This window comes from Rhineura floridana, chromosome 2 (genome assembly GCF_030035675.1).
Source record: "Rhineura floridana isolate rRhiFlo1 chromosome 2, rRhiFlo1.hap2, whole genome shotgun sequence".
Classification (NCBI taxonomy): domain Eukaryota; kingdom Metazoa; phylum Chordata; class Lepidosauria; order Squamata; family Rhineuridae; genus Rhineura; species Rhineura floridana.
Genome location: NC_084481.1, coordinates 133706575 through 133778663, shown reverse-complemented (window position 1 = coordinate 133778663; position 72089 = coordinate 133706575). Strand labels below are relative to the sequence as shown.

Here is a 72089-nt window from a genome sequence, read left to right as displayed (position 1 = left end):
TTTGATATCAACAGAAAATTATGTCCGTAATTCCCAGCTGGCTCCATTTTGGGAGGAATAGCTAATACTCTGAAGGACATAAACAAAATTCAAAGGGAACAGCCACCTGTTAGGTATGCTTTAAGTTGGATTCCTGTGCCGAGCAGGGGGTTGCACTCGATGGCCTTATAGGCCCCTTCCAACTCTACTTTCTATGTTTTTGTGACTAATTTTCAGCCATTTCAAATGGCTGCTGGGGGAAGAAAGTTTGAGAGGTCCTGTACAATTTTGTAGAGTTATAGGGGAAATACAATCAAGGCTTACAGTGATTATCACTGATAATTATTAAAATATGAGGAGGGGAACATCTTTTTTTCCGTCATCACAAATAACATACTTCAGAGCAATTTAGAAATCATAGTGCATTTTGCCTGCAAGCTACTACTAGACCTTAACTTGTAGAAAAAGTCACATCTTGAGCAGAGTGGAAAAATCCATTAAATATGTCAAATCCACTATTCCATAAGTTTTTCCCCACCACTACTACTCAGAAGAATGAGATTCTGCCTATGTCTTCTGGATGGAACCGGGGAGAGAGGAGGGTAGGAAAATAACAACAGAGCTTGCTTAGATAAATTATTCCATCCCCACCCTCAAAATATTTTTGGCCCTTGGGTCAAAAACAAAAAAAGTGAGCCACCTGTGGTATACCCATTGGCTTCTGAAAAGCAACAAAATGCAGAAGTTCACTGAGGACAAATACGTCCCTGTTAATGCCATTTAAACAAACAAAAACTTCCATAAGGATAATTTATTACTATTTCTAGCTGTTAAAATCCTCCCTCTGAAGGTTTTGGCAGACTTCAAGGAGCTATCTCCCTAAGTCTCATGAACACCAGACCTAAACAAGACACAACAAGGATCATGAAATTTCAACCAACGTTTTTTAGAAGGCTTTATGCTTGCAATGCCACGCAACTGAGTGAGCAATAAGGACTGCAGTCCGCATTGTGTTTCAGTTTCATTTAATTGCTTTGTGCAATCCTGACTTTGTTTAGCCACCTTGAGCATGTTAATGGAAAGGAAATATAAATTTAAGGTTGGCTTCTTTTTTGTAACTCCATAGACACACAAAACTGATATGTTTGTTTCCTGACATAGCATGCAACAACAAAAAACTAAATCTGACCCAATGCTGTTTTGAAAATATGTTGTAGTTCTTCCAGGCAGAACATTTTAGAAGTATAAGAAACTTCAGCTGTTCCACAGTCTTTTAATCCAGGAAGATCAGCATTACTGATCATATGTGAAGAGTATTAAATACAGAGCTCTTCAGAGCAGTTATAGAAATCACATTATTCAAATAATAATATGCAACAGTAAGATTAAAGGCCTATAGCCATAATTTTGCCTGACTGTTTTAGATCAATGCCAACTTTTATCCTCTTACTTTGGAGCTCTTGGACCTATGTACACATCACCATTCCACCCATTCACTTCCCCAATTCTTTGTCGATGCTCAGACTCCTGTTTAGCTTACCTGCCCCCCCCCCATTCCTGGGTGTGTATCCGTCTTTTGGAGCCTTTGTCCAAGCACAATAATTACTTCTGACAACCACATGCTCAGGACAATCATATTTTAAACGATATGACGGTATTAGACTGAGGAAAGATTACTAGTAACTATGGAAGATCATCTCTGTACAATTTGCACTAAAAAGGCTCAGCTAATGACCTTTCTACTTGCCCTGTGCCTCTGTGACATCAGAGAACCTCAGCCAGAGACTTATTCATTACCACTACCTCTTTTTGTGCATTCCTCCATATATTAATTCCAGTTTTACAACAATACATACAATGGTATTTGGCTTACTGAAGAACAGGGGGCATAATTCCACTGAGTTCAGTGAAACTGATTTGTCATTAATGGCAAGACTGCAACCTCAAAAAGCAATTTTTAAAGGGCCATATATAATCCCTTGCAAAAATCTATGCACACTGAACAGCCAGATACTTTGATGTGCTTAACAAGCTTAAATCAATTTAGTTTCCAAATGCAACTATGTCTGTAAACCGCAAAATATCCATAACATTTTAAGTGCTATGTTCTACAGTTCAGGCTAGAATTTCAGCAGCTGATATATATTTAACAATATTAATCCTCAGTGGCCCATTCATGTTTATGAAGAACCTGACAAAGTTTGCTTAATTACCAGAATGCAGAATCAGCAAAGGCATGCCAACTGTGACCCAGCTAAAAACAAATCGTTACTGATCGATAATCCACAGCAGAAAAACAAAAGCACCAAAAAGATATTTCCAAAACTGGATCAACTTTTTCAAAAATATAAGTACATCTTTCATAGATGCCATACTCAAATTAATGGGAGAAATATGCACCTGTTCAAACACACATCCGTTTTTTGTTTCCTTAAAGATATGTCAAAGCAAAGTTATGAGCCTAACAGATATGCAAACATAGTCTGTACTATATACTACAATATTACCATGAAACCACAACATTTGAAAGCCATGTTCCTTTTAAAATATGGGGTTTTGTTGTTTTAAATAATAAACTATTTTGCATTCTGGAATTACCTTGATTGATTGATTGATTAATTGCATTGTATTTGTATACCGCCCCATAGCCGAAGCTCTCTGGGTGGTTTACAACAATTAAAAACAAATATACACATTTAAGAACACATTTTTAAAAAGCAATTTAAAAATGCATGCTAAAATGCCTGGGAGAAGAGGACCTGGCACAGAAAAGATAACCGTGTTGGTGCCAGGCGCACCTTGTCAGGGAGATTATTCCATAATTTGGAGGCCACCACTGAGAAGGCCCTCTCCCTTGTTGCCCACCTCCCAGCTTCCCTCCGAGGAGGCACCCGGAGGAGGGCCTTGGATGTTGAGTGTAGTGTACGGGTGGGTTCATGTCGGGAGAGGCGTTCCATCAGGTATTGTGGTCCTAGGCCGTGTAAGGCTTTATAGGTTAAAACCAGCACCTTGAATCGAGCTCGGAAACATACAGGCAGCCAACGCAAGTGGGCCAGAATCGGTATTATATGTTCAAACCATCTGGTCCCTGTTACCAATCTGGCCACTGCATTTTGCACAAGCTGCAGTTTCCGAACCGTCTTCAAAGGCAACCCCATGTAGAGCACATTGCAGTAATCTAACTTGGAGGTTACCAGAGCATGGACCACTGAAGCCAGGTTATCCCTGAGCAGATAGGGGCGCAGCTGGGCCACCAACCAAAGTTGGTAGAAGGCACTCCGTGGCACTGAGGCTACCTGAGCCTCAAGTGACAGAGATGGTTCTAGGAGAACCCCCAAGCTACGAACCTGCTCCTTCAGAGGGAGCGCAACCCCATCCAGGACAGATTGGACATTCACCATCTGGTCAGAAGAACCACCCACTAGCAGCATCTCAGTCTTTTCTGGATTGAGCCTCAGTTTATTAGCTCTCATCCAGTCCATTGTCGCAGCCAGACACTGGTTCAGCACATCGACAGCCTCACCTGAAGAAGATGAAAAGGAGAAATAGAGCTGTGTGTCATCAACATACTGATGGCAATGCACTCCAAAGCTCCACATGACTGCACCCAATGGTTTCATGTGGATGTTGAACAGCATTGGGGTACAGAACTGACCCCTGCAGAACCCCACACTGGAGAGTCCAGGGTGCCAAGCAATGTTCCCCAAGCACCACCTTCTGGAGCCGACCCGCCAAGTAGAAGCAGAACCACTGCCATGCAGTCCCTCCCACTCCCATGCCTCTTTTCTAGTCTTCTCCTTAGTGGTTTTTTTAAACCATTGTTGTTTCAAAGACAACTAGAAATGGAGGGGAAGCTGATCATCAAAAGGATCTATGAAAGTGTTCATATGTCAGCACAACTAGAACTGAATGTGAACCATTTGTCAGATGATAATGCATAATTGTCTAAATACTGTAACCCATTTGTGCACACCATCATAGACAGCCTAATGTTCAAAAGTGTTAAGTTATATTAACTTCCATGGAAGTAACATATTTGTTTCAGGATCTAAGCACATATGACACCTCACACCAGTTGATTTACCATGTATACCACAGGTCATCTCAGCATGTCTTAATTATTCCAATCACACATTAATATGCTTAGTGAATCATAACTTAAGCCACACAGGGATGATTCAGAAGTGTGGTCAATGACTCAACAAGAGCTGTATCAGGCTCTCCTAACAGGCAGTTTCACACATTTTCATAATGAGAACATTAGTAAAGAAGCCATGTCATGGGCCATTAACCTCTGGCCTTTATTAACTATCAAATTCACATAGCTGCTTAATGAAATTACTCTACCACTTGCATAGTTCACGAGATAGCACCTACTTTTAGTCAGCCTGGACTTTGTGGACTGTTGGCAACTACCTGCACATTACTTTTGTCAATCTGCACTGTACATGTCATTTAATCAATACTAGCTAGTGGGCAAATCAAGAATTACTACCTCCATCAACATGACAAACCAAGGCAACCCACTGGAAACAATTCCTTGATAAGTAACCACTTTAATCTTCATGCACCAGTGACAGGCAGAAATATTTTAGCTACAATGTAAAACAGAAGCCACAGACAGAACTTGGAACATTAGTCTACACAACCTTACAAACTAAAGCAAGGTCCTGAGGGTATATAAACCAGATTGCAGTTATTCTGCATTGATTATCACAGAACAACTAACACCTCTTGCTTATGTCCCCATAAGCATTAAACCTCAAGAGTCCATATTCTACTGAAGCATATACTGAACAGAAATCACTCAAGCCTTTTCATCGCTGTACATCACTTCACTGAGTACAAAGTGGCAACATTAAAAGGAACAACTCCTTCTTAGATTATCAACTGAGATACAAAGTGATGTGTGTCCCTGTCTTGCAACACAGCATTTTAACAAAAAGTCCAAGTAACTTGCCTTCCTGGCTGAAATTTCTAAAAGAGGCGATAGCCCTAACTAGTCTAAGTAGCTACATTACTCTGGTAAAAAAAAATTTTAAATTGCTTTTACATTTCAAATTGCTGGTTTTGGTATAGATTTCTTTGTATTTTGATTAATATTTTTGCTGTTCTAATTCGTTTCTTATGTAAGCCACCTTAAGCGCTTCCATTTTTGGAAGTGTAAAGGCAGGGTATAAGTACACCAATAAATAAAATAAGACCATCTTAAGCACATTTCCAGGTGAAAGGACAACAAAATGCACATATAGTGTTTCATTTTCACCTCAGTGCGGGTTGGCAAATCCAGCTCTCTCTATTGACTCATTCATATGCTATTTTCCCAGTACTCAAAATACATCATTTTGTCATTATGAATACAATTTCCCTCTCCATCACCATACAGAACATGGATTATGGGTTCTGAATGAAAAGTGGCTGCATGAGCGTCAGAAGCACCTAACTGGATAATACTTCTGACAGCATCAGTGTTTAAAAGAAAAATCTGTCTATCCTCTAGTGGCTGTTGTACCACTTCCATATATAGAAAAAACATAGGCCACCCCCTCCTTCACTACTTATATGAATACCTCAGTATTTCAGGAACTTTTGCCCTTTTAAAAAAATCTTGGGGATTTAAAAATTATTATTCTTTCCCATCCTAGTACTTTTTCTGCAGGGCACAGGCACACCATTTCCCATCACACACAAGGCTATTTTTCCTGAGGCAAAGCTAAGACTCCTAGCACAATTGCATCCAAACTATATACAATTATTTTGCTTTTGAATAAGCCTTTACAGGGCTATCCAGCAAAAATGAGAATGTAATTGAAGTGCACTTTACGTTCTGGATGAACCTTAACTCACATGGAGTAAAGAATAATTAATCCTTGCCTGCTTGGTTTAGTCTTGGATATTGTGGGAGGAGAGAATACAGAGAATATCCATCAATTTGCCACTCTAGATACTAAGGTCTCTGCAAAACCAAAGCAAAAAGCTACTTAAACATAGTAGTAAGAGACAGTACATTATAACAGGGATGAGGTGACTGAACTGACTCTCCAAATTATATATATATTCTGCCCTTCCTCTTAGAAGGAGTCCAGCACGGCAAACAAAAACACTAAAAGCACTTTAAAACATCCTAAAAACAAAAGACTTTAAAACATATTAAAGCAAAACATCTTAAAAACATCCTTTAAAAAAAAACTTTTAAAAGTCTTAAAAAGGAATTCCAACACAGACACAGACTGGGATAAAGTCTCTACTTAAAAGGCTTGTTGAAAAAGGAAGATCTTCAGTAGGTGCTGAAAAGATAACAGAGATGGCGCCTGTCTAATATTTAAAGGGAGGGAATTCCAAAGTGTTGGTGCCACAACCCTAAAGTTCCAATTCCTATGTAGTGCAGAACAGACCTCCTGATAAGATGGTATCTGCAGGAGGCCCTCACCTGCAGAGCATAGTGATTGACTGGGTACATAAGGGGTAAGACGATTTTTCAGGTATCCTGGTCCCAACTACATAGGGATTTATATGCCTGGTAGCTAATGGGCAGCCAGTGCAATTCTGGCAGCAGCAGGATAACATGTTGGCAATACCCTTCCCTAGTGAGCAGTCACAATGAAGGATTCCAACTTCCATCAGTTCCAGAGAGCATGACCAGAGAGCAATAGTAAGGGATGATGCTAGTTGTAGTCAAACAACATCTGGAGGCTCACATCTGGAGGCCCCATTACTACACTATAGAAACATTTACTTATACCACAAATCAGCCTACCCCAAGCTGGTGTCCTCCAGATGTTCTGGACTACAATTCCCATCATCCCTAACCATTGGTCATACTGACTTGGGGTGACGGAATCCAACAAAATCTGAAGGGCACTAAGTTGGGGAAGGCTGTCATAAATATATTTGACCAGAAATGACAATGCTCTTAGGAAAACATTTATCCAATAGCTCATAACAATGTAGAAGTGGCATGGTTTTACAGAGTTCTGTTTAGCTACACAGGAACAAACAACAATATTGTTGGTTTCTGTAACAGGCAACTGCCTCAGTTGGGTGAGGAACACAAAAAGATTGTCTTTGGGCTAGCAAACTTGCAGCCTATCCATCAAAAAAATTATATTAATATCAAGTAGCTTTGAGGGGCTTCCCCCACATACACACAAACTAAAGATGCTTCAGCCAGCATCTCTGAAGCACAGACTAATGCCCTCCCAACTATGTCAATGCATATTTATATTCTTCTGAAAGGATCCCAATTATCTTGCATAAAAGAGTCATAAAGCCCCAAGTTAGACCTCCTGCATCTGATTATTTTACAACAGGTATTTCCCAGAAGACAGACAAGAACTAGATGTAATGACTTACTATTATGCATATATTTAAAAACCAAGAACCCATGACTTTTCCACATTGCAAATTGATGTCATAACTCTTCTTCACTGCATACAGAAAGAGGAAAATATACTTGAAAAATGAGCAATAAAAGAAGATGCAAAGCTCAGCATCAAATCTGTTAAAATTATGAAAATGGTCACATGAAGGCTTCCTTCTGTTCCCACTTCACCCCAGTTTAGCAAACAGGAAGAGGACCTCCCTTAGCTTAACACACACACCCAACAAATTAAGTGTTGTGTTTGTTCACTGACTGCAATCCTCTAACCACACCTACAGATTTTCTTCAATTGCAAATAATTTGAAAACTCATTGTTCTAACCATTAAAAGAAAAGGTTTCATCTATTGGAAATACACTGAATAATTCTTGGATGTTATCTTGAAAAACACCTTTCAAAAAAAAAACAAGGCCCTAAATCCTTAGAATCTTTAGAATCAATACTAGTGTTCACAGTCAAGTAAAAGAAAACACCTATTAAATATTTGTAAACATTAACTACAGAAAATATTTATTTCATTTAACAAAATTTCTATACCGCTTGAATGTAAAGCCCTCTAGCCTGTAAAGCCACCCTTTTCACAAACCAAGGCAATACCTGGATGAACAGTTTTACTCTCCACTGCATACTCTTATTAAAATATCTTGCATTGCATCCTGGAAGACTTTTTAATTTTATTCTTGTGCAACATCAAGTACTTTCTCATTGTATACAGGAGTGTTGAAATACATACAATCCTCTTTTACATACTCATATTCATTTCAGTGCACAGCTACAAAAATGCTTGATAAAAGATATTCCACAAGAAGATACTCCACTAAGGCTTTGTATGCACTTACTTATTTGTAGTGCAAAAATGAAGTTTTTCTCAATACAGAATCGTTCGTGCTCATCCTCAACATGCTGCTTTCAATCTAGATTTTGTAGATTCTGCCACCCAAATGTGTGGATGTCATTACTTGATATGTGTTTGAAAACCCTCCCATTGCAATCTTGGCATATACACCCACCACAACATCATTGGGCAAGTGTGGATGCACCCATCACTGCTGGGACTGCCTACATCTGTTTTCAAATGGACACACTGTGAGGTAATGCACAATCGATCTGCAATGAGCCTGTATTTTCTAAATGAAACCAGTTTTTCAAGATGAGGTTGTCAGGGGCAAAAAATATGCAATAGGTCTAGATTGCGTGCAGACTAGGTAGAAAAAAACCCAGTCTCCATTGATTCTAGAATAAAATGTTGCATGTAAGAGTCCAGCTAACTTTGCCAGATCCACACAAAACCAATACACTCAAACTTGTTTGCACAGGTATCATCAGAGGAAGAATTTTTAAATTTTGATCCAGAGAGTGTTTAAACAGAAGCCCAATTAATTTCAGGTGAACTTAGGATCAGATCTTTTTTATAGAAAATCTTAGGTAATTAATATGTTCTTTTGATACAGTAGTTATTAGAAAGCAAGCAAGAAGACTTCACTTATTTTATCTAAAGCAGCAGCCAATAGCCCTAATTGCCATTTAACCCATTTTAACTGAGCATAGTGATTGAGATTTGTACTGAAATATAAACCTCTTGTACAATTTTCTGAAAGAAAATTATGGAGATGAGAGTTAAGGAAGCTAAATGAAGACAACTGGTACGAAAGAAGCAAACCAAATGGAACACAGTAATTGTGGTTTTGCTATACATAGGATGAGGAGAGAAAGAAAATACAAACCAATGAAAATAAACATGGGCAGGCCCTGCACAGCTGCAACAGAAGTACAAGTATTACTTTTTTGACAGGAATCCTAAAAATAAAGAAAGCAAGAACAATGTAAAGCAATCTACTATATCAAGGCAGAATGTCTACTAGACGTAGATTTTCCTCATTTCTTACAGATGAGGTTACTGAGTCTTGATATGAAAATGTGGTGTCAACTAATGTATCTTGAGGTCCATAGTCTGTCATACTCAACTGGACCAATTCCAATGAGGTTCTAAAAACACTTGCTCAGTGATGTTCTTTCACTATGGTGTATCTGACTCCCTTTATTCCACAATCAGATGCCCGCTAATAATTAGTTGGACCTCAAACAATGACATGACAGAATTCACACCACAAACACTGAGTGCCTCCAGTAAAGCACTTCAGCTAGTTAGCAATCTCATTTCTATGTCAACTGAGCATCAAAGATCTGTGGTATTTCAAGCCATCACCTTGGCCTTTTGCCTGAATAAAAAGGCAAACAGTCTAGGCAAAGTGTGAACAAAAGAGACTGAAATACAGGAAAGAATATTTTTCTTGCCTTACAAAATAATGACAATCATGGGGATCAATTCAACTGAGTTATGCTTATTAGTGTAAGATGCTCTAGTGAAATTGTGATGCAAGACTACTGTGTTTAAATAGTCAACTTGCTAGATATCACCTATCTTGCCACAATGCAAAATCATAATCTCTACATATTGGTGAAAATATGTGCCTGATGAAACCAGGCCTTCAAGCAATCCAAGAAATTCTTGACTACAGTATTTTTACTAATGGCTGGAACTGCCAATTATCCATCTCCCATGCCCCATCAAACTCTCCTCTTTTCTATCACACCAATGCCAATCAGGCTTTAAAATTTGCTTAACATGCTTCTCTTCTTCATTCTTATTTTTAAATGTTGGTTATGTTATCCCAAAATTACTTCATTTACAGTAAAATAATTTGAACTAGGTTTATAAGCAGTCATTTGCCTGATTACTTGTGGCTATAAAGAATCACCTCAAGGCAGAGAGCCTTTTGTAAACTGGGAGATAAGTTATTTTTTATTGTTATTCCAGGTCACTGATACCCTACAATGACTAGCATAGATGTGTGGGGAGATGGGCTGGTAAAATAGTTGGGGGTAGCAATTTTGTGATTTATTTGCAAAGATTAATTTAAATACGTAATGATTTTCAGTCTCTGTTGGTTCAGTATAATCTTCCTACCTTATAATTCACCTTCACTCATCTCACCTGGCAGCTATTTGTGTTATTCCTACAACTAGAGATAAAAGGAAAACTTTGTGTGTCAATATTTGTTAAAAGTCCAGCATACATGCTGAATACAACATAATTTTTTTGCCCAGTTCAAATGTCATAAACCCAATCCTCAGACCCATCTTTAGAGGCTCTGGCATGTTCTGCAGGCTCACACACTCTCCCTGTATGAGGATTGCCTCCTCTACTTCTTGTTTACATAACTATAGTTTCCCACAAACTATAGTTAGTGATGGCTCCAAGTCACAGCTTGCAAATCCAATGCAAAGGAGGGAGCCAACACAAGGAAGGCGAAGCAGAGCAGGGAGTGCATGGACCTGAGGCACATTCATGCATCTCCAGAACATAGTTTCAATTTATATATAGATATATACCTCCTGTTTCCCAGTTCTCAGACTCCAAGATAATTAAATCACTAGATCCATTTGAAACACACTAAGAGAAAATTAGTTTGCAACATTACACCAACTCTGCAGCAAAAAGCTGTATACTCCTATAGTACCACACTCCTTGATTTACATCCATTACTTAGGCACATTGACTAGAAATACATCCGAGGGACATTTATTGCTGAATAAGCATGCTTAAAAACACACTGTAAGGCTGCAATCCTAGCTAGTCCCACTGAAACCATTAGTAAAGATGAGAAAACAAACATCAAAGTCAACTATTCCATTAGCAAAGAAATAAAATACTTACAAAATGTCAGGAAATAATCTAGTTTGCCCAAGAAGAGACCACAGCTTTTTAAGAGTGACTAATCCTGCCCATTTACAACTAAAAAAATGGCATTTGTTAATTAAATGATCAGATCTCCTCACAATTAGCTACCTAATCTTGCTACCCTTTGGTGGAACACTACTATGAAATGCAACTAGCCAACAATTTGTACCCTACGTTTATATCACTTGTGCTCCAGCTCTAAAACTGCAAAGGGTTATAAAAGTAGTGATATGTGGCAGTAGTCTAGCATAGAGATGAATTTAGATACGGGTAAGGATATACTGGTATGGAAATTTTAAGATATTGCTGGGGTAGCCATGTTACACTGGTCACTTGGCACTGACAAGATCTTAATGTGCTGGTATTTATACTAAGATATACTTCACACACAAAAACAGTGAAACCTGACTGTAGTTCAAAACAAGACCTCATTATAGCTTTTCACACCCATCATGTCCTATTATGAAATTTATTTGGTTTGTGAGAAGCCTTGCTTAGCACGGCAACTTTCTAATCCAGACTTTAAGACACTATCACTTTGAAACCATCAAATCATGAGACACTTACGGTGCCTTGCAACAGTAATCAGACCCCTGACCAATGCTCTCATATTACTGAATTACAAATAGGACATTGTAATTTCGTTCTTTGGTTTCATATACCCAACTACTATTAACGTTAATCCTTCCACCTTCTCTTGGCCTTTAAGCAATACAACACTACTGCATAATCCACTTCAAAATTAATAATTGATTCTTCTTGCCTGTCTCAAATCTTCTCTGCTGACAAATTCAGCATATAGCCTCCAACTACCTTTGAAACCAAACAGCACTTGGCTTCAGTACTCCCTGAGTATCTTATACTTTCCTTTTAAATACTGAATTCTTGAATCCTCAACCAAGCTCTTCATTAGTCCTGAAAGCAGAACAATTTTAGAAAATTCCTCAGAGTTTTTAAGACTGTCTGCATATTCAGCACCAGGTGTGATTAGACACACACACACCCCTTACAACACCACAACTTTGAAATCCTAGATGCAGTACACACCTAACATTGTCTGTTGAGGTTTTCTGCCTTTATTATAATAGGTTGGTTAGATAAAGGCTGGGGATAATTGTACTGGAATCTTGCTTGTGCTGTATTCACTTTCAAACGCAAGCCTTTCAAACCAATCCCCAGTAATATTATCTGGATCAACTGATTATACAGGAATGCAGATGTCATTAGTCAAAATGCCCAAATATTGCAGCACCAAAATATGTTCATGTTGGTTCTACCTTAAGCAAATCAAGGCTGCTTGTTGACTGGGAGCATGCCTGTACAGTTAGCACAATGTGCTTTTTGTTCATCTGACACAGACACCAACAGGTGCTCAAGCTCTGCTTTTACCTCACTCCATAAATCTCTTCAGATTGCCTCTCTCCAAGAGACATCTGGGTAAGAAAGATGGCAACTGAAATCTATTGCTCAGTTGACACACAGTATAACATAGATCTTAATTATCAACAAGGAATGTTGCAAGGGCCATCTCTCTTTTCCTCACCTCCACTTGCTAAAAAAACTAAAAGGCTGAGAATTAGAGAATCAGAGACTCAAAAAGGAAAACACAGTAAATGAGTAGCTAGGCTCCGTTCAATTAAAAACGTCCTGCTGGTTTGTAAAACTGGGCTTAGATTTTACAGCCCAAGCTTTATTCATGTTTACTTGGTTATCCTCAAGACAAGATGCATAGGACTGTACACTATGCATACTGATATATACCCACATGCGTGATATATACACATACATGCATACAGGCAATATGACACCCCTGCACTCCACATTCAGTGGACTACCAACCTTTTCCCGCTCTAACACACGGAGATGGTACCTCGATACCTGACTTTCCCACCTCTTCCGCTAAATACCTACTGCTGCGGGAGGAAAAGATCAATGTTTTTATGAGTCCTTCAGCCATCCTGAAAACAGTTGCTAAACAGTATCGTTAACAGCCCGGTCCCACGGAAGCCTCTCGGTGTTCAGTAGGGCTTAAGCCAAGTCAAATGTACACGGGTTGCAGTTTATAAAATGAAACATAAACGTAACAATCCGATGTACACTTACTTGGGAGTAAGCCCCACTGAACACCCGCGGGACTTACTTTCAAGAGTCACCCACAAGGCCAGGCTATAAAAGTAATACGTAATCCGCGTGTACAGCACGATCCTACGGATGTTTACGCAAATAATTAAGTCCTGTTGAACTCAATGGGGTTTGCTTCCCAAGTACGTACGTAGGGCATGCATCGTAGTAGTACTAGTGGTCTTGATTCATCTGGACGGGGATTACCTCCACGCAGGTAAGCGCAGCAGTCAGGCCAGGGGCAAAAGAAAAGAAAGAGGCTCCCTCCTTCTTCCCTCACAGGCCAGACTTTAAAAGCACACACAACCTGTTTGGCAAGGTGAAGGCAAGCGCAGCAACCCCCACCCGCCTCAGCCATACTTACAGGGAGTGGGTGAAGGCGCTGAGTCCCTCGGGCACGGCGGTGAGCCCTCTCCCGGAGCAATCAACTCCCCCGTCCCCATCGCAGTTGCAGGAAGCCGGGCATGGAGGAGGGGAAGCTCCTCCGCTGGGCCCGGCCCAGCTCCCGAAGCCCCAGGCGAAGAAGCCGAGCAGAGCCAGGCAGCACATCACGAGACCCTTCCTCGTCGCAAGACCTGCCAAAGGGTCGCTCGGGCGCCCCAGGCAGCCGCCTAACAGCGGTCCCCTTAAGGGGGAAAGGGCCAAGCCCTCTCTCTCGAGCTCTCTCCTCCCCTTTCGCCGGGCCCTTCGGCGGAGCGGAGCCCTTGTTATCGCGGCCGACTGGCCGCCTCGCTTCCCACCTCAGCTCTAAGCGTCAGCAAAACCGAGTCCCCTTTCCTTTCCCCTCCTTCGCCACCGCTGCCTCCCGTCAGCAAAATGCCCCCGCGCGAAGAGCCGACGCTTCAGCGCCTTTCCTTCTTCCCGGCTCCATGGAAAGGCGGCAGCTCGTCGTCAATCATCTCACACGAGCAGGTAATAACGTGCCCCGCTGGGCTCTGCCATTCCAGCTTCCAAGCTCCCCTTTGCGAGGCTGCCGCGTGTAACGCAGTCCCTCTACGAAACTAACTCTTCAGCCATTCTAGCGCTCGGCTGTTTTGCTTTGCCTTGCCTGGAGCCTGCCTTCTTTCGCCTTCTAGGGTTGCACACAATACGGTGACTGCGTGTGCGCTTAACGAGCCCAAGCTCCTGCGCCTGCTGCTGCGCTATGCAAATCAACGAGGTGTATATGCTAATGAGGGGGCCGTCCTGCCCTCCCGCATTGGTGCAAAAAGAATCTCAGCCTCATAAATATGCACATTTCTCCAAGCATCGTTGTGGTTGTTTTTTTAAAAAAAAGACACCTAGACAGCGTCCAACGGGGAAAAGAAACGGGCTTTCATTGGCGAGCAGAACGATGTGGGCGTGCCAAAAGGGGATGAGTGACAAGAAGGGCGAGGCGAAGGACGTCGTCGGTAACAGAGGGGGGACTACGCAGGCTGGAGGGGAGGCCGCTTTTTCTAAACTAAAATTTAATATTGCATGCATCTTCCTGCGCACGGAAGTTATCTCCTCGCCTGGGATTCCACTGGCAGAGATGTGAGGATGGTATTTGATTGCATGCCTCGTATGGCTCTCCTTTAGGGAGGCTACTGGAGTTAAGCCCGTGCCAGTGAACGTTTGCAACCTGAAGGAACCTGAAAGCTTGACTCAAAATGATCCTCAAGGTAGTCATGCCTAGACTCCCTTGAAAAGAGTGGGATGCCCAAATTGCAACTACTGTCAAATTGATTGCAAAGGCTCTTCTGCATGGCTGGCTTTCTCTAAATTAGGACTATTATATCTGATTAAAAATATAGCCCACAGTACACCTCGGACAGAAACTACTTAGGGGCACTTCTGAATATGAGTTTATTGCGGAATAGGTGCTGCTTAGGGCTGCAACTTTTTTTGCAGCACCAACACAACATAACAATGTTTCCCACAGCCCCAATACCAAAGGAAAGAAACCTATTCCCAGTGACTGCCACATGGCCAGTGCGAAGGAGATAATCTCATAAGACCTCAACATAGAAAATGTGAGGGAGACTAAGCACAGTACACACACGAGGCTTTTATAACAACAACATGGCAGCCTTGCACGAGGCCTATTTTATCACTTGCATTCTTCAGTATTGCTATTTTTTGGGGGGGGAATCAAATGGATTTGATATATTGCCCCCCCCTTGGGCAAAAAAAAGCACAGGGCTCCATTTTGCGCATTGTGGAGCAAGATAACTGGTAACATAAGGCTGGTAAAATTTGCTCTTACTCACTTCTGAAGGTGTGCACGCACAGGTGCAAAAATATCTGTGCACATGCCCAGAACTGAAAACGGTAATGGAGGGTGGGAGAGAAGTGATTGAGGGGAGGACAGAAAAATACAGCCTAGCTAAGTTCTGTCAAGCTCCACCCCTTGATATGGAGAGAGAAGGGCCAAAATAGCAATTAATATTATGACTGAAAAAAGAGAATATGCGGAAGCAAATTTGCAAACCTGCACACCGAAAAAAAAGGTTCATTTCAAAAACAGAGGAGGAGGCTTTCTAAATGGATATAGCCAAGTCCCACAACATTTTTAACTTACTACTTTGGGTAGTAACATCACATTGCAAAGATGTATCTAGACCTACCAAACTAGCCAGCCACCAAATGCCAAAACAGGACAGTTCTGTAGCCTGGCTGGGGGCATAGTGGTGGATCATCCAGGCATTTTTCAAATCCCTCACAACTATGTTCCGTGCTGTGGATTTCTACCATGAAGTGAGTTGTGCAGAGGTTTACACAAGGTTTACCACAAAGTGACCTATGGCAATCATCCCACCAACAGTTTAATTTGTTTTTAGATCTCACTATCATACAAGGCATAGATGAGCTCAAGCCATTTGACAGTGGGGATTGAGTTGTCACAGGGTTGACTCCCAAGAAAACTAAACACTCTGTCAAAAAAATGGTGGCTGCTCCTTTTGTCCTGTGAACAGTGAATCAATACAAGTCTAATATCATACATCCCTCTTTGATAAATAATGTGGACAGATCTCTCTAAGAAGGGAATTTTATAACTGGGCACGACAACAGAACAAAAGCTTTTAAATTTAATTGTGTTTTTCAGATTACATGCTGAAAAACAGGCAAAACTTTCACTGCTGAATAAGCAATTGCTTATTATGCTAAATTAGCCAGAATCTGAAAAGTAATATATGCTGATGATACTTGCAATTTTACAATATAGCAGTAATCTTGTGAGCTTACATGGTACTGTTTCCTGCTTTTGTTCTATAAGCATTCATATTACACACAAAGAAGAGAATTAAAAAGAAAAGAAAATGCTACTAAGGAGGAATGCAGTTGTCATGCCCCATGTAATCAGTTAACACAGATATGGGTGTGGTTGTGAGTTGATTCCCTTGTAACTAAACAAACAGATTTTTACAAACTGGGAAAACATCATTATACATAATCTAAGCACATGCTTATTCTCTTGCTAAAATCCAGTGGGACTTAAAGTCCAATGGAACTTTAGCTGGATCATGCACATAGACTGTGACAGCCACTGAATTGTTTTGTTTTTATACAGCCACAAGAGTGGCTGTATACTATAGTCAGCGGGGATTTTTCACATTCCGCAATGTTAAATGGAAAATATCCCCCATGCCATTCTGAGGCTTCCCATAAGCTCATTTCAAAACAAAACCTTACAAAACTTATAGTTCTGAACTCAGAGACGCTTGCTTAACAACCCTGTCAATTTTCATGATGATACACAAAACAGTCAGAGAGAATCGAGAGTTCAAAGTCTAAAAAGAGAGAAAAAAACTCAGAGCCCTTTTGAACTTTTTTCTGCGAGTTCTCATAATCTGTTGAAATTCATTAAAAATCAGACATGTTCACAGAGTACCTGTAATCATAATACTGACCTTGCTCCATACTCTGACCTTCATCTACTGCAGTTTAAAAGTTAAAATAATGCCTAGTTGGTTTTTAATTAATTTAATAAATTTTGGCTGGAAGTCTATTATAACGCGGGGCATGCTCAGTAAGGACCAACTGTCAGTGTTCTAAAAGCCTCACAGCTGCTGGGCTTGGCTAATCAGAGGGCCACACCCACACCAGACTTGATTTCACTTGAGACAGTCATGGCTTCCCTCAAAGAATCCTGGGAAGTGTAGTTTGTGAAGGGTGCTGAGAGGAGACTCCTATTCCCCTGAGAGAATGGTTAACAGTCAGCCACTCTGATTAAAGGTCTGTGGGAGAAACAGGGAGTCTCCTAGCAACTCTCAGCACCCTTCACTAACTACACTTCCCAGGATTCTTTGAGAGAAGCCATGATTGGCTTTGAGCCATGGCTTTGAGAGAAGCCATGATAAATTGTTTTAAATTGTTTTTAAAAGATGTGTTTTTAAATTTGTATATTTGTTTTTAATGTTTTTAGTTATTGTAAACCACCCAGACAGCTTCGGCTATGGGGCGGTATATAAATACACTAAATAAATAGATAAATAAATAATGATTGTCCAAAGTGTAATAGAGGCCTGGTGTGGATGTGGCCAGGGACAGCTTTGTTTTAAATTTGGGTGGGAGGTAGAGTTGCCAGGTTCAGGGCCTGAGACTGATCCTGTATATTTAGGAGAACAGAAAGTCAGCCAAGTGCAGGTGTTCTTGCAACACTGTAATGCGAAAAACCACAAGGTAGAATTGTCCCTTCCCCCTGCCCAACTGTGAAAGATACAGAAGACGTCTTGGTTGGCAGGCCCAGCCTGGTCAGTTTTACCTATCCTAATCATGATTGCATAGGAGTATATCCGATTCAACTCAATAATCATACAAATGATCAGACCTGCCTTTTCCCTCCTTCCCCTTTCCTCTCCCTTTCTCCTCCCATCTTCCTTTTTCCACCTTCCCTGCCCACTCCAGCCCTCCGTCCCTCCCCCCCCAGTCAGTTTTACCTATCCTAAGCATGATTGCACAGGAGTAAATCCCACTGAACTCAATAAACATGCAAACGACCACATCTGTCCTTCTTCTCCCCTCCCCCTGCTGCCTGCTCCCATCCCAGTCCTCCCCTCTGCCTTTCCACCCCTCCCTCCTCCCCTGCCTCCCTTCCCCATCCCCTGTGGTCAGTTTCACCTATCCTAAGCATGATTGCCTGGTGTGTGTGTGTAAATCCCACTTAACTCAATAAGCATACAAATGATCCATCCATTCTCAGCAAACTTGTACAGGATCCCATTTCTTACCTCCCGGATTAAAAAGCAGGGAAATTCACTAATAGGCAAAAAACCTTGCGGTTTAAGAACGTACCTATAGCCCACAGATATTTCTACCAAACTTTAAAAAGCAGGGAAATTGGGCAGCTATAGTGAATGCACCAGGGGAGCAGGAGACCTGAACTCCTCTCTGAGATATTGTACTGCCCTACAAAGTTGTCAAAATGCAAACACAATTTGGGTTGGTCTTTCACAGTCCAATCCACTTGCTGTGTAGCTTGGAAGAATTTGGTAACGTGCCTCTGAGCATATGGTGAGTGGTGGCAACACCTGTAATCAGCCCAAATAACAGAAAGAAGATATGTCCTATGCTGATCTTGTTTTAGCCAGGAGGAAGCAACATTATTAAGACAGTTGATATAGTTCAGATGGTCACTTTAAATATGTCTGATTTACTTTGCAATTTTTGTGAAGTTTTCTATAGGAAATCATTTTCTTTTGCTTTTGTTTCTATGAATATGTGAAGTACAGCAACACTTTGCAAAATTTATACAAAAAAACTCCAAACATAATTGTGGAATAATGGCACTGACTTCTGCAAAATAGTCTCCAGTGGACCTCAGAAGTGTCTCAATTTGCACAAGATAAACCAGTGGGAGGTGAAATATATTCTAGCAAAATTCTAGGTGTGCTCTATGTTTTCAATTGATTGTGAACACCTTGCCTTAAATAACGTGGTTTAAACATAGCAGGGTGAAAACATGCATCCTCTTTTTCCCAACAACTAGAGTCATTGCTAAAGTAGCAGCATATTGTAATCAGTCTGATTTTACATTAAACTGCAGTTTCAGGTCCAACTGTTAATGCACCCAAAATAGAAATAGACCATAACCTCCAGTTTGAAACAGAAAAGGCTATCTTCACCAGCATATGACATTGACCAATAAAAAGGCTTTGAAATTAATAAAAATAAATTTGAAACAGATTTCTAGGATGAATAATGAGGGAAATAAAACTTTCTAGTTTAGATTCTCTGTAGAAACATTAGTAACACAGGAAAGAAGCAAAGTAAGAAGAACACCAACAAACATACAAAAATGTAATTCTCCATCTTTAGAGATGGCAGGTGTTGCCACCACTCACCATATGCTCAGAAGCACATGTTACCAAATTCTTCCAAGCTACACAGCAAGTGGATTGGATTGTGAAAGACAAACCCAAATTTTGTTTGCATTTTGACAACTTTGTAGGGTAGTACAATATCTCAGAGAGGAGGTCAGGTCTCCTGCTCCCCTGGTGCATTCACTATAGCTGCCCAATTTCCCTGCTTTTTAAAGTTTGGTAGAAATATCTGTGGGCTATAGGTACATTCTTAAACCGCAAGGTTTTTTGCCTATTAGTGAATATAGCTTTCAATCCTGGAAATTTTCCTTTGATTTCTGTTGGTTCAATGTTTCTGGTATATATTTAATAAAATTAGAAATATACTCAAAAAAAGTTTAAACTCCCATTTTAAGAAATCATCTTTTATAATTTTTTGCTACTCTGATTTTTGCAGAGTGCCAAGAAAAAACTTTCATATACGGATATAATTGAAACATTTTGGTATTGATGAGGTGAGAAAAGTGGAACAAAAACATTTTATTTTATTCTCCTAGCATCATATCTTCCCAATTAATGTGGGTTCTGGGTTACCCAGTGTTTTCTATGATTTTAACCCACAGACACATTAGTGGTTTGGGGAGTCATAAACTATGGTCTGTCAGCAAATGCTCACAAATGTATAGGAGTTGTTTTTTAAATGATATACTACAGGGAGGCAAAACAATGACATTTTGGGTGATGACCATCATTAGCCATACTTGGAAGAAACCCATTGATTTCCCTGAGCTTACTCTGAGTATGACTAATATTGGATCTTACCCTTAATAAAATTAAAACCACATTTTAAAAACCTGAAATAAAGAAAGACAAAGTAAACATAAATGCATTGCATATAGGAAAACTAAAACACAAAAACAGTTTTAATTTTTAAAAATAGAACTGTTGTTAATCAATTAATTATCTTATTCTTACAGTGCAGTCCTAACCCCTGATCAATGGAAGTGTTAAAAATAGGGATGGGGAAATAGGTTAATTTCTGTTTTTACCGTTTCTTATTTTTCCCATCTTTAATTCAGTTCTCTACATTTCCACATTAGTTTGCCCCCTTCAAAAAAAACCCTTTAAGGCTGCAATCCAATACACACTTACCTGGGAGTAAGTCCCATTGACACCAATGAAGCTTAGTTCTGAGCAGACATGTATTGGATTACAGCCTAACAGAGCGTTTAAATTTAGAGGAAGCCGGCAGAAGGGGAGCTGGCGGGAAAGTCCACGGCATCCAATTGCTGTTCAGAAGTCTCTGGCTCGGCTCAGCTCAGCTCAGCTCAGCCAGAAGCTGTGCTCAGGAGGGACAGGAAAGTAAAAGCCAGCTCTCACAAATACCCCTACTGGGGAGTAAGCCCTCTATTGACTTCCACTTCGATTATTTTCTCAGACCAACCTTTTTCCTGGCATAACTTTCCTTGGATGAGTGTTGAGCCCCAGCTATCCCAGGGGGATCAGGGTGGGCAGTCCGAGCTCCAGCCTCCTCAGATAGAGCAGGGGGAGGAATCAGAGGTAGATGAGACTTTCAAGGACAATGAGGGAGGGGGAGTAGTTGACAGCCTGCCAGTTCCCACAGACACTTCTCCCGCCGAAGCAGACTTCGTGCCACCTACAGGCGCCCCAACAGAGCCGTTGGGGAATGACCGGGTGGGTGTGCCAGCTCCACCCCGGATTCCCCGCCTGGCACTTCAAATGCTTTTCCGCCTCCTGAGGCATCTATCGAGCCTGTACTGTCAGATGAGCGGGCGGAGGCTCGCCCCTTCGCCCTGCACAAGATGTCACAAGAAGGTGGGACTTCGAAGGAGTCAGAGATTGTGGGTGAAGACCTTCCCTACTTAAGGCAGTGCCCCCCTGACCCGGTTGCTGAGTCAACTTTCTTCACACGCTGCAGTGTATGCCTAGGTAGCTTAGTTAGGGACTGTAGTGAGTTAGCATAGCTAAGTCTATGAAACGCATTGCCTTTGATGTTACTCTAATAAAACGAATTAATTCCAGGGTTGCCTCCATTTTGTGATTCGCACTCTGGGCAGGACAACTTGACTCAGCCACCATCCCTCTTCACCTCCGTTCCCATGGCTGACGACATGGAGGCAAACAGCGGCACAGCAGGGGGAATCCCAGTCACCATGGAAACCTTGTATGCTGAAATCCAGAATCTCCAAGCTGTCACCCAAAATCTGCAAGTTGAGAATCAGAATCTCTGAGCCCTGATCGCCCAGAGAACTGCAGCACAGCCCATCGCAGCGCCACCTCCAGTCAAGTCTCCCGTGGGGCTACCTTCCCGTTTCAGTGGCCAGAGTGACCAGTTCACCACATTCCTAGCCCAGTGCGAATTGTACATTTGTGTACACTAAGCTGAGTTTCCGACTGATGATGTGAAGGTGGCGTTCATCATTAGTCTCGTAGAAGGAGAGGCGGCCAAATGGGCCACCCCGTATCTGATTAGAAACACCCCTGTTTTGCAGCAGTACACCACTTTCACAAATGTCATGTCAGAAATGTTCCGCGATCCTCAACGACAGTGGCTCATCAACTGGGAACCTTGAAGCAAGGAAAGAGTTCCATAGAGGCGTACACCAATGTGTGATTACGACGACTCGGCCCTGATGTATTTTTACAGAACTGGACTTAGTTCGGAAGTACTGGATGAGCTGGCATGCACCACTCCTCCAGCCACCCTGAAGGACCTGATTCAGTTGTGTTTGCAAATAGACAGTCGGCTCGAAGGTAGCCGGTTGGAGCATAGAGTGGAGACTTCCCATTCCCAGGCACAGTTACCTCTCCCCCGCGTGCGCTACCCACCTAGCGTGGGAACCTTGACTCTGCCATGGTAGGAGCCTATGCAAATTGGCAAGGCCAGTCTGTTGGAGGAGGAGAGAAAGAAGCCCAGAAAGGAGGGACTCTGTCTATATTGCGGAAAGGCGGGGCACCTGGCCCGAGGCTGCCCTGCCAAGGTAAGAAAGCCCCGGGTGCCAGAAAACTCCAAATCCCAGCTCTCGTAGAGGCCAAAGAGTTGGGAGGCAATGTGACAAGTTGGCCTCCACAGCAACCCCTTCCGTCCCAAGGCGCTCTGCTTCTGCCTGTCCGACTAACTCTGTTCTCGGGGCACAGCTTTCAAGCAAAGGCTATGATGGACAGTGGGGCCTCATTGAGTTTCATGGACAGTGACTTTGCTCGAGAGCATGACATACAGATCCGAGATCTGGCACAGCCTCTGTCTGTTGAAACCATAAATGGGAGGCCTTTAAAGTTGGGGAAGATGACCCAAGCAATGGGGAAATTAGATGTGGAGATCCCTGGGCACCAGGAAGAACTGTCATTCTATGTGGCGGCGTTGCCCATTTCCTTGTGGTGTTGGGAATGCCTTGGTTGGTCCAACACAACCAGACCATTTTCTGGGATGAGGCAGTGGTGGTGTTCACTTCAAAGTATTGTCATCAGAACTGCCAGCCGTCAAAGAGGCTGGGACCGGAGGTGGTGGCTGGAGTTCTTCCTCAGGAGAAAGTGTCTTTACCTGTAAATTATGAGGAGTTTCAAGATGTGTTTCGCAAGAAGGAGGCGGATCAACTGCTGCCTCACCGCCCTTACGACTGTGTGAGGCGTCCTTCCCTGGCTCTCCCTGTCAGGTTCCTACCTGCTCGTGGTTACTGCCTGTCTCTAGGCACCACCAGGGACTCCACCAGTCCGGACTGCTCTCTCTTATGATTTCTCTCCCCGCTCTAGCACAGATCTCAACAGATCCCCCTGCTAGGCAACCACCAGTAACGTCCCAATACTAGTATTCCCAGAGACTCTGAATACTGGTATTGTTATTCTCTTCACCGCTGCCACCATTTGTTACAGTTCCCCTTCAGCCTTGGACATTACCTTACCCTCCCTTCTGGTCTGTGAAACCCCAGCCAAGGATCAGGCCTTTGGTAAACCAAATTAAGTATTTATTACAGATGACAAAGCTAACAAGATTAACAAGATTTCTTCTTAAGGCACATAAGCATATGGTTTTACTCAATACTAATCCGAACTCCACCTCCCTCCTGGTAAACAACTCTCTCAAACCCCACCAAGCAATCCACTCTTTCTCTTCTCCCCCCCAGATTCCACAATTCACCACCTCACATTTCACCCAGATTTACCTGTCATCCTTTCATTTATACTGTCAGCCATTTTAAACATTCAGCCAATCATCAAGCATTCTATTGCCCATTCACTCCCCCTCCTCTTTCACTACTTACCATGTATACTCTAAACAACCAGCACTTACCATATATACACTAATATATAGGAACATCACAGACTGCACCATTAATTTGATGCCAGGGGCATGCATCCTCGCTGGACGGATCTACTCCTTGTCAGAACTGGAGTTAGCAGCACTGAGGGAATTTTTAGATACCAACCTGAAGAGAGGCTTCATTCGCCCCTCCCAGTCTTCAGCCAGGGTGCCTTTGCTGTCTGTCAAAAAGAAAAATGGGGACTTATGCCCGTGTAATGGTTACAGAGCGTTAAATCAAATCACCAACCCTAACAGCTATCCCTTGCCGCTCATCAAGGAGATGTTGGAGTGACTGCGATCCGCCAAGATTTGAGGGGGGCTTATAACTTGGTGCGGATGAAGGAAGGAGATGGGTGGGAAACCACATTTAAGACATGCTATGGACATTTTGAGTATTTAGTGATGCATTTTGGATTGTCTGGCGCACCAGGGGTCTTCCAAAATTTCATGAACGACATCTTCAGAGACAATGTGGATCATTTTATGATGGTGTATTTAGATGATATTCTGGTTTATTCAAATTCCCCAAAGGAACATGAGGCTCACATGCGAGCCATGTTGAGAAGGCTGCGGGAGCACCGTCTCTACGCCAAGTTGGAAAAATGTGCTTTTGATCTGACCACGTTGAACTTTTTGGGATATCGCATTTCACCAGCAGGTGTGGAGATGGATCCGGGGAAGGTTCGCTGTGTCCTTACGTGGCAGCCCCCCAAAACCAAGAAGGACCTACAGCATTTCCTGGGCTTTGCCAATTACTATCATCGCTTCCTGGCCAATTACTTCGACTTGACAGCACCTCTCACGGATTGCCTGAAAGGCTCGGGCTCTTTCTGTTGGACGGAAGCCATACAACAAGCCTTTGAAGAATTGAAACAGCCTTTTGCTTCAGAGCCCATCCTATAGTATACCGACCCCATGCGTCCCTTTGTGATGGAGACAGATGCGTCGGACGTGGCCATTGGTGGAGTGCTTTTACAACCAGTACAGAGAGGGAGGGGTTGAGACCCTGTGCCTACTTCTCACAGAAATTGACTGATTCGGAGCAAAACTACACTGTGTGGGAAAAAGAACTGCTGGCCATCTGGGATGCCTTCGAAACTTGGCAACATCATCTAGAGGGGGTGCAGCATGAGACTGAGGTGCGAACAGACCATTGGAACTTAGACAGCCTCCACACCGCCCGCAAGCTCAACCAGCGACAGGTGTGCTGGGCTCAATTCTTCGACCGCTTTCACTTCAAAATCCATTACATTCCTCAAGCCCAGAACAAGAGGGCAGATGCCTTGTCCCGTAAGCCAGAGTATCTGGAAAATCCCACCCCAAGGGTGCCCCAGTTCATTATTCCCCCCGAGAAGACAGTGGCCGGTGCCTGTCAGGATTCCTGGGTGTCTGATCTGTGGGCAGCTCAAGAGCAGGACCCCTTTGTCAAAGAAAAGCTCTCTGAAATAGCCACGCAGCCTGAAGCAGAGCAGGAGGACTTTAAGTGAAATGAAGGGGTATTATCTTACAAGGATATCATCTATGTGCCTCCAGGAGAGTTGAGAGCCAGGGTGTTGTGTCAGTGCCATGATTCTCCCACTGCAGTGCATTTTGGGATCTTTGAGACTTTAAAAGCAGTAACTAGAGAGTTTTGGTGGCCTCGGATGAAGAAGGAAGTGGAGCACTATGTTTAGTCTTGCCCCACTTGCACAAGGGCTAAACACGCCACGGGACGACCAGCAGGACTTCTGGAACCACTTCCCACCCCGCAGGGCCCCTGGCAGATGGTTTCCATAGACTTTGTCACTGACCTCCCTACTTCGCAAGGGAAGATGGCAGTGTTGGTAGTGATGGATGCTTTTACGAAAATGGCACACTTCATTCCGTGCTCAGGACTTCCAAGTGCTCAAGAGACGGCCCGACTCTATGTGCATCATGTGTACCGCTTGCACAGACTCCCAGGTAGCCTGGTCTCCGACTGCGGGACGCAATTCACAGCCCATTTTTGGTGGGCAATGTGGCAAATGCTGCAAAGTGAACTGCGACTCTCCTCTTCCCATCGTCTGCAGACAGATGGGCAGACAGAGAGGGTTAATGCCACGTTAGAGCAATACCTGCGTTGTTACGTTAACTACCAGCAGGACAACTGGGTGTCTTTCCTGCCCCTGGCTGAGTTCGCTTATAACAATGCTGTGCATGCTCACATGCAACAGACTCCTTTCTCCTCCAACCTTAGATATCATCCTAGAGCTTTTGCTGCCCCTCGAGCCATCCCTTCCGTCCCGGCGGTGGCGGAGTTTGTACAAGAGCTTCAAGCAATGCAATAACAGCTGAAAGAGCAGTTGGATCAGGCCAAGGAGGATTACAAAAGAGCAGCAGAGCAGCATCGCCAGGAGGGTCGCTCCATTCAAATGGGAGACAGAGTGTGGCTGTCTACACACTACTTGCCTATGCAGGGGCGCTGCCACAAGTTGGAGGATTGAAGAGTGAGACCCTTTGAAGTGGAGGCACAAATCAACGCAGTGGCCTTCCGCCTGAAGCTGCCTCCCACCTTAAGAATACACCCCGTGTTTCACCACTCCCTGCTGACGTTGGAACATTCCCCTGACCCTCACCGCGCCAGTGAAGCCAACTCCCCCTCACAGTAAATGGGCAGTAGTAGTACGAATTAGAACATATTCTAACCTCGCAGAAGTGCCAGGGGTGACTCCAATATCTAATACACTGGAAGTGGTATGATCTGTCAGAACGTTCTTGGGAAACAGCGGAGAACGTTCATGCACCAGACTTTGTGAAAGAATTCCATGAAGCCTACCCAAGCAAGCCCAGACCTCGGGGGTGGAGGGGAATGGTGCATGGAGGGGGGGATGTTGTTGAGACCTAGCTCTCCCAGGGGGATCAGGGTGGGGAGCCGGCCGAGCCCCAGCCTCCTCAGATAGAGCAGGGGGAGGAATCAGAGGTAGATGAGACTTTAGAGGACAATGAGGGAGGGAGAGTAGTTGACAGCCTGCCAGTTCCCACAGACACTTCTCCCGCCGAAGCAGACTTCGTGCCACCTACAGGCGCCCCAACAGAGCCGTTGGGGAATGACCGGGTGGGTGCGCCAGCTCCACCCCGGATTCCCCGCCTGGCACTTCAAATGCTTTCCTGCCTCCTGAGGCATCTATTGAGCCTGTACTGTCAGATGAGTGGGTGGAGGCTCGCCCCCTTCACCCCGCACAAGACGTCGCAAGAAGGTGGGACTTCGAAGGAGTCAGAGATTGCGGGTGAAGACCTTCCCTACTTAAGGTGGTGCCCCCCTGACCCGGTTGCTGAGTCAACTTTCTTCACACACTGCAGAGAATGCCTAGGTAGCTTAGTTAGGGACTGTAGTGAGTTAGCATAGCTATGAAACGCATTGCCTTTGATGTTACTCTAGTAAAACAGGAATTAATTCCAGTCTCGCCTCCGTTTCATGATTCGCACTCTGGGCAGGACAATGAGGACCTGTAGGAGTGCTCCAAACATGAGTGGGATATGGCCTAAGTCCCCCCCCATTGCCCCTCCTCCAACATGCCCCTGGAACACCCCTTATTCATGCCTTCCACTGGCTTCTGCTGGCTCCCCTTCTGCTGAGCTGGGCCTCCCTGGCGGACCCCTGGCTGAGCCAGCTGTGTCCCAACTCCGTCATGGCTGAGCCAGGATGAGGGGTTCTGCCAGTGCAGCCCGGTTGAGCCACGACCCAGCCAGCTCATCTGGGGGCCCTCCATATCCAACTCCTCTCAGCCCAGCATTAATAGCAGTTGGATTGTGCCCAAAAATTCTTCAGCATTTTAGTAGAATTTATCTTAGTATGCACATTTTTAAAGACATTTTCCCTAATATAATGCATTTTGTATGTTATTTTCACCAATAAATGCATATGTGTGGAGAGAGAGAGAGAGAGACTCGGCTGGAGAACTGCATTGCAAAATTCAGACAAGTGCAAACTTCAAAGGATGGCTGTGTTTCAGTTTGTGTATTGTTTCAGGAAGTGTGAATTAGGTATGTTTACCTTTAAATGCAAATTGAATCAAATTTCTCCTCCATCCCTAGCTAGGATAAGATAGATGTGATCCTTTGGTGGGCTTCATTGGCTTCCACTGGCAAGAAATGCTCAGTGGAACAATAGGCTAGTGCCATTGGTTCTCCTGCTGTCAGTAGCCTGTGGAAAAGCCCTGCAGTGGGATGTTGCAGGATGGGAGAGCAGGGCTGGTGGCTTTGGATCCTCTGACAAACCCAATCTTCAGGCCTCTCAGCTACACCAGCCTGCAGTTACTGCAGTAAAAAAATAACAAAACAAAACAAAAGCATTCCTCAAGATTCACCCTGGCTGGCATGAGTGGCAGGGCTTGAGATGCCAGAGCTCCTCTGCCCCACCCCACCACTTGATGGCCAGGGCTTAGGGTTGCTTTGCCCAGTATGGTTAAAATCCTTTGTCCACTTTCCTGGAAATAACCTCCATTTAAATCACTGGTACCTACTTTGGGGTAGAAATATGGAGGATTCTGCTATGTGTCTGCAATCTTATGCTCGCTTATCTGGGAGCAAGTCTCATTGAACTCAGTGGGACTTTCTTCTGAATAAATATGCATAGGATTGTGCTGCACAATGGCAGTCCTAGGCTCCCTTACTAGGGATAAGATCGATTGAACTCAGTAGGAGTTACTTCTGAGGAAACATGCATGGGATCAGACAGCTCTTTATTGAATTTAAATTCACATATTGCAACACTTCTGTTGAGGTAGTTATTTTTGAGGATCCTAAAGGTGTGGGAAAGGTGCTCTAAAGTGAGGGTTGCGTTAGAATGAGTGGGAGCTACTTTTCATAAATTGTAAGAAGAAAAACCCAAGAGTATTTTATTTTTCAGCCAATATAGGGTATTCATGTTAAGACCATATTCCTATGCATATTTACTCAGAAGTAACTCCCACTGTGTTCAATGGGTCTTATTTCCTAACAAGCATACACAGGACTGCAGTCTAAAAAACTGGAGCCAAATAAAATAAACAGTCCCCTGTCATTCCCATTGTCAGAAGGAAACCCATCATAGCTTTGCCTCCCAAAAGGTATCCCATCTGCTAACTTGGGATGCAAATTGAGTGGGATAACCATCTAGAAGTTTCTGTCACCAAATCTGATGCCAGAAAGAGGGAATCAGGACATCTGTATTACCTGCATTGCACGTCCTTTCACAATCCTAAAATCCAGTGTCCACTCCACTGATTAATCAGAAGAGCCAATTTTAATGTTCAAGTAAAAACTTTAAATTGATAGAGCACATCTATTAATTGCAGCCTAAAACACCCCCCATGGACATGATCCAGACATTCACATCAAGGAAAGAGTTAAAAACATATTTCATTTTCTCCCATCGAAATAAATGGAACATAAAGCTGCTTAACTTGGGCTGGATCGTGTCCACAGTGCAATAATAATAACAGAAGTAACTTGTTTGATTCCATAGAATCATAGTAGAGTTGGAAGGGGCCTATAAGGCCATCAAGTCCAACCCCCTGCGCAATGCAAGAATCCAAATCAAAGCATTCCCGACAGATGGCTGTCCAGCTGCCTCTTGAATGCCTCCAGTATTGGAGAGCCCACTACCTCTCTAGGTAATTGATTCCATTGTCTTATGGCTCTAACAGGAAGTTTTTCCTGATGTCCAGTCGAAATTTGGCTCCCTGCAACTTGAGCCCATTATTCCGTGTCCTGCACTCTGGGACGATCGAGAAGAGATCCCGGCCCTCCTCTATGTGACAACCTTTCATGCACTTGAAGAGTACTATCATATCTCCCCTCAGTCTTCTCTTCTCCAGGCTAAACATGCCCAGTTCTTTCAGTCTCTCCTCATAGGGCTTTGTTTCCAGTCCCCTGATCATCTTTGTTGCCCTCCTCTGAACCCGTTCCAGTTTGTCTGCATCCTTCTTGAAGTGGGGAGACCAGAACTGGATGCAGTATTCAAGATGAGGCCTAACCAGTGCTGAATAGAGGGGAACTAATATTTCACGCAATTTGGAAACTATACTTCTGTTAATGCAGCCTAATATAGCATTTTGTCTCTATGTGTAGCAGGCTAAGACTTGGCTCTTTTACTTGCTTTCTTGACTAGATCTGTTGCAATTACACTCAAGCATAAATTCAGTAACAAGCCTCAGAGTGCAGCCCTATATTTACTCAGACGGAAGTTTCATTGCATGTAGTGAAACTTATTCCAGGGTATAGGACTTAATTACCTTAAATGGTTGTCCTGGACTGGATGATTGACACTGGGAAAAAATGTTATTGCGTGCAGTTCTCCCTAAAAGATTCCATTGTTTCTGTTCTGCATCATACAAGGAAACAAAGGTGATAAGCTAGGAGGATGAAAAAAGACTGCTACAGTATTATTATTTGTAAGTAAGAAAATGTCTGGGCAAGTTTCAACATTACTTTTCTGACAACCCCTAATAACATATTAAAGACTGGAAAATAACTGCTGCTGAAAGAGACAGTGCTATTTCTTATATTTTGAATATAGCATGTAAAGTATTTCACAGGGACTTTTTGTATGTATGAAAGAGAAAGCCAAAAAACATCATGGAGTTTGGAAGCCATGGAAAGGGAAAATATCAAGGGAAAAAATACAGAACTCTGCAAATTAAAATTCATCTTCTCCTACCACAAACTCTGTAGCAACAAACCACTTCCTGGATTAAGTCAAAGCTTAACTTGAAATGTTCATTCATTTGGAGTTAGTGTCCATGCAAATGTCACCCTGTAAGCAGTTTATAGACCTGCAAAGTTAGAAGAAAAAATAAAAATACAGTCAGATTTCTGAGAGCTCATCGATAGAGGTAGAAGAGATCAATTATTATGATGGATTTACATTATTTAATGGCTTGAAACAACATTTCTCCCTTCAAGTCTTCTCTCTCTCCTCCACATACATGCCCCAGATTGAAAAACTATACAACTTCACAGTATGGATTTCAGGACTAAAAAACAGAACAAAACCAGGATTGCTTGTATAGCATGCTTTATCAGCCCTCATCAACCTGTTGACCTTCAAGTGTTTTGGACTACAACTCCCATCGGCCCCAGCCAGCACAGTCATACTTGGAGAACACCCATTCAGGCATCACACTAATACTGGACTCATGTTAACGGATGATCGCAAGAAAAATGAAGCTGGTTCAGTGGCCCCTGAGGTTGTAGGAGACTTTCTCCACCACCTCCAGTCCCTGGATTGCATTGATGTGATCAACCCTTTGCCTCTGTGTTTTCGTAAGTGTTCTTTGCAATTTCTTTTTTTAAAATCCTAGCCTTCTCCCTCCCCTTCACATTCTCCTTCCTTCTCTTCTATAGCTGCTTGGGGAAAGGGTCAGAGAATGTAGAATAGTTCTGGTATCCCTCAGGACAAGCAGCAAGCCAAGGGTAACCTAGAAGGGAGAGAGGGATAGTGGACAAGGCTGGGCTCCAGAAACATAACGAAGAGGTGGCATGTAGAAGCAGCACAGGGTTAATATTTATAGTACAGCTGAGCCACCACATGAAGGCTGATGAAAAGATATCTGTATGGTGGCAGCTTCCATATACCAGTAGGGAACTCAAGTGCCACAGTATGACACCATCCACATTCAAGAGGGGGGTGTTAGCAGGCTTGGGAGAACCCCAAAGTCTGCAGGAGTAGAAAAAGAATATTTAGAAAAAACCCTAAGAGGGTGGGGCAAACCAAAACACCCCAAGAGGACTGAACATGCTTAGTGACCACAGAATGCTGGTTGACCTTAATATGGGGGGAAAACCAGAACTGAGGATCTTGAAAGAGGACATGACTGGCTGGCTAGAACCCTGCACAGGAGCATTCCACACTGCAACCTTTTGTTGCAGACCCTATTTAAAACCTGTGGAAATTATTCACTTAGTGGAGCCGTTACTGTTGCATTAAAAAGCTTCCAGACCTATGCCAGTGGTGGCTATTGCCTGGGGTCCCTATGTCTCCAGCATCCTATGAGCTAATCAGCATGGCAGGGGTGTGTGTTAGCCACTGAAAAGAGTCTTCTAACATGCTTCCTTGTCTTTTCCTGCTGACTGGAGTCAATCAGAGTGAAAGGAGGTGAGTCAGCCACAGAGAAGATTCTTTTTGGTAGCTAACCCTCTCCCTTTTCATGTTTATAGGCTCCTAGGGATGTCTGTTATTGTGGGAGAAGGCATTAACAAAGATCTCAACCCAGCAGCAAAAGAAGGGGTAAGGGGTGTGGCTATGACTATCATGAAGGGAACCTGCACTTCTGAATTTGCCACTACACTACTGAGGCTATGGATGGGGCAGAAATTATTTTCAGTTTGCACTTAAAGGCAAACTTACCTAATTCGCACTTTCTGAAAAAATGCATGAATCGAAACACAACCATCCTTTGAAATGCACACTTCTCTGATTTTTGCAATGTAGTTCTCCATCCAAGTAATGTGTGTGAAAATGCATTAAAAAGCATATATTAATGAAAATAACACACAAAATGCATTGTGACAAATTGCTTTGCAAAAATGTCTATATTAGGAGAAATGTGTACTACAGTGCTAAATTTTTCATGACTTTTTAAAAATAATAATAATCACAAACTGATGTGGAAATATGGAGAACTGAACTTCAGACTGGAAAAATTAGATACTGGGCAAAACTGAAATTGACAAACTTACCCATCTCTCACAGTGGCATAGAAATTCTCAGCAGGGGTAATCCATGCAGTAAGCATCTTTTGCACTTCATGACCACCACCAGTGCCATGAAAAAGCATTTATAGTCATTTCCATTTATTTGCTGTAATGTGAAAATCTGCTTGAGGCACTCTCACTAGCAAAGCCTAAATGTGTCAGTTGAAATAAATTATTCAGTGTTACCTTTAACTACTAGCTTTTGAAAATCCAAAAGAGGGAGATGGTGAGGCTGCCTTCTCTGTTCTCCCACCTTGTAAACCCCACAACGTGTCCTATTTTTCGGCTGAAAAGGACTGTCAAAAACATGAGAGTCATGTTCAGCATTGGTCTTTTAGCTAGCTTAGTTTTAATAATGACCAGGGCAAGTGCCCAACTTCTATTAAAAGAGCACTTCATTCTGAGAACCAGAAAGACACATCTACAGTTTTAGATATTCGAATAAACTTAATAACCTAAGACATCAGCAGTGTTAATACTGAATCTAGATAATATGCAGAGAGAAAAAACTTTTTTGTGTGGCAGAGAATGATGAAAAGGCATCTAACTTTATTCGAAGTATAAACATCACTAAAAAGGAAAGTTCAGAGAGACCAGTGTTAACAGCATATTATGTTACCAAGGTTTAAAAATAAGGAAGGGCCTGAATTGGGTCTGCAGCCAAAGTTGGAATGAAGCCAACCAAGTAAACAAGAAACTGGGATCAACACAGGAGCAATGGGCAGGCTGTAGTCCGTATCCAAGAGCCACAGCACACTGAGAGTTAGGAAAGCATCATGAACCCAAAGCCAAAGAGCTGAGCCAGAAATTAGATCAGGAAGTCATATCAACAGCCAAAAGACCTGAGCCAGACAGAAAGGTAATGTCTAGAGCGTGAACAAGGCAGGAAAAGAGGAGGTACACCAGAACACCCCACACCAAGGACTGGAAACACATTCTTCCTAGGACACTATTAAATTAACCAGACACTTCCTGCTTCCTGCCAGAACTTCATAGGGATGGCAGGAGAGGATGTTGGTAACCAGCAAACAAATGAACCAGCAAATCCACTTGTCAGAAAGCTGTCAGTTCCATGGACTGCTATAGCTTGTGACCTTTATTCTAGCTAGCTTCTTAGCAGCCACATGGAATAATCGAGCTGCTTTGCAGGTTGTGGAAATACTGAACTCACTCATATGTTTTATGGCATGTTTTTACAAGTGGGCTCATAAATTGCAGCACTTGTGAGTGAAAGATTGGTTTGGCCAAGAAAAAAAACAAAAACAGCTCACCCAGAGGTTTACGGACCGGAGGTACTGATGCCGTGCAGATATGGAGGTTACATTCTGGGAAGCAGATGAGAAAAGAGGAGCAACATTTTACTCTAATGCCAAGATTTTATTACATTTTTTAATGTAATGAAATTTAATAAGCTAAGCAATATTGAAAAGTTGGTATTAGATTTACTTAATTTATTTAAATTTCCATGACAAAATGTACTACCACCACTTCAGGTGCATATTCTGGATTTTCTTGCTATATCCTTCAATGTAAGCAGAAGGAGATTGCTTTAGAAAAGGAACATTGAAAGAGCCAGTGGATTAATTGCTTTCACCCTTTCCATCCATCATGCTGTTGTTGTCTCTCCATTTCTTCTTACCCCAATCTGTCTCTTCCATTAATCTTTAAGGTACCACAAGGGATTTTGGGGTTTTTAACAGACTAATATGGCTACCGGTCCCCTCCCTAACAGTCTTGTTCAATCTGAATAAGCCCCTCATGGGCTCTGTCCAGTGGTGTGCTGGTAAATATTTAACAACTGGCTCTCCGGGAAAAAAAATCCAAGTTGGATTTAGAAAAGGAAGAGGCACCAGAGATCATATTGCAAGCATACGCTGGATAATGGAATGGACCACGGTATTTCAGAAGAAAATCACCCTGGCTCCTTTACAGATTACAGCAAAGTCTTTGATTGTGTAGATAACAAAAAAGCTATGGAACAGTTTTAAAAGAAATGGGGGTACCACAGTATCTGTTCTGATGCACAACCTATACTCTGGACAAGAGGCTAGTGTAAGGACAGAATATGGAGAAACCAATTGGTTCCCCATCAGAAAAGGTGTGAGATGGGTGTATATCATCCTATTTGTTTAATCTATATGCAGAACACATAATATGGAAAGAGAGATTGGTCCAAGATGAGGAGGTGTGAAAATTGAGGGAGAAATATCAGTAATTTGAGATATGTAGATGATACCATACTCTTAGCAGAAACCAGTAATGATCTGAAACGAATGCTGATGAAAGTTAAAGAGGAAAGCACAAAAGCAGGACTACAGCTGAACATCAAGAAGACTAAACTATGATAACAGAAGATTTATGTTACGTCAAAGTTGATAATGAGGACATTGAACTTGTCAAGGATTATCAATACCTTGCCACAGTCATTAACCAAAATGGAGACAATAGTCAAGAAATCAGAAGAAGGATAGGACTGGGTAGGGCAGCTGTGAGAGAACTAGAAAAGGTCCTCAAATGTAAAGATGTATCACTGAACACTAAAGTCAGGATCATTCAGACCGTGGTATTCCCAATCTCTATGTGTGGATGTGAAAGTTGGACAGTGAAAAAGGATAAGAGAAAAATCAACTCATTTGAAATGTGGTGTTCGAGGAGAGCTTTGTGCATACCATGGACTGCAAAAAAGACAAATAATTGGGTGTTAGAACAAATTAAACCAGAACTGTCACTAGAAGCTAAAATGATGAAACTGAGGTTGTCATACTTTGGACACATAATGAGAAGACATGATTCATTAGAAAAGGCAATAATGCTGGGAAAAACAGAAGGGAGTAGAAAAAGAGGAAGACCAAACAAGAGATGGATTGATCCCATAAAGGAAGCCACAGACCTGAACTTGCAAGATCTGAACAGGGTGGTACATGACAGATGCTCTTGGAGGTCACTGATTCATAGGGTCGCCATAAGTCATAGTCGACTTGGAGGCACATAACAACAACAACCTCTTCAAAGTACTGATAAGCCTCTTGTTTTAATTAAAATAATAATTATAAATTCTTACTCTTATCATTAATGGGAGTTAATTATCTTGCATATGCCCATAGTAAATTTTCAGATACTTTCAGAACCTCAGCAATTTTCAAGTGGTCTATATAGAAGAAAACATTAGGAACCCCGGGTGTAAGACATCTACTTATGTGCCTATGCTGCTCTCACCCCTCATTTAGGTGCCTGGGATGCATGCTTGTGGACATACCTCCTTACAATTATGGAAAGTGCTTCTTAATAATAAGTCTCCAGACACAAAGTTACATAGGTATTTATCAGTTGTTTAGTAGAAAATTCAGAAGTGCAGAGTCCCTTCATGATAGTTGCAGCCACATACACCCTTTTTTGCTCCTGGATTAAGAATGAAATCTTTGTTAATGCATTCTCTCACAACAACAAACAACTCTAGGAGCCAATCAGCATGTAAGTGGAGAGCGTTAGCTACTGAGAAGAGTCTTCTCAGTGGCTAACTCACCTCCTTTCACTCTGATTGGCTCCAATCAGCAGGAAAGGCAAGGAAGCATATTAGAAGACTCTTCTCAGTGACTAACACACTCCCTTTTCATGCTGATTATAGGATGCTTGGAGACATAGGGACCCTGCTCCCAAAAAAGCTTATGGACATGACCGTAAAATATTTTGTGACATGCAAGTTCGATATTATTTATTAAGTGTGTTTAGGATTACACTGATGGCATTCCCAAATATGTACTTTCACACAGACTTTGGTTTTCCATAACACAATGTTTGTCCAAGCCTCCACACTTGGGGGGGGCACTACTTGCACACCCCTTCCATAAGCACATCAAAGTTGGATACACACCTGAACCAAGACCCAGACAACAGGGCACTCAAAACAAAAAGGTAATTACAGTGGCTGAGTAGATATTGTACAGTGGTTATACTGACTGGGCAGCCACTGTCCTTCATATTTTACAAAATACTTTTTCCTATACAAAGATTAAATTTCTGTGTATGAAAAAGTAATATATGAAGTGGTCTCAATAGTGAGAAAAGTAAACAAGTGAATGGTGATCCAAATGTTTTTCATTCTCCCGTTAAGAAGCTAGCTGCCAGATGATGTATCACCTTCCCTATGCATGCAGGGTAGACTGAAAAAACAGCACCCAAGCCACCATTCAATACGTGCACGTGTTCTTTCCAACATGAATCTACAGGTCTCAAAGAGTAATGTGTGACAAAGTCCTCAAACACCTTATAACATGCCTCAAACATGGTCTCTTGTTCTACCAGCATGCCTTCACACCATCACTTTGCCAAAACATAAGGATAGGTAAATTGCTTTTAGGGAGGTTCACAATTATGATTTCCTATTTATTTAATCTAAAAATATTTAAAATACATAAAAACAGCCAGGGGAAGATATTGGAGAAATATAAAATAAATACAAATAAAAAGGGGAAGGGGGAGGTGAAGAAGCCTTAAATGTGCTACTCACCATCTCTCAGCCTATCCTCCCCTCAGGATGAAAACAATGGAGAACCATGACCACCCCCAGGAAGAAGAGCACATTTAAAATGTAGAGGAAAAAAACATCTACAACCATAGTGTGAAATCAAATACTTATTGGGACACAGTATGAAGAAATATTTATATAAACATGACTATCAAATATGTTTATGAATTACACAATCTTTAAATATATTTATAGTGCAATCCGATGTTTGTTTACTCATAAGCAAGTCCCAATGTATTCAATGGGGCTTACTCAAACTGGGAAGCGTGCAGAGAACTATAGCCTCAAGTGATAAGGAACTTGTTCTTTCAACTTGCTCTTTTAAGCTGAGACCTTATCCCAGTCTGAGTCTGTGCTGGAATTGCTTTTTAATATGTTTTTAAGCCTTTTCTTTTTTTAAAAAAAGATGTTTTTTAAAGCTTTAAAAAATATTTTCAAAGATGTTTTAATATATTTTAAAGTCTGTTTTTTATGATGTTTTAAAGTGCTTTTAGTGCTTTTGTTTGCTGCCCTGGGCTGCTACTGGGAGGAAGGGCGGGATATAAATCAAATAATAAATAACCTTTATTCACCCAACCCAAAATTCAGAATCATGCCTCTTTAGGCTGTTTTCCAATTGTTTATTCTTGCTTTATGGTTATTGGATTTTAAAGGGATTTATTTCTTATTGTGAGTTGCCTTGGTTTCCAATCCTACCTCATAGGGTTGTTGGAAAGACTCAATACATACACACACACACACACACTGCAGATGTATAAATACATACAGCCCATATAATAGTTTATTGTCAAACCAGTTGGTCATTGCAGAAAAATCAGTATTAGTTTTAAAAAAATCAGTATTAGTTTTCTACAGAATAAAAACTGTAATACCTGCCTACTTGCTTTAAAATAGGACTGGAGGGGGGACAGAAATAGTTAGAACACAAACACAATTCTTTTTTACATTCACTCAAAAGTCCCATTAATTTACAGCACATTCATAACCATGTCTACTCAAAAGTAAGTCCTATTGAATTCAATGGGATTTACTCTGGGCATATGGGATTAGCATGCTTTTACCCCCACAAAAGCAAGTATTGGGAAGGTTTTGAAAACACTGCCCAGGATCTGACTCCTGCACACAAGAGGGAAAAAACCTGAAATGTATATACTTACCCAATTTATGAGATTTCAGATAAACCGGTGGGGGGGGGGACCACCATTTTCTGGCATTGCAGTGAGGTTTTCTAGACATTGCCCAGGTCAACCAAACTGGCTTCACACTGACTGGCTGCAATCCTGAACGGGCGGGGTTAGACTGAGCTACGAAGTGCTATAAAGGACAGATTTGTTTAAAAAAAAGATTTAACAGTCGGGAGTGGCTGTCGCTTTTATGTATATCTTGAGAACCGGACCACCTAGAAACTTAATTTTTTTAAAAAATTAAAGCTAAGAATCTGGGCCACCTAAGGGGCTAAACAGGCGCCGGGTGGCATGCAAAGAATCTAGGTAAAACCCACCTAACCGGGCAATATGGCAACCCTAACTACAACTCCCATCAGCCCCAGCCAGCATGGCCACTGGATTGGGCTGATGGGAGTTGCAGTTCAAACAAGTAACTTTTCTAAGCTCTGCCCAGAAGCCCATGCTTCTGGCACATGTCTTTCATCCACCAATCAGAGGAGCAGAAGACTTCCCCTGCTCTCTCTGTTAACAAACGGCTGGCAAAATTCTCAAAACTTTAACAATCGGCTCTCGCAAGCCCGTACGAGCCGGCTCTAGCACACCACTGGCTGTGTCTCACCTCTCAGTGCCACACAGGCATTCTCTTGCCTGGCTAAAGACCTTTCCCAAGGATTCCATCAGTCAGTGAGTCTCTGCCTCCCCAACATTCCATGGCAGATCTTTCCTTTCCATCACTCAGCCTGGCAGACACAGTACAGTCGGTTTGGATGGAGACCATAAGGCAAAGCCTAATTATTGGAATAATGGGAGGTATTGACCATGCAAACTATCGTATGCAGAGACATTCTGGGGTTGTGTCAGCTCTGCCCTGAGACAGCAGTGCCGGTGGGGCTGGAAATGCCTGGGTCGTTAGCAGGGGAGGAAAGTCCTTAGCCGGCAGTCTGGTTGTAAATCTGCCAGGCAAACGAGGAGGGAACCTGATAAGGGCCAGGCGTGTCTGAAGCTTACTTTCCAAGTCCGAAGTCCAGAAGCGAGGTCAGTAGAGGTCCGGGATCAATGGCCAAGGGGTCAGTCCAAGAGTTGCTGCAGGGAAACTAGGTAAACATGAAGCCACGCCTGACGTTGCAGTCAGCAACAAGCTGAAGCCAAGGGGTGCCTTATAAGGAGCAGGTTTGACAGCAGGTGTGAGCCCTCAGCGTTTGGGCCTTAAGGAGACAGGCCTGCCTCTCTTCTGCCTGACCTTCTGCTGTCTACGTTCTACAGGTGAGGGGGGAGTATCCTGTTCACTGTCTGTGTCTGGCTGCAGGGCCTCTGCTGTATCTGGGGTGCTCTGCAGCTGAGGGGGAGAAGGAGCTGGATTCTCAGGAGTTTCCTCCATTTCTCCTTCTGGGTCTGCTGCTCCTGGGTCTGCTGCTGTTACTCCCGAGTCGTCCTCATCGGAGGAGTCCTCTGACGGGGCCATGACAGGTTGCAGCTGTGTGCCGAACTCCAGAGTAGGGTCCCTTGACACTGTAGGCACTTTCTAAACCTTTCTCTGCAAGGAAAACAACTATCAAATCCATGTGTTAAAAGAAAACTTATTTAAATAGCACAGTTCAGGGGTTCAAAGCACTGCACAAACATTACCTCAATAATCCGTACAACAAGCCCTATATTAGATCAGCACCATATTGCAAATGGGGGAGACAAGATTGATAGTGTTTTGTAACCTAGTTAGATCACAGCAGAGGTGAGACTTGATGCAGAGATTTCTTGCCCCATGATGCACAGCTCACACTCTTCAACAGCAAGGTTGTTGACTAGGACATTACCTTGACACCATATAACACCTTCGCCAAGGGAGGTGCAGTGGCTGTGCATATGCTACTGCACACAGTTCAAGGTTCAGCTTTTAGCATTTAAAGCCCTAAACAACTTGAGACCAGGTTACATAAGGGGCCTCCTCACCCCATACAACCCTCCAGGCAACTGCATGCCCTAGAGGAGAGCTTAGTTTGTAGCAGCTACTGAAGCCATTTTTGTTTAGGAAAGCTTTGTCTAAAATGTGACCCAGTCATTTGTGGGATGTTAGTTGTATAATTCTAGTGATGGTTTTATTGTTCTAAGAGTCTGTATGTTTTGTATTGTTTTATCTTGTTACGCACTCATTCAGTAGCTTCTGACTGTGAAGTGGTTTATAAATCTGTAAAACAAATACATACACAAATAGTTCTCAAAGCTATAGGTCATTACATGCAATTATTTCATGTACTTCCATTTGTGTGGGTTCTCCTAACAATAATTTATTCATATAGGTCTTAATTATTTTATACCCCATTGCTGCTATGAAGTACCTTGGATGATCTGTTTTGGAAAGTAGGAATATACATTTTAAACAGACTATTTATTTATTTCACTCATGTCATGTGGAAATATCACACATTTTCCATCATGGAAGTGTTTTTTGGGTATGAACTATGTAACATGGAAGGGTTTTCTTTTTAGCTGCCTGCAATTTCAAAATGCAAGATATTACAGCAGAACATTTGGAAGGGAGAGCACTAGCTATGCATAGAAAACACTACTCTGTAGAGCTCTGCTGGGCGATTCACTGAGGATGCAATAGAGGCCGAGAGATATGCTCTTTCTGCCTATTTGGCCATTGGGACTCTTCTGAGGTCACACCCCTTTCCTCAAGGCCGGCACCAGCCTGCCCCAGGCCCGCAGCACTGGAGCGCAACCCCTGTATACAGGCCGCATGGAACCAATAACCCCTCCGAGCTTGCCACCTACCTCTAGCACTCCTGTAAATGAAGTGCACCCTATGCCCGAACGCCTGCTATCAACCAAGATGGCGGCAGGGGCATCAGCCCTTTAGGGAAGCTTCTGCTTGCATCTTGTTTTACGGCAGGCAGGCATGCACAGCGCACACAACATTTACAGGAGCGTTTAGAGGTAGGTGGGGCATGCATGGCTTGTGCTAACTATATGGGGGGGAGGTGCCTGGGAGCTCCCTCTCTGTGATCCGCAGCACTGCCGGGACCTGCTGCTGCCACAGATTGCAGAATGGGAGTGCTACCCTCCCATCCTAAGGAGGGGCCCCTCAGGGCCACAAGAGCCCCGAGGCAGGGTCCGACCTAGCCACCCCCACCTTACCTGCTCCACACCCTCTGTGTTTTTGCCTAGGTAGAATGTGTCCTTGAACTCTGGTGACACTTGAATGGAGACTACAGAGTGGTATATCTGTGTGAAGAAACTACCAAAGTGTACAAAAAAATTAACAGCCATTGTTCTGACCACTTTTGCCTCTGTCCCCACCCAACACTGGCATGTGGCCCCAGAAGATTGCCCAGAAAAGAATGTGACCCCGAGGCTGAAAACGGTTCCCCATCTCTGATGTGAGGCGAGGAAAAAACCTACTGGGATTACATAAAAATAGGTACACAGCGACATCCATTTTAACAATCAGTTCAGAAGCTACTTTTCCTCATTTGGCCCCATTCCAATGATTGGCTATACTACTTATTCATGAGTTGGGGCAGAAGAACAAATAAGTGATACATTATTAGAACCCAGACACAGTGTCCATATCCAAGGTGAAACCAAGGTGTGTAAAAGTATTTGCTTCCTTCTCTTAAACAGGAGCCACAGAAGGCAGTCCTAAATGTTTTACTTCCTAGTAGTACTTTCTTGCAGCTGTCCCTTTGACAGTTTAACTAGCAGTAATCAGTAGGTGATATAGTTTAATTCCATACCATGAAGAGAAGGGTCTTGTAGAGAAGTCGTAGAGCACAAGCTTTGAATGCAGAAGGTCCCAGTTTCAACTCTTGGTATCTCCAGATAGAGCTGGTAAAGACACCTATCTGAGATCTTGGAAAGCTACTGCCAATCTGTGCAGACAATATTGAACTAGATCAGCCTTTCCCAACTAGTGGGCCACCAGATGTTGTTGGACCACAATTCCCATCTTTCCTGACCATTGGCAATGCTGGCTGAGGCTGATGGGAGTTGTGGTCCAATATCTGGTGGCCCACTAGTTGGAAAAGGCTGAACTAGATGGACCAATTGTCTGACTCTATGGAAGGCAGCTTATGTTCCTATGAAAGGGGAAAGGCTAACCCACGGAATGGCCCTCCAGTTGTTGAACTACAGCTCCCGCCATCCCTGACCATGCTGGCTGGAACTGGGAGTTGAACATCTGGAGGGCCGCAGGTTAGCCACCCCTCCTATAAACCCTGCACCTACTGCATATCAATTATTTATTTATTTATTAAATTTATTAGTCGCCCATCTGGCTGGTTGTCCAGCCACTCTGGGCGACGTACAAGATAAAAAAAAATACATTAAAACGTTAAAATTTAAAACCATAACAGTAAAAACCTAACCCACCTCAAAAGCCTGCCTGAAGAGCCAGGTCTTCAAGGCCCGGCGGAAGCTCATCATAGAAGAGGCATGGCGGAGATCATTTGGGAGAGAGTTCCACAGGGTGGGGGCCACTATTGAAAAAGCCCTCTCTCTAGTCCTCACCAGTCTAGCTGTTTTAACCGGTGGGATCGAGAGAAGGTCTTCTGAGGCTGATCTTGCTGAGCGGCATCCCTGACGATGCTGGAGGTGCTCCTTCAGATAGACTGGGCTAAAACCGTGTAGGGTTTTAAAGGTCAAAACCAACACCTTGAATTGGGCCCGGTAAACAACCGGTAGCCAGTGCAACTCCTTCAGCACTGGAGTGATGTGATCTTGCCGGCGGCTGCCTTTAATCAGACGAGCTGCCACATTCTGTACCAGTTGCAGCTTCCGGACCGTTTTCAAGGGTAACCCCACGTACAGCGCATTACAGTAGTCTAGGCGAGAGGTGACCAGGGCATGTACCACCGGTGGGAGCAGATGGGTGGGAAGGTAGGGGCGCAGCCTCTGTATCAGATGGAGTTGATACAGCGCCGCCCGGCTCACAGCCGAGACTTGAGCCTCCATGGACAGCTGGGAGTCAAGATTGACCCCCAGGCTGCGGACCTGGTCTTTCAGGGGCAATCGTACCCCATTGAGCACCAGGTCCACATCCCCCAGCCTTCCCTTGTCTCCCACAAACAGTACCTCGGTTTTGTCAGGGTTCAGCTTCAGCTTATTCCTTCCCATCCAGCCACTCACCGACTCCAGGCACTTGGACAGGGTTTCTACAGCCAACCTCGGTGAAGATTTAAATGATAGAGCTGTGTGTCACCCGCATACTGATGACATTGCAGCCCAAATCTCCTGATGATTGCCCCCAGCGGCTTTATATAGATGTTGAACAGCATCGGGGAGAGGATGGAACCCTGTGGCACCCCACAAGTGAGAGGCCAAGGATCCGAGACCTCATCCTCCAATGCCACTCTTTGGTACCTACCAGAGAGGAAGGAATGGAACCACTGCAATACAGTGCCCCCCATGTCTAACCTCTTCAGGCAGTCCAGGAGGATAACGTGGTCAATGGTATCGAAAGCCGCTGAGAGATCAAGGAGGATAAGGAAGGTGCATTCGCCTCAATCCCACGCCCTCCTCATATCATCTACCAAGGCGACCAAGGCTGTTTCAGTCCCATGTCCAGGCCTGAAGCCCGATTGAAATGGATCCAGATAATCCGCTTCCTCCAAGTGCGCTTGCAACTGCTTTGCCACCACCCGCTCAACCGCCTTGCCTAAGAATGGCAAATTTGAGACTGGGCGAAAGTTGTTCAGATCTTGGGGATCCAAGGAGGGCTTCTTTAAGATTGGTTTTATTACTGCCTCCTTGAGCGCTGATGGCATTACTCCCTCTTCAAGAGATGTATTTACCACCACCTTGATCCCCTCACCCAGTCTATCTTTGCAGCTCATAATGAGCCACGATGGGCAAGGATCGAGTAAGCAAGTGGTTGGCTTTAAGGTTGAAAGCACCTTGTCCACTTCATCAGATGGAAGAAGCTGGAACCAATCCCACACCACCAGAGCACCACTGGTCACCTCTGGCTCGCTCACTGTGTCCACAGCGCACGGAATAGCACTCTTAATACGATCGATTTTCTCCGCAAAGTGTTTAGCAAACTCGTCACAGGAGGCCTTAGCATGTTCCATTGGTTCCGGAGCAACTGGACCGACCAGGCTCCAGACCACTTGGAACAGTCTCCTGGGACAGCACTCTGCAGATGCAATAGAGGCAGCATAAAAATCTTTTTTTGCTGCCCTTATTGCCACATGATAGGCTGCTGCAGCCGCTCTAACATGTGTCCGATTGTCGTCAGAGCGAGATTTCCGCCACCGAAGCTCTAGCCGTCTCACCTCCCGCCTCAGAATTTGCAACCGTGGGGTGAACCACGGTGCCGTCTGAGCTCTATTCAGGGGGAGAGGGCGTTTCGGAGCCACCTAGTCTAATGCCCCGGCGATTGCGGCATTCCACCCCTCCACCAGGGTCTCAGCCGAGTGGCTGTGTGCATGCTCCAGAGAGTCCCCAAGCGCATTCAGGAATCCATCAGGATCCATCAGACACCTGGGGCGGACCATCTTAATAGGTCCTCCACCCCCACGGAGGGTTTGTGGCACCGAAAAGTCTATCCTCACCAAGTAGTGGTCTGACCATGACCAGGGGGTGATGGATGTACCCCCAATTTTCAGATCACTCCCCTCCTCTCCCGAGACAAACACAAGGTCAAGTGCATGACCGGCTACATGGGTGGGCCCCCTTGTAATAAGGTGCAGCTCCCAGGAAGCCATGGTTTCCATGAAGTCCCGAGGCGCCCCAGTAAGGATGGCCTCTGAATGTACATTGAAGTCCCCCAATACCAGCAGGTTTGGGGACTGTACACGCACAGCCGAGACCACCTCCAGCACCTCAGCCAGGGAGTCCGTCGTGCAGCGGGGTGGGCGGTACACGAGCAGAATCCCTAGACTGCCCTTTCGGCCCAACCTCCAGTACATGCAGTCTGCCACCTTGGTCTCACAGAGAGGAGGTCTGGTGAGAACCAAGGACCTTTGGTAAATAACCGCCACTCCCCCTCCCCGACTACCGACCCTCGGCTGCTGTGCATACGAGAACCCAGCTGGACACATGGCCGCAAGGATAGGAGCAGCAGCCTCATCCAGCCAGGTTTCCGTAATACATGCCAGGTCCGCGCCCTCATCCAATATCATATCATGGATGAGGGATGTATTTTGGGCAACAGACCTGGCATTGCACAGCAGCAGTCGAAGGCCAGAGTATGGAGTCAAGCATCCCCCAGCTGTCTGTTGGCTCTGGACAGGCCCGGAACAGGGGACAGATATTATGCATCTCTCCCTAGTTCCTCTTACCTGACGTGACCTGCCCCTAGCTTTCCACCAGCTATCTGTAAAAGAAGTAGGCCATGGTGTTCTCCTTCCCTTGCCTGGCCAGCTAGCAACTCTAGGTCTTCGTTCCTTGCTCATGTGCGATAATTTGCACATTTCTACGTTTATACCTTCTTTCACAATTTAGTTGGCCTTTCTTTGTACAGTAAAGGTAAGCAGATACACCTGTACACTGTAACTGATGCAATTTTGCTGGGAAGGAGACCTTGACTTTTGTGGCATGTATTCACTGGTACAATTCAGCCAAAACAGAAAAGGCTGCATGGATAGCCATCCATTGTTTCTCAATAATTTCATTTGATTCTTTCTCTTTTAAGCGTAATAAATACGAAATGGTAATCGCTACTAATCATGTCATTACCAGAGGAGCATTATGTGATCTCAAGAAAACAACAATTATAATTTGAAGCCTTTGTACCTTCTTAGAAATTAGTAGTACCTTAGGTCTTAGTAGTATCACATTAATTCTAAACCTGCTAGACTAAACCTTGAACTGTATTGTGGAGGGAAACAGTAGATAAGAAGTCTTCCAAATATACTCTGAAGTAGAAATTGACTTGTAAGGATACTTTGAACTTTGTTTGTGACTGTAGAACAATAAGGAAATACAGAGCACTCACACACCAAGAAATAAGAAATTTCAATTCTTTATTTTCATGTTTCTAGAAATTTACAGGGCCCTCAAGCAGCAAAATGTACATAGAGACTACACACACAGTATTGTCTATCTTAATTTTTGCTGGTAATTAAATTATTGCATATGTGCATACACCAACACAATATACTCATTGCACCTGTTCAGTAGTATTTCATATGTCCATTTCTTGATTCTCCAACTAATCTAACCTTAATTAACCTGGGCTCAAGATCCCATTTGGACTGCAGCAACTAAGAAAAAAGACCAGTTTTAAGTAGACACAAGCATCTAGCTTTGAAACCCTTTCAGTTTCTATTGATGCAAATTTCAGACATGAGATGGTTTTAGCTCCATGTCTCTTACATACTACTTTTGACAGTTTAGAAAGATAGGAGGCAAAATATATTTTGCCATTGTCTGTCCCCCATCTCACTCTCTACACACCAAATTTTAATCCAATAGATTTGGAGTCTACTGAATTAAAAACCCCAATAGTGCGACCCTATACATGTCTACTCAGAAGGAAATCCCATTGAGTTCAATGGTGATCAATCCCAGGCAATCAGGTAAAAGGATTATAGCCATAAGCACTTTTCTATAGCAGCCCAGGCTACCCCAAACTAACCCTTTTTAGAGAAACAAAGCATATTGCTATATTCAGTAAAAGTAGATTAACAAATTTTATATTTATTTGTCCCTATTCTTTTTAATATAGAAAGCTCCAACACAAATCTAGTATTATATATTTAAAATAAAATACTTCATGATTGGCCCAACTACTTCTTTTGGTCTTAATATTTTAAATATTAAATTGCTCCATAAAAAGCATACAGTTCAACACCATGGTTCTACGGTTGCCTTCTGCAGCAAGGTACATATTTAAACCATGCAATTCAGTGCTCAGTATTATCTAAATGACATTAAAAAAAATTTTTTCCAAACACTTAATGGTTTCAGTCACTAAAACATCATGATGTCCAAATGCTCAGAAAGGACTTAAGGTTACTTGTGCAACCGTACTACATTTTTTTAACCTGCTGTCATCCAGACAAACACAAGATTTATCCTGTGATTAGAATATAAAATCTACTCTTATGACCTTTCATATTGGCACTCTAGCAATATTTGACTGCATGTAGTTAATTCAGAGGACACTTACTCATATCCACTTGCATACATTTATAGCTGAACACTGACATCCAGTGGATAATCAGGCTAATGCTAGATACACCAAGCCAGAAATTTTAAAGTTTCATCAAAGTAAACCTCTTTTTAGTTCTTTAATAAAGAAGGAGGTTGAACCACGGACAATTTTCATCTGAGGCAATAAAGAGTATCAGCCGGTTAGTGGAGAAAAGATTGAAAGCAGGTTCCATGCATCTATTTTGCAATTGACACTTTCAGTACAGGGCTTCTGGGGAAAGCAGAATAACTCTCCATCTTATATACACCCCTCACAAAAATGTTATTCCTGGAATATTGTAGGGCAGAAAATGTCAACATAGTGGCGTGAAGCTCAATCGAGCCATGCTAAAAACTTAGTGATTAAAAGAAGGTAAAAATATTGACATTCAGCAAGACTAAGGTTGCTATCCTAAGCAATAATGAAATAAATCCCAATGAAAACCATACTAATTTCTGAGGAAACACAGTTCAGATTAGGTTTCATTTTATATTGTTCAAACTACTGTCTCTATGAATAAGCATTAGTAAGATAGTTTTATGGCTCCCAATTTTTAATTTGAGAATTACAGACTGGCCCTTTATGTTATCTTTCTGAACAGCTAAAAGTGATTTAAATGCTTCCATGATTAAACTGCACAGTCTATAAGCACGTTTTATGTAGCACATGTTTAAATCAAGTTGGAATATTTCTAACATGAACAGCAATGAAAACATTTATAATGCAGGTCAATATACACTGCAAGACCCTATCATCATCTCCACTGCCACCATAACTCTCTCACAGGTCCAACAAGCTCGCTCACATTTTGGAAACTGCATTACAACCAACACCCACAAGATAAAAAACATATTTGCATAAGCAAAGAGAGGCTGTTTACTAACTGACTTTCTGACGCCCAGAAAGGGACACTTCTATAGTTGCGGGGCTCAGCTGCAAACTGTGGCTCTAGCTGCTGCAAGCACTTTGGCTGGGCAGTGCATATTAAAAGAATGAGACAACTTTAAACTTACACAGAGCTGTGAGGGCCCTGCAGGTTTGAGGTAGCGCATCTGGAAGCCATGGCATAAAGGGACTATGCTGCTCAGGACATTTTCATCCATGGTAGTCTGAGGCGATCAACAGAAATTCTTAGATGCAAAGCACAGCCCACAACAATTTTGGCAGATCACCACCCAAAGGAATTCTTTCAAGATTCCCAGAATCTAGAAAAGACTGTACAACAGGAGATATTTTCTAAGCACCCCATACATACACCTGCTATCTCTTAACAAAAGTTATTAGCTAAAGCTTCTGCTCTGGATTTGGACCTAATCTGCAGACTCTTTGGAGAAGTGGAAGAGCTGCCTAGCAGGAAATTATGTGTGATGTATCAAAATACTAACCAGTTTGGGTTAGAACTATCCCAACAGATTTACACAATGAAGAATGTCTTTTTAGAGAGTAGCATCTGCTACCTTAGTATTTTCACAGAAGAATTTATGGTATCTGTTAGTTAGTTTTTCTATGTCACTATCAGGGCTGTGGAGTCGGAGTCGTGGAGTCGGAAGCAATTTTGGGTGGAGTCGGAGTCAGTTGAAATGTACTGACTCCGACTTCAAAATAAAAACCATATTTTAATATTAATATTAATTCATTAATATTAATACATTAATATACATTTGCCATTTATGAAAGAGTCAGAGCCGGAGTCAGACAGTAGAAAAATTAATATACATTTGCCATTTATGAAGGAGTTGGAGTCGGACAGTAGAAAAATAGAGGAGTCGAAGGTTTGACATACTGACTCCACAGCCCTGGTCGCTATGACAACAGTAAAAAGCATATTCATAGAACTCTCATGTTCCAATTTTGAACAGCTAGTCACCCACAAATGTACCTGATGTGGGTCACATCCATCACTATAAGAGAACAAGTAGACACAGCTGCAGAAGTAACTTACAAGAGTAGACAGACAGGAGTACATACAGTGTTTTCTGCACTGCATGCAACTTTACCTTAGTGAATATAAATATACAACTAGTCAGATATGCTTTCCACTTTCTCAAAATGTTCAGAGATTAGTACAAAAGTATATAATTTATAGGAATTATTACTGCTCAATTTTAGGGTGTCAGTCACTGAAACATTAAATATAAGAGACTGCCTGTTACAAATTATTCACAAAAAGAGGTAAGAAAGTGTCCAAGATGTCATTAACCATATAAAATTATAACTGAAAGCATGCATAGTACTTTCCCATGTAATTATGACTACCTGTATGTAGATGACACGTAAGTGCCAAGAAGAGTAAGACTTGCTCTATATCTGTATCCAAAATAAAGATTTCCAGTTTTAAATAATGCCAAATGGAAAAAATTACTAGAAAAACAGATGTTACAAATGCTGAAAATAGCTTGTTAAAAGGTATTTTTTAAAAACAGTTTACAAATTTGTTTTGATAGTTACAGGTTTGAATTTTAAAGAAAGGATCTGTAAAACCACATCACTAGAAATGCCCATGATAACCTTTCTTCCCAGAAGCGTTAGGATGTTCAAGAGTGATTTGTAAAATACAAAGTGTTAACAACATTTTTAATATCTTTTTAACTGTAAGGTAATGTTTCCATGGGTAAACCAGACAAGCTTTTCCTTAAGATATATGTAAAACGTTAGTTCTGTTGCCTGCGTTTTGCCGATCTCATTTTTTCAAATCGTGACTCCATCTCTTCCAGGACTTTGGGTGTGTATCGTACAACCAGCTTAACTTTCCCTTGAGCCGCTTTTAGCAGTTCTACAGCTTTTTCATGGTGCTCCCCTTCAACACTCTGAAACAAATTTTTTAAAAATTAACCATTCTATTAGTAAATACAAAAAGAGCACTCTTTGTTTATAAGACTAACAGAATGACCTCACATGGAAGAGCCAGGTTTTCTGTTGGCTTTATCATATGTTATCTGTTCCACGAAATTAGTGGCTTTCCAAATTAAGCACATGGTTAAGAAAAAAAACTGCAGTTACTCTAGGTTTCACTTAAGACAGTGTTTCTCAAATTGTGGGTCATGACCTGTAAGTGGATCCCAATGTGTTCCTGGGTACGTTGTGCAATAAAGGTCTTTTTCCTATTTCCAAGGGCTCCCTATCTTTCACTGGGCCAGCAGCACTTCATTATTATTCCCTGAAGAGGCAGGCATTTATTATGACATGCTTAAGTTCTATTCAGCTATACATACTATATTAACATTCAAGTTTACAAATGGGTCATACTTCAAAATGCTTCGCAAGCACTAACTTCATAGCTGACAAGTCTCCTTGGGCAACTAAAACCATTTAATTACAGTAGTGCCCCACCCATATGGCAGGTTACGTTCCAGACCCCCACCGAAAAGCGAAACCCACCGAAAAGCAGAACTCCATCAATAAAATGGCGCCCGACGCCCAAAAAACACAGCAAAAGCGGAACAAGTGCCATATTAGTGGGACCTTACTCTAATTGAAAACCGCCTTAGTGGAACGCCGAAAAGCGGGGCCCTACTGTACAAAGAACCTGTGATGTAAAGGGTTTTGGACTTGGAGATACGAATAACCTTGAACCAGTCATTATCTCAACCTAACCTACTGAACGGAAATAAAGTAAGACTCAAAAATATGATGCCAAGACCTCCCTGGAGAAAAAGCCAGACCCAAATGTGATTGATAAATACGACTACCCTCCAATCAGTACTTTTATTCCATAATTACATCTAGGTTTGAACTGAGAGCATGAAGCTTTGCCCTGCCAATTCATCATTTCTTCCAATCACCTCCAGTGCATTAACTGCATTACCAAGCTTGCCAACAGATCCTGTTTTGTAAGGGCTAATCAAATGCAAACTATTTGTTCCTCCCATTACTACTTCCCGCTTTGTTTTTTAATCCTTGACCGCCCTTCTTTTCCAGTATGCAAGCCAGTGTCTCTGTTGCATATTGGAGTCCATTCCTACCACATTAAAGGTTCTTTCTATCCCTAAGACAGCTAGCCAGACTCCCCATTACATTTAAAGATTTCCCAGCTTCATCAGTACACAACTGGCTTGCCTAGCAAAATTAGTGCCCGCAATCAAAGTTATCAGGAGACGTGAATGAGTTTGGAAAAGGGAAGGATTTCCTCAATGCCACCCACCAACTGGAAGGCTGTGTGGGGACTGGTCAGCTGAGTGTCAATGACAGGGACTTCTCTGGTCAGCCAAAACAGCTCATGTTGGAAGGAGCTGAGCTGCTTTCCAGTGGCTGCCAACTAGAAAATTGAAGCAGATAGCTGCTGGCTGTTACTGCATTCTAATACACTTGTAATTAGAAAAAAAAGTAGATGTGCATGAAAAGTAGTGTTATATGTGGAGAACTGCTAAGGTAACTTGGCATAGAAAACTCAAGGATTCATAACTAGGGATGAATGAATCAATCTATTTCCAGCCTAGCTCACTTTTGTGCATGTTTACTCAAATCCATTCCATCCTCTTTCCTCCCAAAACATATATTTTAAAATGCATCTTGATATTTTTTTGAGCAGGGCACTGCATCAGAACATTTGGGAAGTGTGAAAGTTGGTGGATAATTAAGTTCTAATTAAGGTGATGTGGTTTACATCAGTTCAAATCCAAATTCACTAAAATTGAATTCTGGAAGCCCAGCTTCAATCTTTTAGCATATACGTTCAGCCTTATTTAGTATCACATTTGTATCTTGGCTAGACTGCAAGGAACTTAAGGTGATATACATGAGGCTATCCCAGTTTGTCCTCACAAATCCCTGTGAGGTAGGCTAAGCCAAGAAATAGTTAACAGGCCCCAAGAGCAGAAAGTACTCTTTAGTAGAAAAGATAGCATTGCACAGAGTCTTACTAATGTTCTTTTAACCAACACAGGCTCTAGTTCTCCTTAGAATATGTAGCCTTATTAATCCAAAAAGTTCCTCATTTAATAGCAGACTTCTATTAGCACTAGTTAATTTATGAATGCAAATCTAAAATAGACTCCATAATATTTTAGTTTTCATTCTAATTTGTAAAACGAAAATGGAAACCCTACTTTACATACTGCAGAGTACACACAAGACCAAGCAATTGATGTCCCCTCAATGCCATCAAGTGGTCACAAGTAGCTACTACAAGTGGAAGTTAAATTCCATCCCTACCACTCCGTTTACAGAAAGAAGCTGGTCTCCACGCTTCAATCCCCCGTGTCTATCTGCAATACCACCTGGGATAATTCGGGATATATAGATTGGAGAATTTTGCTCTTTGCCGCCCATGATGTTGAATCCAAGCCCTTCTTCTGTTTTGGGGAGTTCAACGACTCTGGGATGGGAATGTCCTTCACTGGCAGCAAAGGCAGCAACAGTGGCCTGTAAAACATAGAAATCTCATTTCCCTCCCAGTAATTCATAAGGTTTGAAGTCTGTTGGATTGTCCACCCTAGAGGCAAATATTTCAAAGCATCTTGCTCAATACTACCAGTACAAGTTTAGGATACACCCTGTTCAGATACACTTCAGAGCATTTTTAATCTCAGGGATGCTTTTCAGGAGATGGTTTGTACTCCAACTCAAGACACCCAAGTTAAAATAAAAAGCAAACTAACCAAACATATGCAGTTTTACTTACAACTATATTTTCTTTGAAGATACATGCACAAAGAGAAGCAATCTGTTCCCACTTGCATATATTTTGAAATAAAAGGCTCAGTTAATACACACAAGTTCTCCATAACAGACACAATACCATGTATTTTTAACTTGGATTCTATAGATCCATGTACAAATTGTGCAAATGGGAGTCATGGTACACAACAGAATTCTCCAGGCACAAGCAGTATATCTCATCCTGCCCTGTACTCCTTCCAAAATCCTCAGGAATCATCTAGTGACAGCTATTACCACACGACCCAGGTGTGGATGATCCTCACTTTCCACACCCTTGTACTGAGGAAACACCAGGACTAATCCATTGCACTGACTGTGTGCAGTAAGAAACCTGTTTTAGCATCCCATGCATTTAGGTAGGTAGTCAATAAACATGTAGTATCTGTGTATGAATGCATTAGCAAAGATTAACTGCTTCAATGCATGAAGAGAAAAGCCAACAACAACAAGAACTTTAAAACGGAAATGTTTTTGGAGAACTTTGTCTTTGGTAAGGAGACTTTCTTGCATTCTTCCCAGTTTATCTAAAGTCTCCAGTTGCTTCCACTGTTTGCTTCACTGATATATCTATTGAGCAGCACAGCTCAACAGGTAGCAGCACAACTTGCTGAGATATTTTCATAGTTTAATACCTTAAACTTTTATATATTGGGACTGACAGATGAGCTTTAACACATTAACCTTTCCTAAAGGATTTCCCAGGCTATGGTCTGAAGGCACATGAGGCCACCACCTGCTAAGCATGTCTCGGTCTGGTCAGTGCCTGGATGTGAGACTGCCTGGGAACCACATGTATGCCATCTTGGGTTCTATGATGAAAGAAAAGTGGGATATAAATGTAATAAATAAATAACAAAGGGGCTCTTACCTTGGCTGTAGCATTAGCTCTCACTTCTGGGCTACTGCTGATGTCCACTGTCTCATATACATGCTCATATACCTTTTGAAAACAAACATATTCAGATATTTGATAGACTGGTTAGGGGATGACTAAACCAAGCCGCAAGAACATTTCCAAACAAACTGTTGATTTACTATAATTTTGAAAATAAAGCTGAATGCTAATCAGCACTAAACATCTGCAGTAGACTGCTTTTCTTTCAGGTTAACAGCTATTACATTTTAACAGCATACTTATGTTGAGTTTTGAGTCAGGAAACAAGATTTGTGTCATTCACTATTAGTTTTATCCCACTCGTCAGCAGAAGAGGGCTCCCAGAGCGGGTTACAAATATCAATGACAAGACATTGACATACCCCCCCCAAAAAAACCTTACCTCCCTCACTGCATTACAGAATTCACTTTGAAGGACCCTTTGCAAAGCCTGTAGTTTCTGTGGAGGTACCTCTCCACTCCTTTGTAACTTTTCCAACAACTCAATAGCCCGACAGATGTCTGCAAAAAAATAGTAGCTCATATTATCTCCCTTCCTAAGTTTTACACAAAGAACAGTATTAATTTATTGTTTCTACTATTCTCAACACTACACTGGAATGACATTTAAGCCTTCCTGTTGTCATTACCTTCCATTTCAAATTAATGAGATTTTAACCATGGCCCCTTTTGCCTTTCTATACCTTAGTCCAGGGATAGGGGACATTTTTCTCTGGTGGGCCAGATCTGTACCTACCCTACCCCTCACACACCAATTTTGACAGGTGGGCGTGGCTTCCCACCTGTTAATCACATAATTTCACAATGATGTCAGGTGGCAAGAATCATGGAGGTATGCTGGGAGTGTGCTTTCCAAGTGGTTTTTTCCCAGATTACAAAGGGGTTTGTATTAAACCCCCTGCTAAACTGGAGGCATTTTTCCTCCATTTTAGCAGGAGTTTAAATGCAAAGGCCTTCCTGATTCTAGAGCAAGGCACACTCTCACTGCCCATCAACTGATCTGGATGAGCTGATGGGTGGTGGAAGCACACCTTGGTGCAGCAAAGGAACTATCGGGAACTCACTTTAAGCTGCTGACTTCATATATGATGGTGGTGGGCACGGTTTGCCAGGAACAGCTTGGAGGGCAAAACTGGGACCCTTGGTGGGCCAAGGTTGGCCCACAGCCTGGAGGTTCCCCACCCCTGCCTCAACCCATTGTTTTCTGGCTGTTTCTTTTCCATGATAATGGACATAATCACTCTGTTCTTTACCCAGCTCTCACAATGTCTCACAGTAGGCCTCCCTGTCTAATTATCCTTGTCATTATTTTCATATGAGATACATTAGAAAATGACAATCTTAGGATACAGCTACCTAGGAGTAGGCTTCATCAAACTCAGTGTCATTTACTTCCAAGCAAGCATACTTTCAGGGAATTGCACTGTAAAACATAATGCTGACCACTACGCTTTTGGTTGGTCAAAGATGACATTAAAGGAACATTCTTCATTAGTGTTGTTTCATCAGTGTCCAGCATTTCGTCTTTTAAGTTTTCTGTATTTCTATAGAGTCCCCCCCCCTTCTCAATTTACATTCCCAACATGGCAACAGGAGCAAAGATCCAAACCTCTGGTACGTTATCAGGCCCTTTCAGTATTGAAGAAACACCTCCTACATAGCTCAGGTAATGTTTATTGGCCCAATTACATGATCCAGAGCCAATTATACTGCTGCTGACCATGGAACTGAGGTACTGATTCAGTGTTAAAAACAATGCGATCAGCCCCTGCCTATATACCTCAGCTTTGTGGGAACCACACAGAGCTTGGGAAAGCTCTGGCAGGGACTGCTCTGTCTGTAGTGATGAAGAAACAGGCACTAATTTTGCAGTGCTCTTTGATGCAGTCTTCTCCCCTTTAAAGACTGCTTGAGACCCCACCTTTGGGGGGAGGTGACTGCTTCAAAGAGTACTTGCTTTAAGACAGCCTCCGCACGAGGACTGTCTTAAAGCATTTTGCAAAGCTGTTTGAAGCAGTGTCCCCCACCCCTTTAAAATTCACTCTGGCAATCTTTAAAGAGAATGGAAGACTGCTTCCAACAGCACTTGCTTGGATCACTGTCTCTTTGCATCAGCCGATGCATGTGTGTGTGTGTTCCTGCTTAGCACTGAGTCCTCACATACACACACTGAGCCCAGTGCTAAACAGGATTGCTTTCCCTTCATATTGGCTGATGTGAAGGGAGAGTGACCCTGCTTTGTGCTAGGTTCCTGCTTTACACAGTGCTTCAAAGGCTCCCGACAACCAGCTGGGTTGTTGGGTGCTTTGGAAGCTGCACAAAGTGGGCTTTGGGCAAGATCTGCCCTTACCTGTATGACATCAGGTGTAGGACGGATTAGTGTAGCTTGCCCTAAATGGCCTGGCAGGCCAAACGTGGAAGCCTATGGGCCAGAGGTTCCCCACCTCAGATAAGAACATATCCCAGAAGTCTCCACAATCAATGCACAGGGCTTCCATTGCAGACAGCTCTGTGTAAAGTGTTCCCCCAAGCAAGAAAATGTGAAAAAGGCTGCTCAAACAAGTAAGTAGGTATGGGGAAATTTGGCCCTCCAGAAGTTGCTGAACTGCAACTCCCAACAGCCCCAGCAAGCATGGTTAATGGCCAGGGATGATGGGAGTTGTAGTTCAGCAACATCTGGCAGGCCAAAGGCTCTCCATATCTGATTTAGAGCAAAAAGCAGACTTGAAACCATTGACGTAAAGGGAAGGGGGGAGACCACAGATAATGTTTTACATAAATTACTAAGTTAATAGGCAGGTCAAAGGGTAAGACCCTTTGACTTGAACAGAGACCACGAACTCTGCAAGAATACATTTCCACTGAATACTCTCTCTCCCTTTGGGTTTTAGAACATCATTGGAGCATTGCAAGTCAGAAGTTTGCCCTCATGCAATGAGCTGTTGAAAAGAAGGCAAGTACAATTGCTGCCAGATACACATGCCATTCCAACAAAGGAGCATAAATCCCTGATCCTATTCACTATGGTGGGAGTCCTTTAGGGCCTTTCATAGAAAAAGACTTCATGGAAATAAGACTTCAAGACCTTTTAAATTTGTCTTTACTATCAATTCCAACATTTTCTTGTAAAGTAGTTGCTTCTACAATCAAGTACTTGTTCAGACAGACACTGAGCAATACATTAAGCATTCCATTCCTGTCTTTAGTAGCAGGTCACTCACAGTTGTACTTCATGTTACAAAATTACATGATACCTGCTCTAAGTAGCCAATCTTAATATTTCACAGAATACTAACTGACTTCCTGCTATTCAGTTAAGTGAACTTCATTCAAAAGAGCTACTATGGGATGTGCTGGGATTTAAAAAAAACCCAGAGGGAGTCCTCAAATGTAAGTAACAAAAAGACAAAGTCACAAGAACCCAAATGACAAATAAAATTAAAATTATAATTGGACATGAACAATTATACAAATGTACACATATACCAAATTACAAAATACAAGTTATCTAAGCTGTGGTTACTGTATTAAAAACAATGTAGTTATCCAAATAATATTAATAGTAATTAACAAGATCTCCAAGATTGTATCTTGTTTCATATTTATTCAGAAACAAATTACAGAATATTATATTGTTATATGTATATAACATATAATGTTTTATGTATAATTGCTTATATCCAGTAATCACTTTCATTATATGCTGGGATTTACCATTGTCCCCATCTTCCAGAGCTAGGAATGGGCCTACAAACAGAAAATGAGAAAAATGATTTTATACGATAGAGCTCTATGTTTCATCTGCCAGATCCAGGCTATGGGACAATAAAATAAAATGATTATTTGAAAGCAATTGCCAGAAGCTTCACTACTGGGCATGGAAATAATTAAGTCCTCTGTTGTTGTCTCTGTTACCCAGCAAAACAACTGAGAAAAACAGTATTTCCCAAAGTTTAGTCTTTGAAGATTAGAAATCAAGGCATTGCGTGACAAAGTGCCAGCAGCTGAGCAAGCCTCATATTCCTGCAATATTGTTTAATTTGCCTTGAGTGATTGAGCAGCAAAGGATAAAACATTGTCCAGTACAAATATGAGGGTTGCAATACGCCACTATAATGACTGGTAGAAGTTAAAAAGGGGGGGAAAAACCAGAATCTTTGGATAACTAAAACATGGTGACTGCTGAACAATAACACCAGAATCTATCGAACATGAGCATAATGCATTCATGGAAGAATATCATCATGGCTTAAGATGGCTCACTTATACTCTCCTACTACTTGAGAATCCCTAGGTTGTCAACTGTTACAAGAGTTGCCACTGAAATTTGCCTGAAGTGAACATTTTGAAGGGAATTTGGAAGATCTCACGCAGACAGAACATCAAAGAAAGTAGGAGAGTTTCAATATTAGCAGCGTTTCTCAGGGAGCTGTGCATATCTCTATCCAGTGGGAACTTGTGACCCAGTTTTATTTGGAATCACACATGTACAAATCAAAGAAAAAGCTTCACATGAAGGTTTTAAAGGTTGAACAGCAGCTGTTGAACAACACTGCTTTTGAGGCATGCATGAGTAGAGTAAGTTAAAACTGATCTTTCCTTCTAGGTCTCGTAGACCAAAGAAGCAAAACCCATGCAGGATGCGGTGCTAAGGCTCCACATAGACCAAGCAACATGCATGATGCCGTTTGACCTCATTCCATAACTAATAACAAGGCTAGTCATCAGTGCTACTAAATTTTGTCCTTTGCTATAGCTTTACACACACTAAATTTTAATCCTCTTGTTCTCTCTCAAAAAACACAGCAAATTTCTCGGGACCTTGAGACATCAATCATGAAAATCAAGATCTAAACTTCTGTTGAAGAACCATTAAAATGCAGCATACAATCCTTGACCTTCAAAGCAACTCCAAGATAATAATTATTTTGTCTTCTAAACAATGTTATTCTTTGTATCAGCAACTCTATGAAAATCAGCTGTTTTATTGATTTTAAGCATTTATCCAAGCATATTCTAAATATAAATGTTAGAAGGCTAAATATTTGCTAGAAAGTCCATCATTGCTTTCCAGTTTTTCTAATGGAATTGCAGGTAATCTCTTTTTAAAACCAAAGAAAAGGTGTGGGGAAAAGAACGGATTTTATATTTTGTCACCTGCTTAATAAAATTTGTTTTGGCAGCCAGAAAACTACTCTTCAGTTGCTTAAAATGGGATAAAAACTGACATAGTTTTACTTTTTAAAAATTAGATACTTTCCCAGGAAGAAATATTTCAAATTCTGCAAAGAAAACATTAACAACAGATATATCTTTCCCCACACAACTGAGGCTGCAATCCTAACCCCACTTACTTTGCAGAAAACCCCACTGAATTCAATAGGACTTACTTCTGAGCAGACATGGTCAGGATTGCACTTTTATTTTGTTTAGGGTTCTTTTCACACACAGAGAAGGCACATATAAAGAGGTAGAACAGATCCTGCTAAAATGGTAGCTTATTGCAGAACCAGACCAAGTGTAGCTAATCCACTGGGAAAGCATCTATTGTCATGATCAAATGGGGAGCAGGCACTAATAGCAGGGAGCAAGGCCTATATGCAAGTTTTGCTCTCTGGTCACTACAACATTTCTTATCTATGAAGAGTCACAAATGAAAAACAGAGTTGAAACACTTATTTGAAGCTTACAATCGTAACCTCTGGCCAGTCATTCTCTTAGCTTAAACCTTCCTTACAGACCTGTTGTGAAGATAAAAGGAAGGTTGAAAATCATGTATTTTTAATTCCTTGGAGGAACGATACAATATAACCAACAACAGAGAGACCAGGTCATATCAGCACGAGAATTAGGATAGCCTTGCCACCTGAAGATTTATTAAGCACACGTGTGCACGCACACACACACACACAAAGGTTAAAGCAAAATAATCCAATACCATTGCCTATCCCTTACTCAGCGGCTCACTTTGCCTTTATTAGAGAGACAGATACACAGAAGCAGGCCCGCCCTTAGCATGTGCGGGGCCCGGGGCAAAAGCATAGTTGGGGGCCCCACACATTCTTTCCCTCTCTCTATACATATTTAAAGAGAGAGAGAGAGAGAGAGAGAGAGATTTTATTTACAAATATATGTAATTATAATATTTACATATCATCTTCATTATTCCCTTTGGAAAATAGTGACTGGTGCCCCTGTTTTGACAGATGTGTGAATAAGGCTAAGAGAAAGTGACTTTGCTAAGGTATATTTTCTTGGCTGAGATAGGGTTTGCACCTGAATTTCCCATATTCAAACAAAATACTTTTCAGTAGCAAATACTTTTCAGTAGAGCACAGTGATGCTTTATCCTCACGTCATAATATTGGTAAGTTTTGTCCATAGAATTGTCACTAGAATTTCAAGAACTTGGTGTCAGTTTTGTTCCTATTGATATGTTAACTGCATTAGAAACATCAGGTTTAGGAAGAACATCTAGGCCAGCATGAAGTTCTTTTTGAAACATTTTGTTTCTGTGATTTCTTTTTCTCCAAACTGAAAGTCAAATATTTGTATTCACAGAATGATAGTGAAACAAATGGTTGCAGTTTCTTACTTTTTAAGTGAGATGGACTGATTATACAGCACAGTGATGCACAGGGCTAGCGTGAAACACATCTGAGAATAGCTAAGTTATCTGAGCAGCAGCGGCTTGTAGTTTTAGCGGCTGGGAGCTGCCACGGCTACTTTTTAAGCACAGCTCCTATTTGCAGCCTTAAGCTTCAGACGGCGGTGGCGGCTGCTCATATTTTCAGCCGCGGTCTCCCAGTCAGGCCACGAAAAATACGAGTGCCACCGCCGCCTGGGAGTAACAGAGCTGGCGGCAAAGGGGCAAAAAGGTTGCAAGGAGAGCCGCAGCTGCAGACTCCCACCAAGGCTTGTCTCACTGGAGACGTGTGAGCCCAAACAGGGGAACGGCAGCCGCCGGAGCCCCCCAAAAAGTGCCAGAGCCCCCAACAAAGGGGCTGAGGAGGGGGGAAGAAAGTAAAAAAAAACCACCGACAAGCACGGCCCCCCCCCAAAGCATGGAGCCGGGGGCAACTGCCCCACTTCCCAGTGCCTAGGGGCAGCTCTGCACAGAAGTGTCATGCTAAGTCCTTGAACTTAAGCCAATTTTCTCCCAGTGGCTTTAGCAGAATTAAGTAGTCTTAAATCCAAGTACTTTAGCTTAACTGCATTGTTGACTAGCTTCTTGGGTACACACAAGTACTATAGCTTCAATGATCATCAGAGATCTTCTCCTTCTAGACAAAGCATAAAGTTTGTTGGTTCCTAATCCACCTTCTCACCTCCAAAGCCAGTACTGATTTTTATTTCTTAGTCATTTTAGACTTAGACATGTGGCTTTAAAAGTTCCATTATACTTTGTTTGACTATAAACCTGTAGTCCTCTAGACAAGGTTGTACTCCAGTTACCATCAGCTCCTGACAGCATGGGCACTAGTCAGGGATGATTTCTTTCTTTCCAAAAAGCTCTCTATATGGCTATGGAGAATGGAATCTAGCAACATCTGGAGGACCACAGATGACTAAGCTACAATTGTAGCCCAAACAGGGACATCTCCTTCTAGCTTAAAGCTGCCTGCCTAGCAGGGCCGGCTCCAGGCATGCAGGGGGCCTTGGGAATCAGCTTGCCCTGGGCCCCCAGTGGGTGGGTGGGTGTGCAGCCCCCCTCCCAGTCTAGTCTTTACCATTGCCCTTAATGAAGATGGCGGCCATGGTTTCCCCAAGGGGAATGAAGCCTCTGCCGCCATCTTTGTCGATGGCACATGTGCATGCTACGTGCGCACATCTCTGCCATCAACTAAGATGGCGGCAGCGGCTTCAGTACCTTAGGGAAGCTGCAGCCGCCATCTTCATGAAGGGCAATGCTAAAAAGCCGGCTGACAGGTAAGTGGGGGGCATGGGGGAGGCGCGGATCACGGAAGGGGAGCGGAGGGTCCCTCAGGGGCTCCTGTAGCTCCAGGGCCCTCGGACCAGTGCCCAACCTGGCTGCCCTTTAGAACCGGCCCTGATGTCTAGGCACAGGTTCTCTTTCCATTAGGCTAATCTGATCATATGAATTTGCAACTGGAGTTATGTCTACATATTGTTCAACTCGAGCCACAATAATATAGACTTTGGGAGGTGGGAAAATATAGCAGAGCATGTAAAGGAACGACATCAGGATCAAAGCTCACATGTATTTAATTTAAAAGCAGCTGAATCTTTGAAGCGGGTGGGTGGAGTGTTATTTTGAAAATTCACTAGAGCAAACAACATCCCCTATTGGTTTCACCATGTATAGTTCATTAATTTAAATTTTATTATTTTACAAGTGTTATCTTGTTTATATCTAAAATAATCATGGGGCATTTTTGTTATTTCCATTTTCTGTGCGTAAAAGGGGTCACTAAGGCTAAGATATAATGGACTGCAACAAGGCCAACAGTTATTTCATGCCTGAGAAGATATGAGAACCCTCACGACCAGGTAAAAGTTAAAGACTAGCCATTATACCACACAAGCTCCAATGGATTATTTTTTTAAAAAAACTTATTTATCAGCAATTCATACTACAATTTAGGATGGTCTCAGTGGTCAATGCCTAAATCCTGTTAAAACACAGTCTGTGGATAATCTCACCAATTCACATTAATGGTTGGGGAAATGCAGCAGTTGGTAGATATGTAAGAAAGGAGCATCCTGGGAAACAGCATAGCTGGCCAGCCAACCAGCAGGCTCCGTTGAAAGGAGACCTCAATACTACATACAACATTTTGCATGTCCACAAGCCCTAAGCCCTAAGCACTTGATTCCGGTGCCTAGGAATCTGAAAATGTATTTCAGTTTGCATCAGCAGACCCAAATGCTTCCAGGCTCTTATGAATTAGATCTCCCTTCTCACTTCTAAAGCCTACCAATCTGTGCAGCAATTCACAGAGCATTTTTCACTGAGGCTAAAGAACACTAATCTAAACTTCCATAACTCTATAAAGCCCTATACAGCTCAGGACCAGCATACCTGAAAGACCGTCTTACCCCTTATAAACCCAGCCGATCACTGCGCTCTGCAGGTGAGGGCCTCCTGCAGATACCATCTTATCAGGAGGTTTGTTCTGTACAATATAGGAAATGGACCTTTAGTGTGGTGGCACCTACTCTGTGGAATTCCCTTCCCTTGAATATTAGGCAGGCACCATCTCTGCTATCTTTTTGCCACCTTTTGAAGACTTTCCTCTTCCAACAAGCCTTAAGTTGAGACCTATCCCAGTCTGCATCTGTGTTAGAATTGCTTTTAATACGTATTTTAATATCTTTAACCCTTTTTAAAACATGTTTTTAAAGTTTTTTTAAATTGTCGTTTTGTTTTAATGTATTTTAAGGTCTTTTTATGACGTTTTAAAGTGTTCTTAGTGTTTCTGTTTGCTGCCTTGGGCTCCTGCTGGAAGAAAGGGCGGAGTATAAATAAAATAATAAATAAATAAAAATAAACTCGAAAGGCAATTTTTGAGCCCAGACTAAGGAGAACGGGTTCATTTCTTTCCAGAATAGCAACCAAAACTGAACTTTCACAAGGCTTTATGCTGTTCTTTAGCCTTCTCATGCACACTCATCCACAGCCCACTGAGTCCCATCTCCAGCAACAGCTACATAACCCCCTGACAAGGCAAAGAATACAAGAGGAGATTGTTTTGTTAGGTGTGCGAAGAGAAGAGCCCTGCTGGATCGGGCAAAGGCCCAAGTAGTCCAGCATCCTGGACTAGCCATCCAGATGTCCAGGGGAAGCCCGCAAGCCCTGAGCACCACAGCACTCTCCCCATCTGTGATTCCCAGCAACTAGCATTCTTCTGGGAGGGCAGGATATAAATTTAATAAATAAATAAAACAAATATTCAGAAACATAGTACATCCGACAGTGGAGGTAGAACATAGCTATAATGGCTTGCAGCCACTGATAGCCTTATCCTCCATAATTTGTCGAATCGTCTTTTAAAGCCATCCAAGTTGGTGGCCATCACTCTCCCTTGTGGGAGCGACGAGAATGTCTAGACTAGAGGGGGAAGCCGCTGAGAGACGGAAATACACTCCCCATCCACCCCGTTGGAGGATGCTTGAGGGGCGGATGCTGCCGCTGCCACTGGCAGGTATTCCTTCACTTCGGTCGCGATGAGCCTTCCCTGAAACCATCAGGCTCCGGACTTAATTGGCTGCCAGGCGTCTTGGGTTTACTTTCGCTCTCTCCCCACATATATACAATACGCCGCCCTTCCGTCCGTTCCTTAGTACATCCGGCTTTCCCGTCCCTCCAACAGAGGCCACCCTTTTTCCTTCGCTTCCCTTTGCTTTCACCTCTCTCAAGCCGCACAGGCTCCCCCAGCGCCGCCATCTTCTTCTCCAGCTGTTCTCAGGGAAGTGACGCCCGGCAGAGGCGGTACTGTTAAAAAAAAACGCGACAACGGGAAGGAGGAGCAGCGACGGCCGCCGCCTGCTACTACCTTCCCAGGCTCGATTTGTGCTTTCCCTTCCTCACCGAAACTACCTGAAGTGGCTTCGCTGCGGCTTGCCCTCGTACAGCCCGATACTTTTACTCGGAAGTACGCACCACCGGGTTCACTGGGAGTTACTCCCAAGGAACGACAGCTCTCTATGTGTCAATTCTGTTTACAAACGTCCAGGGAAACGGAAATACTCCCCCCTAGTAGGTATTCACCCTTCAGAGAAGACATAGTAGATATCTCAGTACTGAGCGAAAGCAACGTGGCGGAATCATTCTAGAGACAAAGAGAATAGTCACCACATCTATAGTAAATTTGGGGAGAGGACCTCGCCTGCTGGCCTCACCTTGAAGGGGCCAGGTATCCCACTTGTACCCAACATCTGTGTGACGATTCTGAATTTGAAAATTAACAACATAAAATCTACAAAGATTGCATCCTTAAAACAAAACAAACAATACATCATAAAGCAATGTATCAAGGTAGTACATCAACATAGTTGAATGACGCTTCAGTGAAAGTCTGGGTGAACAGGAAAGCTTTAAGTAGACACCTTAATGACAATACTTTAGGTGCCTGTCTGATGTTCGTTGGAAGCACATTCCAAAGGGCAGGTGCCACACTAAAAGCCCTGGTCTTAGTGGACAGAAGAGAAACCTCAGAAACATCCAGCACTTGTAGGAGTGTTTTCTCCTAGGATCAAAGTGACTGGTGTGTACACTTCATGCTGAATGCATGGATGTTGGAAGGTGGAGCCAATAGGTACAATCCTGTTCCTCTCCTCACATTTAGTATGTTCATGGAGGCAAACATCTGAACAAAACTAACATGGCACACACTGGATTGTCTTGGGATGCATACTAAGGTTGCAATGCTAGCCATGCTTGCCCACAAGTAAGCCCCACTGAACTTAGTGTCACTTTCTTCCAAGTAAAAATGCATAAGACTAGGATGTCATCTTTCCTTCCCCCCTACTAGAAAGTCACACACAAGTCTGTGCACAGCGTGGCTAAATCCACATCAGAAGCATGGAATCCTGGACTTGTATTTATGGATAGCCCACATACAGTGGAGTAAACTTGATCTTTTAACTTGTGTCCTGTAGTTGTGCAGTTTCCCGGATGAAACAGGAACCCAAGTAGTTTTCTGTGTGGGTGCATCCTGAGTGGTCTCGACAAGTTATAACTCAACCCCAGTTCCCCATCTATAAAGTTGGAAAGTTACTAATATGTAACACAAGGATGTTGTGAGGACTGCCAAGATAACAACATTGTACATACAAGTGCATTGTATCTGAAAAATACAGCCAGTATGATCTTGTGGATGGAGACTTGGTTAAACCTAGATATTCTGGGAACAGATGCAACTGACTGGTAGTCCAATATGACCAGTGCCGTTCAACTATTTTTCTTCAGGAGCAAAAAACCTTTAACCTTATTCAGCTGTCCTATTGCAGCAATTCACTTAGAGCAGCGTTACCCAATCTTTTTTGACCCAACGCCCCTTTGCAAAATCTTTTTGTGCCCAATGTCCCCCTCAGATTAAGAATATGCCAATGCTTCCTATTCTTCCCTTAAAATACGAGTAATGCATAAAAGGTATTTTCAATTATTATTACTGATCGTCTTTATCATGCCTTTTTATTGCACTTAGATTACACATTGAATTCTTAGTGTGATTTATTAATATACATACATAGTTATAGAAAAGTAAATAAAATGAGATTTATTATAAAATACTAGTGTGATCCTTGAGCTTGATGAGTTTTGGCTAACTTCACAATATCTGGAGTATGCTTAGATAGTAATAGTCTTAAGTCACCATGACTAACAATATCCAAACGGTTTCGATTCTCACTAGTATGCGATTCACTGCACTAAATCCTAACTAATTAAGTCCTCATTTAAACATCATGGAAACAACGGGTAGCGAGTGTGTCCCATTCCTGAAGAAAACCAGCGAATAACTGACTGTCTGCGTCACCCGTTTGCAGACGGCACTCATCCGTTGGAAGAATGCGCCCTCCATCAATACACCCAGCTTATCAAACACTCTCTCGTGATTGGTTCCAACATCCCTCAAGACAGCATCGGAACATTACCTAGTGCTGGGGCGTAGCTAATATCCCCATTCCTTGATATGACACTGGCCGCTATTCAGAACTTCTTTACTAAAGAGCACACACTATTTATAGTGTTATTTCCATGAATTGAGACTTAAATACATTCTAACTGGGGACAAAACAGTTTAAAAATTAATGATTTGTGTATTAAATAAAATTAAAATTAAATGCTTCAACTGTCGTATCAGACTGCCAAGTGTCAATGCCCCCCTAATGAACACAAATGCCCCCTAAAGTTTGTAGTCACGCGAACACCCCCGTGAAAGGCTGTAATGCCCCCCAGGGGGCGCTACCTCCCACGTTGGGAATCACTGACTTAGAGCATGCTGTATTGTGACCTCCTGTTTCTATTTACATTCCTATGTATACTTCCTAGGGCAGGGATAGCCAACATGGTGCCCTCCAGATGTTTTTGGATTCAAGCTCCAATCAGGCCCAGCCAGCAGGGCCAATGGTCAGGGATGATGCGAGCTGGAGACCAACAATATCTAGGCTACTCTTGTCCTATGGAATAAGTCTCATTGGGACTTACTTCTGAGTAAGCATGAATAAGATTGGCTATATGTCTGTAGTCTGTGCAAGGGATGTCTTCTACTAATACTGAATCAATCCCTTCTTGATGCACATAATTACTATGTTCTCAGTGCATGCAGCCTGTCCCTGTGTGCTCGCTGGCTGAATGTGTGATGTGCTCTTTTGTGTGTGCTTCATCTGTCATCAGTTTAATCTAAATGGGGGTGAGTCCATTCTGTGTTGTTAATGTGATCAAAGCATGGGGTGCTTTTTACAGAAATAGGTGTGGAATAAGGTCTGCCTGCAGGGCATGTACTTATGTGCTGTTAATTTCATCCAAAAGTATTTGAACTCTGCTTTGAAAGCACATGCTTTGGCTTAATAAATGACATGACCAAGATGCCCACTACTAGTCCTTATACACAGAGGGATTCTCGGCTTCTGGGATTCATTTTAAGCTTGTCACTTCCTCAGTTGTGTGATGGAGCATTCCACTGTGTGCATTTCAATGAGACATTCAGAAATGAAGGCATTTATGTCAGGGAACAAAGTCCAATCACAAACACCTTTTTAGTCAGGAACTGCTGGGGCTGAAAGCGCTATAAAATATTTCTGAAATACCATCCAGATGTTTGCAGTTTATGGTGTTGCATAAACTAACTGCCAGTCTGTAATGGTGTCATTTTCAGGAACTCGCAGCTGATGTGTGGTCATGCACAATTTGCTGGCAATATAAGATTCAAAAACATAAGTCCTTGAGTGCAGTCCACAAACCACCAAAGCCGGAGTACTTTCCCACAGATTACTTTATAGTACAACAGGACCAATTTATGACTAAGGGATTTATTCTTATGAGCACTTTAGCATTCTAACTTCCTCTGCATCAGGTAGTAGTAGTAAGGCAGATGTGCTCCACTGCCATTCTGGGCTGAATTCAGGATGGATTCTCTTTTAATGTGCAACTGCAAGCAGTCAAATACCTACGTTTGTGTTGTCATGTCAAAAGGTGGAGGACAGTAGCTCAGTGGTAAGCTCATGCTTTGCATGCAAAAGGCCCCAGGTTCAGTCTCTGGCATCTCTTGGTAGGGGCGAGGACTTCTGCCTGAAATGCTGGAGAGCCACTGCCAATCAACATTGACAATAGTGGGCTAGATGACTAATGGTCTGACTTGGTATAAGACAGCTTCTTATGTTCTAAGGTGATCTCCATGACTGACTCCCTGTGGACTGACATGGCTGACATGAACCAGGGGATTGAACTTTTCTCTGGCCACCATGGCCTATATTTGAATGAAGAAAATGTGTTGACTGGATTCATGTAGAACTAAGTACACAGTGCAGCAATACTATGATTGCTTTTCATACACTCAGCTTCCAACAGGACCCGTGCTTACAGCACAAATATTGAAAGTTTATTCAGCATGTTTGTTGTTGTTGTAGTTATGTGCCTCCAAGTCGACTATGACTTATGGCGACCCTATGAATCAGTGACCTCCAAGAGCATCTGTCATGAAACACCCTGTTCAGATCTTGTACATTCAGGTCTGTGGCTTCCTTTATGGAATCAATCCATCTCTTGTTTGGCCTTCCTCTTTTTCTACTTCCTTCTGTTTTTCCAAGCATTATTATCTTTTCGAATGAATCATGTCTTCTCATTATGTGTCCAAAGTATGATAACCTCAGTTTCATCATTTTAGCTTCTAGTGATAGTTCTGGTTTAATTTGCTAACACCCAATTATTTGTCTTTTTTGCAGTCTATGGTATCCGCAAAGCTCTTCTCCAACACCACATTTCAAATGAGTTGATTTTTCTCTTATCAGCTTTTTTTACTGTCCAACTTTCACATCCATACATAGAGATCGGAAATACCATGGTTTGAATGATCCTGACTTTAGTGTTCAGTGATACATCTTTACATTTGAGGACCTTTTCTAGTTCTCTCACAGCTGCCCTCCCCAGTCCTAGCCTTCTTCTGATTTCTTGACTATTGTCTCCATTTTGGTTAATGATTGTACCAAGATATTGATAATCCTTGACAAGTTCAGTGTCCTCATTGTCAACTGTAAAGTTGCATAAATCTTCTGTTGACATTACTTTAGTCTTTTTGACATTCAGCTGTAGTCCTGCTTTTGTGCTTTCCTCTTTAACTTTCATCAGCATTCGTTTCAAATCATTACTGGTTTCTGCTAGTAGTATGGTATCGTCTGCATATCTTAAATTATTGATATTTCTCCCTCCAATTTTCACACCTCCTTCTTGGTCCAATCCTGCTTTCCGTATGATATGTTCTGCGTATAGATTAAATAAATAGGGTGATAAAATACACCACGTCTCACACCCTTTCCGATGGGGAACCAATCAGTTTCTCCATATTCTGTCCTTACAGTAGCCTCTTGTCCAGAGTATAGGTTGTGCATCAGGACAATCAGATGCTGTGGCACCCCCATTTCTTTTAAAGCATTCCATAGTTTTTCATGATCTACACAGTCAAAGGCTTTGCTGTAATTTATAAAGCACAGGGTGAATTTCTTCTGAATTTCCTTGCTCCATTCCATTACCCAAAGTATGTTTGTGATATGATCCCTGGTGCCTCTTCCTTTTCTAAATCCAGCTTGGACATCTGGCATCTCTCGCTCCATATATGGCAAGAGCCTTTGTTGTAGAATCTTGAGCATTACTTTACTTGCATGGGATATTAAGGCAATAGTTCAATAATTTCATTTATTTATTTATTTATTTTATTACATTTTTAGACCGCCCTATAGCAATAAGCTCCCAGGGCGGTGTACAGCATAATAAAACAGGTTAAAATACAAGTGGATGTAAATACAATACACAATAAAACATAATTAAAAATTTTCAATTTTAAATTCAAATTTAAAAATTTTTAAAATGCCTGGGCGAAGAGGTAGGTCTTTACCTGGCGCCGAAAAGATAACAAAGAAGGCGCCAGGCGTATCTCATCAGGGAGGGCGTTCCATAGTTCGGGGGCCACCACTGAGAAGGCCCTAGCTCTAGTTATCGTTCTCCGTGCCTCCCTATGCGTTGGGACACGGAGAAGGGCCTTCGACGTCGAGCGCAGCGACCGGGTAGGTACATAGCGGGAGAGGCGTTCCGCCAGGTATTGCGGTCCGATGCCGTTAAGGGCTTTATAGGTAAGAACCAACACTTTGAATCTGGCCCGGAAACATATTGGTAGCCAGTGCAGCTGGGCCAGGACAGGTGTTATATGATCAATTTTTTTTGTCCCAGTAAGAACTCTGGCCGCAGCATTCTGCACCAGCTGAAGTTTCCGAACCGTCTTCAGAGGTAACCCTACGTAGAGTGCATTACAGTAGTCCAATCTAGAGGTTACCAGAGCATGGATAACTGTGGCAAGGTTCTCCCTATCCAGATAGGGTCGTAGTTGGGCTACCAGCCAAAGCTGGTAGAACGCATTCCGTGCCACCGAGGCTACTTGAGCCTCCAGTGACAGGAGCGGATCTAATAAGACCCCCAAACTACAGACCTGCTCCTTTAGGGGGAGTGTAACCCCATCTAGGGCAGGTCTGACATCAACCATCTGGGCAGAGAGCCCCCCCACCAACAGCATCTCAGTCTTGTCAGGATTGAGTCTCAGTTTATTAGCTCTCATCCAGTCCATTATCGCGGCCAGGCAGTGGTTTAGTACATTAACAGCCTCACCTGAAGAAGATGAAAAGGAGAAGTAGAGCTGCGTATCATCAGCATATTGCTGGAAACGCACTCCAAATCTCCTAATGACCTCGCCCAGCGGCTTCATATAGATATTAAAGAGCATGGGGGACAGAACTGAACCCTGTGGGACCCCATATTGGAGTATCCAGGGACTCGAGTAATGCTCCCCAAGCACCAGCTTCTGGAGACGATTCTTGAGGTAGGAGCACAGCCACCGCCAAGCAGTGCCTCCAACTCCTAAGTCCGCAAGACGTCCCAGAAGGATACCATGGTCGATGGTATCAAAAGCCGCTGAGAGATCAAGGAGAACCAACAGAGTTACACTCCCTCTGTCTTTCTCCCGACAGAGGTCATCATACAGGGCAACCAAGGCTGTTTCTGTACCAAACCCCGGCCAAAAGCCCGATTGACATGGATCCAGATAATCAGTTTCATCCAAGAGAGCCTGGAGCTGGTGAGCGACCACACGCTCTAAAACCTTGCCCAGGAACGGAACATTTGCTACCGGTCTATAGTTGTCAAGATTTTCAGGGTCCAAGGAGGGTTTCTTTAGGAGCGGTCTCACCACCGCCTGTTTCAGGCAGGGTGGTACCACTCCCTCTCGTAAAGAGGCATTGATCACCTCCTTGGCCCATCCGGCTGTTCCGTTCCTGCTAGCTTTTATTAGCCATGAGGGGCAAGGATCCAGAGCAGAAGTGGTCGCCCGCACCTGTCCAAGCACCTTGTCCACGTCCTCGAGCTGAACCAACTGAAATTCATCCAATAAAACAGGACAGGACTGTGCTCCGGACACCTCATTAGGCTCAACTGCTACAATATTGGAGTCAAGGTCCCGGCGGATGTTTGTGATCTTATCTTGGAAGTGTCTCGCAAACTCATTACAGCGGGCTATTGATGGTATTATTGCGTTCTGAGGACCAGAGTGTAAAAGTCCCCGAACAACCTTATAAAGTTCCGCTGGGCGGTTAGAAGATGACTGAATGGAGGCAGCAAAGTACTGCTTCTTCGCTGCCCTCACCGCCTTCACATAGAGCTTGGTAGAGATCTTCACAAGTGCAAGACCACAGCCGTCGGGAGTTCGTCTCCATTTGCACTCAAGCCGTCTCCTTTCTTGCTTCATCACTCTTAGCTCCGGGGAAACCACGGAGCCAATTGAGCTCTGCAGAGGAGAGGGCGCACCGGGGCGATCGTGTCAACTGCCCGGGTCATTTCCGTATTCCACAGATTGACCAGGGTTTCGACAGGAGCGTCAGTTTTATCAGCCGGAAAACTCCCCAGAGCCTTCTGAAAACCTTCAGGATTCATTAGTCTCCGGGGGCGGACCATCTTAATTGGTCCTCCACCCTTGCAGAGGGGAGAA

The 72089-nt window shown here is 42.8% G+C and overlaps 2 protein-coding genes across 6 annotated transcripts; one reads left to right on the top strand and one right to left on the bottom strand.

Annotated features, from left to right (window-relative positions):
• The first annotated feature begins 13583 nt into the window (after positions 1-13583).
• LOC133377151 (uncharacterized) lies at positions 13584-56831 on the top strand. 3 transcript variants are annotated; one of them, XR_009760628.1, is made up of 3 exons: positions 13584-14134; positions 21529-22487; positions 56772-56831. XR_009760628.1 is itself a non-coding variant. In XM_061610584.1 (2 exons), exons 1-2 carry the CDS (start codon positions 13687-13689, stop codon positions 56816-56818), a joined length of 495 nt encoding a protein of 164 aa, XP_061466568.1. In that variant the 5' UTR covers positions 13584-13686; the 3' UTR covers positions 56819-56830. The 3 variants fall into 3 exon arrangements, 2 of the variants coding, with proteins under 2 accessions (XP_061466568.1, XP_061466567.1); XM_061610584.1 differs by lacking the exon at positions 21529-22487 and having other exon boundaries at positions 56772-56830; XM_061610583.1 differs by lacking the exon at positions 56772-56831 and having other exon boundaries at positions 21529-26616.
• LIN7C (lin-7 homolog C, crumbs cell polarity complex component) lies at positions 46160-64402 on the bottom strand. 3 transcript variants are annotated; one of them, XM_061610585.1, is made up of 6 exons: positions 64252-64399; positions 57595-57627; positions 54263-54381; positions 53854-53925; positions 52479-52688; positions 46160-50134 (listed from the first exon to the last, which is right to left on the bottom strand). In XM_061610585.1, the coding sequence occupies exons 1-6, from the start codon at positions 64286-64288 to the stop codon at positions 49979-49981; spliced, it is 627 nt and encodes a 208-aa protein (XP_061466569.1). In that variant the 5' UTR covers positions 64289-64399; the 3' UTR covers positions 46160-49978. The 3 variants fall into 3 exon arrangements, with proteins under 3 accessions (XP_061466569.1, XP_061466570.1, XP_061466571.1); XM_061610587.1 differs by having other exon boundaries at positions 50048-50134; positions 52544-52688; positions 64252-64402; XM_061610586.1 differs by lacking the exon at positions 57595-57627 and having other exon boundaries at positions 64252-64388.
• Positions 64403-72089: the final 7687 nt, after the last annotated feature.

Excerpts from the sequence above, each read along its gene's own strand:
- LOC133377151 (XM_061610583.1), top strand. The coding sequence starts at position 13,687 with ATGGAGGAGGGGAAGCTCCTCCGCTGGGCCCGGCCCAGCTCCCGAAGC. Across the intron at positions 14,135-21,528 it reads CAATCATCTCACACGAGCAG|GGTTGCCTCCATTTTGTGAT; the intron begins GTAATAACGTGC and ends AATTAATTCCAG.
- LIN7C (XM_061610585.1), bottom strand. The coding sequence starts at position 64,288 with ATGGCGGCGCTGGGGGAGCCTGTGCGGCTTGAGAGAG. Across the intron at positions 57,628-64,251 it reads GCCTGTGCGGCTTGAGAGAG|GCCCATTCCTAGCTCTGGAA; the intron begins GTGAAAGCAAAG and ends TTCTGTTTGTAG. Across the intron at positions 52,689-53,853 it reads GAGCTAATGCTACAGCCAAG|GCCACTGTTGCTGCCTTTGC; the intron begins GTAAGAGCCCCT and ends TATGTTTTACAG.